General features: G+C 45.0%; 2 protein-coding genes across 4 annotated transcripts; both read left to right on the top strand.

The window, feature by feature from the left end:
* The first annotated feature begins 42,913 nt into the window (after positions 1–42,913).
* LOC125537563 (ALA-interacting subunit 1-like) lies at positions 42,914–45,365 on the top strand. The gene is made up of 8 exons (XM_048700884.1): positions 42,914–43,360; positions 43,499–43,547; positions 43,665–43,723; positions 43,841–43,915; positions 44,010–44,117; positions 44,215–44,595; positions 44,677–44,966; positions 45,053–45,365. Exons 2-8 carry the CDS (start codon positions 43,499–43,501, stop codon positions 45,111–45,113), a joined length of 1,023 nt encoding a protein of 340 aa, XP_048556841.1. The 5' UTR covers positions 42,914–43,360; the 3' UTR covers positions 45,114–45,365.
* Positions 45,366–50,265: 4,900 nt separating this feature from the next.
* On the top strand, positions 50,266–62,405 carry LOC125525819 (chaperone protein dnaJ C76, chloroplastic-like). 3 transcript variants are annotated; one of them, XM_048690832.1, is made up of 9 exons: positions 50,266–50,662; positions 50,870–50,998; positions 51,131–51,260; positions 51,364–51,484; positions 51,667–51,748; positions 51,974–52,024; positions 52,240–52,278; positions 52,435–52,531; positions 62,338–62,405. In XM_048690832.1, exons 1-9 carry the CDS (start codon positions 50,393–50,395, stop codon positions 62,388–62,390), a joined length of 972 nt encoding a protein of 323 aa, XP_048546789.1. In that variant the 5' UTR covers positions 50,266–50,392; the 3' UTR covers positions 62,391–62,405. The 3 variants fall into 3 exon arrangements, with proteins under 3 accessions (XP_048546789.1, XP_048546783.1, XP_048546780.1); XM_048690826.1 differs by lacking the exon at positions 62,338–62,405 and adding an exon at positions 52,751–53,138 and having other exon boundaries at positions 50,267–50,662; XM_048690823.1 differs by lacking the exon at positions 62,338–62,405 and adding an exon at positions 52,748–53,138 and having other exon boundaries at positions 50,269–50,662.
* The last annotated feature ends 9,684 nt before the right edge of the window (positions 62,406–72,089 follow it).

The raw sequence follows: 72,089 nt of genomic DNA, 5'->3' as shown, positions 1-72,089 counted from the left end.
CGGTTCATGAAGATCTTCAAAAGGAAAATGAGTCACTTCGCGCCAAACAGACCAGTCCCGCTCAGGAAGGATTTGAACCACCATGTCTTAAATGCATTGAGCGTGATAATGCTACTTCTATTGCTGAATGTTCTACTGCTACTACTGTTGCAATATCTTCAACTGTTGATGTGGTAACTAACCCCTCTGCTGAGGATACCACTGCTATTGCTGATGAGAATGCTAGGTTGAAGACATTGCTTGAAACAGGGATGTACAAAAGTCTTAAAGGGCATCAGACACTATGTGATGTCCTCAAAAAGCAGAGACTGAACCGAAACCCAAGGAAAGAGGGTGTTGGGTTCGTAAGGAGAATGAATGCTGATGGCTCTTACTGGAAACCTGAGCAGTACCCCAAAACCATGTGGGTTGCTGCAAAGGAACATTCAGCAGACCCATCCAATCTATCTGGCTTCACTTGTGCTAACCCCATTATCATTGATGAATCCTTTGATGCAAACTATATACTGTTTAAGAATCAGAATGGTGAAGTGTTTGCCAGGTACATTGGTACTAAATGCAGGAATGGACCGCCTATGAAGAAGATCTGGGTTCCGAAAAGGTGTCTGGAGAATCTTCCTGTGAATGTCATCATGACACCTCACGTGAAGAAGACAAACCTCAGACCAAAGGCTTCATACGGTCCAAAGGCTTCATACAGACAGAGGACTCACCTGAGTCGCACTAACGCAAATGTTTTGCAGGGAAACCATACTCAGGCATATGAATATGAGAGCGGTTCATCAAACCGCCGTGTTCATAAGACCAAGAACTATTCTGCTTATTCTTATGAGTACTATTGTCCGCCTGCAAGACTGTTTGCTAGGGCTCCAAAGCCAAAATTCTCAGATGCTGCACTTAGACTTATTGCTTCTCAGCCACCCTTGAAGATGTGGGTGGCTAAGAAAGCTTAACTCTCTTTTGCAGGGAAAGGTCTCTAGCAGAAAACCAAAATCGTCTGACGCCATTGCTGGGGACCTTAAACATCTTGTAGGGCGCAAGATCAAATGCCCGAATGGTCTTACTATGTATTTCGTTCCTGAATCGCTTGCTACTCTCCCTATTAGTCCTAATCTGGATCTAAGATTTCATAACCCATTGGTTCGTCAAATGTTTTTGCTTCACAATGCTCTTGGTGAAGCCTATCCCCCTAACTGCATTGTAGGGTACGACACCAGCGTCTTTAGAATGGATTATTGATAGTGGGTGTACAAATCACATGACTGGCAAAAGAAGTCTTCTTATGGACTCAACCTTACGTCCATCCGACAAGAGCCACATCACATTTGCTGACACTGGTAAAAGTAAGGTATTGGGTCTAGGTAGAGTTGCAATCTCAAGGGATAAACACATGGATAAAGTCATGCTTGTTGAATCCCTTGGCTTCAACTTAATGTCTGTCTCAATGCTTTGCGATTTGAACATGATCGTAATATTTGGAAAATATCGTTGCCTTGTACTAATGGAATCTGACAAGTCTCTAGTATTTGAAGGGTATCGAAAAGATGATTTGTACGTGGTAGATTTCTCAGCAGGACCACAGCTTGCCGTATGTCTTCTAGCAAAAGCTTCAGAATGCTGGCTCTGGCATCGGAGGCTTGGGCATGCTGGCATGAGGAACCTCCACACCCTGGCGAAGAAGAAGCATGTCATAGGCATCGAGGGCGTCAAGTTCAAGAAAGATCACTTATGCGGTGCCTGTGAAGCAGGGAAGATGACGAGGGCCAAACATCCCTCAAAGACAATCATGACCACTACTCGACCTTTCGAACTGCTTCACATGGATCTTTTCGGTCCCACTCATTACTCAACTCTTACTACTACTGCTTGCCTCTATGGCTTCGTTATTGTTGATGATTATTCTAGATACACTTGGGTGCACATAATCCTTTACAAGACTGAAGTGCAGGATGTCTTCAGACGCTTCGCCAATCAAGCTATGAACAATTATGGCGCCAAGATAAAGCACATCAGAAGTGACAATGGCACTGAATTCAAGAACACTGGCCTTGATACATATCTTGATACCTTGGGCATTACACATGAATTCCCAGCCCCGTACACGCCACAGCAGAATGGCGTCGTCGAACGCAAGAACAGAACACTCATTGAGATGGCCAGAACGATGCTAGATGAATACAAGACCCCAAGAAAATTCTGGCCTGAAGCCATTGATACTGCATGCCATACAATCAATTGTGTTTATCTTCACAAGCTCCTGAACAAGACATCTTATGAGCTCCTTACTGGCAAGAAGCCAAATGTTAGTTACTTCAGAGTATTTGGCTCAAGGTGCTGGATCAAGGACCCACATCACACCTCAAGTTTGCACCAAAAGCACATGAGGGTTTTATGCTTGGATATGGAAAGGATTCACACTCCTACAAAGTCTTCAATCTCTTTCAATACAAAGTGGTTGAAACAGTGGATGTGCGGTTCGATGAGACCAATGGTTCACAAAGAGAGCAACTGCCAAATGTGCTAGATGAAGTTCCATCCAGTGAATCAATCAAGCTAATGGGAACTGGAGAAATTATACCTTCTGAAGCTCATCCTGAAGAAGAAGTTATCATCTCAGCACCTGATCAACATGAAGACAATGCTCGGCCTGAAGACATTCCTTCTAACAACGACAATGGTCAGCAAGAGCAAAGTCTTCGCCCTGTACATCCTCGCGTTGCCAATGAAGTGCAGATTGAAAGAATAATTGATAGCATCAATGCACCCGGTCCACTCACTCGTTCAAGGGCAACTCAGCTAGCAAATTTCTGTGGGCACTTCGCATTCATCTCAATAACAGAACCCAAGAAAGTTGAAGAAGCCTTCATGGAACCTGAATGGATTCAAGCTATGCAAGAAGAGCTTCAACAGTTTGAACTGAATAATGTATGGGAACTAGTTAAGCGTCCTGATCCATGGAAGCACAATATAATAGGCACCAAATGGATATACCGCAACAAGCAAGATGAGCATGGTCAAGTTGTCAGAAACAAAGCTCGTCTCGTTGCTCAAGGATATACTCAAGTGGAAGGCATTGACTTCGATGAAAAATTTGCTCCTGTGGCTAGACTTGAAGCCATACGCATACTGCTGGCCTATGCAAATCATCATAACATACTTCTATATCAAATGGATGTGAAGAGTGCTTTTCTCAATGGCAAGATTGAAGAAGAAGTGTATGTTGCACAACCGCCTGGCTTTGAAGATCAAAAACATCCTGACATGGTATACAAGCTCAACAAGGCACTGTATGGCCTCAAACAAGCCCCTCGGGCCTGGTATGACGCACTCAAATACTTCCTGAAGAGCAAAGGCTTCATACCTGGTTCCCTAGACCCCACTCTCTTCACGAAGACATATGATGGTGAACTGTTTGTGTGCCAAATATATGTGGATGACATTATCTTCGGCTGCACCAATCAGAAGTACAGTGAAGAGTTTGGATATATGATGCAAGAGCAATATCAGATGTCTATGATGGGAGAGCTGAAGTTCTTCCTCGCTCTTCAAATACGACAACAACGCAACGGCATCTTCATATCTCAAGAGAAGTATCTCAAAGATTGCCTGAAGAAGTTTGGTATGCAAGACTGCAAAGGCTTCACAACACCAATGCCAGCCAAACATCATCTGGGTCCCGACGACAATGGTAAAGAGTTCGATCAAAAGGTATACCGCTCCATGATTGGTTCTTTACTTTATCTATGTGCATCTAGGCCAGATATTATGCTTAGTGTTTGCATGTGTGCTCGATTTCAAGCGGCACCAAAGGAGTCGCATCACTTAGCTGTGAAGCGAATTCTTCGATATTTGGCTCACACCCCAACTCTAGGATTATGGTATCTAAAGGGCTCAGAGTTTGATCTGGTTGGATTCTCGGATGCTGATTATGCTGGTGACAAAGTTGATCGCAAGTCTACATCAGGCACATGTCACTTTCTGGGACGATCACTTGTATGTTGGTCTTCAAAGAAGCAGAACTGTGTATCTCTCTCCACTGCTGAATCTGAATACATTGCTGCTGGATCTTGCTGCGCTCAGCTTCTGTGGATGAAGAAAACACTCAAGGACTATGGCATTCATCTGAAGCAAGTGCCACTTTACTACGACAACGAAAGCGCCATCAAGATCGCCAACAACCCAGTTCAACACTTGAAGACAAAGCACATTGAAATTCGTCATCACTTTCTCAGAGATCATGTTGTGAAGGAAGATATTGATATCATACACGTCAACACTGAAGAGCAATTGGCAGATATCTTCACCAAGCCCTTGGATGAGAAGAGATTTTGCAAGTTACGGTGTGAGCTAAATATCCTGGAATCCTCAAATGTCCTGTGATCAGGCACACATCCTAACCCTAATGCATATTGATGACTTAGATGTGCAACACACGAAGTAAAGTATATCTTCAATCAATGAAGACATACATTCTAAGTGTGAATACATTAATGTGGAATTTGACTTCGGAGCGCCACGATAATTGTGCGCCGTGTCTGGGTCTAATACTTCCTATACGGTGGGTAACGCCACCACCAAAGGTTCTATTTTGAAGTGTTTCACTCATGGCGTTACCTTGCAATGACTTCACATTTGGTTTGGCTTCGATCTCAACATATCTTCATGATTATCTTCACTATGTTGATTATATATATATATATATTAGTGTTCTGTCCTCTACAACATTCACTTATAGCTATGTCTTCATTGTTGAATCTTTTGAACTAAGTGAATGTGATCGGACCCTAACCTCTCTATGCTTTCTATCTCAAATTCTATCTCTCCAAATCATATGCATTCTATTGAAACTGTCGAATGTCTTCTCTGCGTCCTTGTCAGCAGAAGATACAGAGACAACCATTAAGTCCGTTTTCAATGCTCATTCCTCCACATGAAACCCGGAGAAGTAGGAACGACCACCCGACAATCAAGGCGTGCGTGGGACGTGGAACAAACCCCAAAATTCCGCATAATGGCCACGTGTTCCTCAGATGCGAATCGCCAGGGGCACCTGTGTAATAGCGCAGTGCCGCCCATGTACCTATAAATACACACTTCACAGCGGTCATTATCTCTCCTTCCACTCTCGCACGAACCCTAGCACCACCGCTAGCCCTCGACGACGCCGGCGACGAAGCGCTTCGCTGCCGCAACCTCTCCGACGCCGTCTTCACGCCGACCGCGGACATCGTCCTCTCCGCCGTCGCCGTAGGTGTCCTCCGTCGCCAAGTTAGGGCACGGAAGATCGAACTGCTCGGCATCATCTTCCACTCCGTCTAGCAGTTCTTAGTGTGGTAAATAAAACTTCCTTTTTACAGCACCGTTGATCCTATGGATTTGTCACTTTCTACCGCAAGAAGTTTCTATTCACACAAGTTAGATCTCTCTCATACTGCATCTCATAACATGCCTAGTATATTCACTTATGCTTTACAAAGTAGTTAGATTCCTCACTTGTATTGATCCGTGGATTCGTACAAATCTGGAACCAACTCCTTATCTATGAGTGAATGTCTTCGCACGATGAGGTCAATGTCTTCTAAACTGATTTATCTTCAAAATCTTCTGAGAATGCATATGACCTCTTCCCCTTCCCTCGCACCTTAATGCTGTCACAGGTACATGTCCGTGGGAGAATCCTTTGGTTCTCATAGTCTGCATTCATTTGCAGAATTCTTACAGCATCACATTAATTCTCCCGAAGCCAGTTCCTGTTGGTCCAGCAAGCGAAAACCTTTGAAGCCTTTGAACATGTTGAAGCCTTTCAAGTTAAAGTTTATGGCTTCAGAGAAAGCAGCAAGGAAGGGTGGCAGAAAGTGTCGTGGAGAAACATCCAGAGATCTGCCAGATGAACTCTCAGAACTGTACAAGACAGATCCTGAAGAGGATTACAATCAGCGCAAGACCCGAATCCAATGGATTCGAAGATATTGGGCAGAATAATGGTTCAAATACCGATTTTGTAACCCAGGAATATGCTGAGAAAAATGCCATCAAGAGACCGTGGGGAGACATCCTATACAAGAATCTTCTACCCAGGTCCAGAGATGAAGCCATTGCACAAGGCTTCTATCCTTGCATGGTCCGCGGGCCACAGCCTGCTGATGCACACCCATCGTCACTACTATGGTGTCGTGACGACAATCTGTTCAAGCGCAACTTCCAGTTTGCCCAGAACTCAGCGAAGCAGAACAAGAAGACTTTGGGGGTAGACTTCAACCCTGGTCCCTCAGCACCAAGGGCAGATGGCACACGACATGCAGAACCCAATGGCATCGGTCCTTTCAACAACCTTGAAGGCCTCATCACCCGCATCTTAGTTCAAGGGACTGCAGTGAATGAGCCTGCAGCTGACGCTGAATCAGATGAAGCGCCTGCAGCGCCGAAGACAAAGAAGCTGAAGAAGCCTAAAGCTTCAAAGCCTGCTCCTTCATCAAAAATCTCACGGGCGAAGCCACTGGCAACTGCACCTCCTGAAGACAGTGTGCAGTCCGAAGACTTATCTCGCATCTCCAAGCCCCAGAAGGTCAAGATGCCTCTGCCTCACACCGGACAAGAGCTAACTGCTGCTGCCATTCTGCGCAATGACGACATTGATCTATCAAGTGATGAAGATCTAGCAGATGACGCTCTTGAGCAACTCATCAAGAGCAAAGAAGAAGCAGAAATCTTCAATGATCTGCCTCTCTTTGATGTGACCATCATCCACAACTTCATTGACGAGTGGTTTGACACGCCAAACATCAGCTTTGAAGATCTGCAGCTACCAATTGGCCTCAGTGTCGCCTTCCAAGGCGCCATTGCTTCAGAACTCGCTATTGCCCAGCGCATTTTTGAACTGAAGCAAAAGATTGACTATGAAAAGGCTCAGTTCAAGAAGCATATGGCCAAGCTCAGCGTGCAGGAAGTGAAGAACTTCAAGAGTATGATGCACGAGCTCAAGGAAGCCTTTGTAAAGAAACGTGCAGAAGCTCAGGGTTCACGTGAGCGCATGAAGACTCTGGCTGACAGATGTGTGCAAGCCTACAATGAGGCTGAGAAGTGCAAGGCCCTTGGGCATGCTGGCATCGACCCCAGGATGGCCGCAAAGAAGAAGAAGAAGCAGAAGCCTGCTACGGCTAAACCTGACGCACCAAGGCAGGAAGCAGTTCCGATTGTCTTCCCAACTAGACTGACTGGCTCGAAGCCAAAAAGCCGGTCAACCGCTTCAGAGCTCAAGAAGACAAGGACTGCTGAGGCTGAAGCCAGGAAGAGGAAACATTCTGAAGCCTCTCCAACTGCCCCCTCCAAGAAGAAGAGGAAGACTAAGAAAGATCGAGTTGCTCCCACAAAGCCCTTGATAGTTGAACCCATTTCTATGGTCTATCCTGAAGCTGAACGCCAACTGACTATCCATGAGCCTGCTTCCACAGAGGCTCATGAAGCTGAAGACTTTCCAGCAGCTGATCCCATCGCTGCTGAAGACATTGGTCAACATGACCATGTAGAAGATGGTGCAGTCCTTCCTCAGAACAGCGAACTCATCAGCATTGGTCGTCCACTGACGCCAATTGCACAGGATTCTTCATGGGCGGATCGCCCACAAGAGGAAGAAGACTTTGAGGCCCAGCCAACTCCAACTCCACAGGCGTCGCCTGCGTTGCGCAGGCTTCGCAAAGGTCCAAGGCCTCAAGTCTCTGCTGAAGACAATCCGGATGCATCAGCCGCGGAAGATGAAGTCCCACAAGTTGCCACTCCACTGTCCCACCAAGAAGCAGTTCTCAAGGAGAACGTGCTTGAAAATCTTGCGACTGCCATAACCACCAATGAAGCTAACGTGGAGCCCTCCCCAACGGAAGAAGAAGACAGCGAAGCCACTGATCCCGTCACTTCTGTTCCTGAGTCTGCTGCCGGTCCCTAGTTCGACTATCATGTTGAGCACAGGCCTCAGGTACAGAAGCCAATCCCAAGATTGCCAAGGTTCCCAGGTCCTGCATCAGCACCTGGCTCCTTCAATATCAATGGCTTCAGGGCAGACAACACATTCTTTGATAGCTCCAGGAACCCCTACTCAAGGGAAAGGATATCATCTGATCGGTTCTGGAGCTATCCTCAGCGAAGCTATTACTCATGCATTCTTTACAACCAAGGTCGCATCTTCCCACACAAGCGCCTTGACATTGAAGCCATAGCTGGTCTGCCCTGTCTGGAAGAAGCTTTGGATTGCTTCAAGGAAGTTGGACTGCTGCCGTTCGTTACTGACCAAGAGCATTGGAATGAAGAGCTGATGCTCCAATTTTATGCCACACTTCACATCCGCGGGTACAACAGAGATCCGAAGACTTGGGTCCTGGAGTGGATGACCGGAAACGTTCATCACGAAGCCAATGCATTTGACATCATTGAGCTCACTGGTTTGCCCACTCCTGGCGATCTCTACGAGCATGGATGTCAGCTGCATAGTGAAGCTATTGAGAGCATCTTTAAGAGGCCGGAACCTGATATGAGTCAGATGCTCAGCATGATGAAGCCATTGCCCCAAGATGCTGCTTATCCAATAGAGTTCTTCGTTGAAGACCTTGAGTATCTGCCAAGAACCATCTATCACATCATCAGGCAAACTCTCTGGCCCATCAAAGGGCACTCTCCAAATGCCAAGCTTGAGGGTGCAATGAAGACTTTGGTCTTCTATATTCTTCATGGAAAATGCTTCAATGCACATGACTTATTTATCCGCCAACTTGCTGCATCAGGCTTTGATCTGTTTGGCTTGAAATTCTACGCCCCATGGGTAATACGGCTAATTAAACTTCACTCCGATATCTCATATCAGCCATCTGCTCGCAATCATAGGATTTTTCTGCCTGATGTGGATATCTCTACTGAAGCCATCTATCCCGAACCTGCAAAGGAACCTCTAAGTCTTCAGAATGCAGAGCATCAGAGTTTCTCACAGAACATTGAAGGAGTTGAAGCAGTCACTCGGGTGTATCCTTTGGCTGGCACTACACGTGCACCACACCCTGCGTCTACTGAAGCCACTGATAGTACAACTGCTCCAAGACCCAAGAAGCGCACTCGTGTTCTCAACGACCGAGAGCTTCTTGTGGCTCTTCATTAGAAACAGGATAGGCATCATGACTGGCTGAAGCGTCAGATGAAAAGCCTCTTGGTGGATGTTAATCGCATTCGCAATCTTGGCACCAAGAATGCTTTCGTTGCCCATGAAACCTGTCGCCGCACATGGAAAGGGCTCACGATGATGTGTTCTGAAGCTGATCTTCAAGAGGATGGCTTCACTAAGCGATTCAAGTTTGACTCCACACCTCCTCGAAGGGCTGTGCCGCGAAGAACTCCATCCCTTGAAGACTCTGAGTTCTCTTCATCTGCTGCAACAGTGACTGCCAGAGTTATCGAGGATGAATATGATGCTACTTCACCACCACCTCCTTTAGCACGCGTCAACTCTGCTCCAAGCTCTTCAGCACCGCCAAACACCACCAACGACCCTGCTACTTCACCTACTCCGCATGGGAACGAGTAGATGCTCTATGTCTTCAAACCTTTTTGGTCCTTACTGACAAAAGGGGGAGAAGCATATGAGGTTTATAGTCTTCAAGCGGGTCCATATGGGCGGGTGCTTTATATTTTGCTTCGTGCTTACAACTCTCATTTTGCTACATTTGGTTCTTTGAGTTGTAACACTTAAACTCGATGGTCGTCTGCTACTTATCTGCCACTTTGTTTTGCGATGATAAATTCCGCATGTGCGACGATAAATTCCGCACTTAGATCATTCTGCAGACGTCCATTTTCCATTATGCATTGTCATTATCTTCATATACTTTCACATGCATAGTGGATTGTCATCATAAGTTGAAGTGGATCTCCACAAGTACAACCTGCCATGTGCATTTGCATTCCAAAAGCAAATTACTTATATGCACATCTTCAGGGGGAGCCCTTGCAACTTATGAAGACAATTCCTCATCCTTTACAATTTCACAGATTATATTCCCCGTTGAAAACTTCAACTAGTTTGTCATCAATCACCAAAAAGGGGGAGATTGTAAGTGCATCTAGTGCCACCCCTAGTTGGTTTTGGAGTATTGACGACAAACCTAGTTGAGGGACTAATGTGTTTATGAGAATTGCAGGATAACACAGGTAGAAGTCCCTCATTGATTCGGTTTTCCTACCAGAGATGACCCCTAAAAATGTATGAAGACATTGAAGTCAAAGGTGGTATATGAAGATATTCACATTGAAGACTATGCCAAGAGAAGACACCACATGAAGCCTATGGAGCTCGAAGACTTAGATATTTTGTAGTTCTTTTTCTTTTGTGTTGAGTCATAGGAACCACTGTACTGTTAAGTGGGGTCCAAGAGAACCAGTCAGAATGACTGAAGTGATGCCTAACCAAAACCTATGTCTTCGAGTGAAGACTATGAGAGCGAATCTTGTCCAGAGTCGGACAAGTCAGCTTTGCTTGCAGCCCAAGTAAAGTTGCCGTGTGAGTTTGAAATCTGACCGTTGGAACACGTGTCAGTTCCTTAGTGACCCAGGGTCATTTCGGACAAATCAGGTCGGGTTGCCAAGTGGCTATAAATAGCCCACCCCCTACAACCATAAACGGTTGGCTGTTCAGATTGAGAGTACGGCTTTTGTCGTTTGAGAGCAACCCACCTCGAAGCCTTTGAGAGAGAATTCCTTGCGAGGATAAAGCCCTAACCACCCAGAGCCAAAGAGAATTGGGCATCACTTAAGTATTCTTGTCTATGTGATCTGAAGACTTATTACACTTGAGGACTGTGCATCCTCCAGCCGGTTAGGCATCGCGTTTTGAGCATCCAAGAGACATTGTGGATTGCTGGTGAACGAAGTCTGTGAAGGTTTGGGAGTCTACCTTGAAGACTTACCAGAGTGATTGGGCGAGGTCTGTCTGACCTTAGCTCAAGGGGAATATGGTGAGGACCGGGTGTCCTGAGTTGCGTGTTCAGGACTGGGTGTCCGTGACTGTGTGTCCTAAGGTTTAAATACCTAGCCGCCCCACCAGACGTACAGTTGTCACAGCAACTGGAACTGGTCCAACAAATCATTGTCTTCAATGAGTCACTGGTTTCATCTTCCCTTCCCTTTACTTACTGTTACTCCTTGTGAAGTCATTGTATGTTTGCACTATCTTTTGTCTTCACTGAGTGACTGCGTGTTTTGTCTGGCTTCACAATATCTTCCTACCTGATCCTTACTACATTGCTGCTATTAGTCATGGTGCTTTCACTCTATTGAATACTTGACTATGGCTTGCCTAGTGTAGTCTACCTTCCGCTGCAGGGTATTAGGTTTATTTCTATCGTTTGTCTTCATAACTCCCACGTTTTGAAGACTTTCATAAAAATCGCCTATTCACCCCCCTCTAGTCGATATAACGCACTTTCAGTATCCCAATACCTTGTTCAATCTCGTTTCCGACAAGTCACTTTACTCGTGCTGTAACACATCATCCCGTGACCAACTGCTTAGTCACACTGAGCTCATTATGATGATGCATTACCGAGTGGGCCCAGATATACCTCTCCGTCATACGGAGTGACAAATCCCAGTCTCAATTCATGCCAACCCAACAGACACTTTCGGAGATACCTTTAGTGTACCTTTATAGCCACCTAGTTACGTTGTGACGTTTGGTACACCCAAAGCACTCCTACGGTATCCGGGAGTTGCACAATCTCATGGTCTAAGGAAATGATACTTGACACTTAGAAAAGCTCTAGCAGACGAACTACACGATCTTGTGCTATGCTTAGGATTGGGTCTTGTCCATCACATCATTCTCCTAATGATGTGATCCCGTTATCAATGATATCCAATGTCCATGGTCAGGAAACCGTAACCATCTATTGATCAACGAGCTAGTCAACTAGAGGCTTACTAGGGACATGTTGTGGTCTATATATTCACACATGTATTACGATTTCCGGATAACACAATTATAGCATGAACAATATACAATTATCATGAACAAGGAAATATAATAATAACCATTTTATTATTGCCTCTAGGGCATATTTCCAACAATTATATGGCTGACATTAAAGATGAACTTAAACTTGTTAGCAAACATGCTTCTATGGTTACCACTCAAGTTGAACAAGTACTTAAGGCTCAAAAAGAAGTGCTTGGTGAAATGAATAGAAAGAAAAATGATTATGATGTTAGAGTGGCTACTAGAACTGGTAGAATGACTCAGGAACCTTTGTATCCTGAAGGCCACCCTAAGAGAATCGAGCAAGATTCTCAAAGAAATAATATTGATGTTCCTAGTTCTTCTAAAAAGAAGAAGAAGAAAAATGATAGAACTGTGCAAACTTATAGTGAACCTATTGCTGAACCACCTGATAATCCAAATGATATCTCTATGTCTGATGCTGAAACACAATCTGGTAATGAACATGAACCTAGTAAAAATATTAATAATGATGTTCATGATGATGCTCAACCCAGTAATGATAATGATGTAGAAATTGAACCTGCTGTTGATCTTGATTACCCACAATCAAAGAATCAATGTTATGATAAAAGTGACTTTGTTGCTAGGAAACATGGTAAAGAAAGGGAACCTTGGGTTCAGAAACCCATGCCTTTTCCTCCGAAACCATCCAAGAAAAAGGATGATGAGGATTTTGAGCGCTTTGCTGAAATGATTAGGCCTATCTTTTTGCGTATGAGATTAACTGATGTGCTTAAAACAAATCATTATGCTAAATATATGAAGGATATCATTACTAATAAAAGAAAGATACCGGAAGCTGAGATTTCCACCATGCTTGCTAATTATACTTTTAAGGGTGGAATACCAAAGAAACTTGGAGATCCTGGAGTCCCTACTATACCTTGCTCCATTAAAAGAAATTATATTAAAACTACTTTATGTGATCTTGGAGTCGGTGTTAGTGTTATGCCTCTCTCTTTATATCGTAGACTTGACTTGAATAAGCTGACACCTACTGAAATATCTTTGCAAATGGATGATAAATCAACTGCTATACCTGTCGGTATCTGTGAGGATGTGCCTGTTGTGGTTGCAAACGTTACTATTTTAACGGACTTTGTTATTCTTGATATTCCCGAGGATGATAGTATGCCTATTATTCTTGGAAGACCTTTTCTTAATACTGCAGGGGCTGTTATTGATTGCAACAAAGACAATGTCACTTTTCATGTTAATGGTAATGAGCATACGGTACACTTTCCGAGGAAACAACCTCAAGTTCATAGTATCAATTCTATTGGAAAAATTACATCGATTATATTTGGAGGTTTTGAATTTTCTCTTCCTACTGTCAAGAAGAAATATGATATTCTTATTATTGGGGATGTGCATATCCCCGTTGAGGTAACTTAGTGTTATTCGAAATTTCTCCAGTTTCATGATTATCAGAATGAGTTTGTTAACAAGACTTGATCAACCTTATTAGTGAATTCTTTTTGATGAGCATGAGATGGATGAAACTAGAAGCACAAACTTCTGTACCCTCTTTATACTTTATGTTATTTATATTAAATAAAGTAAAAATAGTATTTTCTGTCTGTTTCCTGACTTATACGTGCAATATAAAAATATCCCAAAAATAAAAGTCCTCAGAATGCCATGCCAATTTAATATGATTTTTTCGGGAATATTTGAGGATTTACTGTGCAAAAATTACCGCGGGAGGAGCTGCCACCTGGTCACGAGGGTGGTGGGCGCCCCCCCTATAGGGCGCGCCCCCTGCCTCGTGGGCCCATGGTGGCCCTCCTCCACTTATCCCAGCACCCATCTTCTTCCTCTATCTCACACAAACCCGAAAAACCAACTCAAGCACGAGTTCCAGCCACTTTTGCTGTGATTTTCGATCTCCTTGCTCAAAGCACCTCTTGCAAAACTGCTTGGGGAGATTGTTCTTTGGTATGTGACTCCTCCATTGGTCCAGTTAGTTTTTGTTCTAGTGCTTTATTCTTTGCAAATTTGTGCTGCATAGGTGACCATGTTCTTGAGCTTGCATGTCAAATTTATATGGTTCTAAGTAGTTCTAATGCTTGATATAGGCTCTAGGCACTTGTAGGAGTAGTTTCTATCAGTTTTATTGAAGTTGGTTTACTTTTGTTTACTAAAAATTTCAGAATTTCTCAGAGAAAAACAATATGTTTAGGAAGATGTTCCAAGGTAGTTCGTCTAAGAAGTAAGGACCAAGAATTGCTATGTGCGATGCTGACGAGGATCCACCAAGAGACGCTCCAGTACGGCCTTGCGAATGGCCGTCGGAAAATTTGATGGACCGTGCGGGAATTAAAGAAGAATTCAAATCATATTTGCGCAATGCCGGTCTTGAAGATTTTGAGGCTAACAAATGCCCCTAGTATCATGATCTCACAAGTTCATTTGTGAGAAGGTTTGAGTATTCATCTTCGCGTAATTCTCCTTCAGTCATGTTTGATCTCTATAACAAATCTTATACCATGGACCTAGAGGATTTCACTTCTGCTTGCGAACTTCCATCATGGGGCAGTATTAGGGATCCCCCTAAATCTGAATTTAGAAACTTTCTTACTAGTATAACCGTGGGGGAATCCAGAGACATAACGCAGGCTACCATAGGGAGCATTCACTTTCCTGCTATACATTATTTTGCTCTCTTTATCGGTAGATGCATAAATGCTAAGGATGAAGCATGTCACATGTGTGTCCCTGATCTTCGCATTCTTAGGAGTGCTGTGTTACGGGACCAATCTTATTATATGGGAGCCATTGTAGCTCGTAGGTTGCATCATAATAGACATAATGGAGATTTCTTTGGAGGAATTTATGCAACCCGCTTAGCTCATTTTCTTGAAATAGACATTCGTGAGGGTGATATGGAGTTGCCTCCTGCATATTTAGATTATAACTCTATGGCTTCGCACCAGTTTGTCGAGAGGCCTGAATCACCTCTCTTATATCGCTTAATTTTTGATAAACGAAGTGTTTTCCGTATTACTCTCCCCGCTCCTGCCTTCTTTGATTCACAGACAAAAGGAAGATATGTTATTACCAGAGAGGAGGCAAAAGAGTACGAGAGGAGAGCGGAGGCAGCCCGAGTCCACGCTGCAGCTCAGCAGGCGATAACCGCTGCACATCAGTATGATCCCAACTATTCCTCCTCATCATAGTACGACCCCAACAACTATTATTATGGATATCCGCCAGGCCAGCCGTGGCCATAGACCAACTTAGGCCAAAAGCCTAAGCTTGGGGGAGTACGTATTTCTCACTGACATTACATTTATGTTCACACACAATCATTGCTAAATGTCGGTGCTCATACTTTTTCATTGTAATATCCATGCTAGTTTATTTTATTTTTCCTGCTTTCTTCTTGTGTGTTTGTTAAACCTTAAGAAAAAATTAGTAGTAGTTTATTTTTCTCCTACAGTAGTAATAATTAAAAAGAAACCCAAAAATATTTCCCGTTCTTCTTTTGCTTGTTGGGAGCTTTCTCGTGTAAATAGTTTTATTTCTTTTCTTTTATTTGGGGGTCAGTAAGAGAAGACCATAATTAAATTATTGAAGTGGCTCTTATATGAATTATTGTTGATTTAACCAAGAGCCCATATTGCCTTGTCTTCTCCTGTTTATTGAATGCTCGCAGATTCCAGCTTAGTCCAAGGCACATTCACTCTTATTATTATTCACACCGTTCGGTCGTGCAAGTGAAAGGCAATTATGATGATATATGATGGACTGACTGAGATGAGAAAAGCTGGTATGAACTCGACCTCTTTTGTTTTTGTAAATATGATGAGCCCGTCGTTCTTGATTCAGCTTATTATGAATAAACATGTTTGCAATGACAATTAGAGATCAGAGTTGCTTGTGCCATGCTTGATTAGCTATGAGTTATAATGATTTACCTTGTGTGCCAACATTCTATTAAGATGGTTATGATGTGGTATGATGGGGTGGTATCCTTCTTTGAATGATTTAAGTGACTTGACTTGGCACATGTTCACGCATGTAGTTGAAACAAAATCAACATAGCCTTCACGATATTTATGTTCATGGTGGATTATATCCTACTCATGCTTGCACCCAATGTTTATTAATTTTAATGCATGTACATGGTTGTTGTCGCTCTCTAGTTGGTCGCTTCCCAGTTTTTTGCTAGCCTTCACTTGTACTAAGCGGGAATACTGCTTGTGCATCCAATCCCTTAAACCCCAAAGTTATGCCAGATGAGTCAACCATACCTTCCTATATGCGGTATCTACCTACCGTTCCAAGTAAATTTGTATGTGCCAAACTCTAAACCTTCAAATAAACATTCTGTTTTGTATGCTCGAATAGCTCATGTATCAACAAAGGCTGTCCTTATCTTACGTGTTAGGCGGGTTATTCTCAAGAGGAGTGGACTCCGCTCCTCACTCACGAGAAAATGGCTGGTCACCGGGATGCCCAGTCCCATGCTTTATGCAAACTAAATCAAAATTAATTGCAAAGAAAACTCCCCCTGGGACCTGATGTATGTTGGAGACACTCGTTGTTTCGAGCAAGCCATGGATTGATGCTTGTTGGTGGAGGGGGAGTATAAACTTTACCATTCTGTTTGGGAACCGCCTATAATGTGTTTAGAATGGAAGATATCGCCATCTCTTAGTTGTTACATTGACAATGAAAGTATACCGCTCAAAATACAAATTATCTCTATTTCAAAACCGAGCTCTGGCACCTCTACAAATCCCTGCTTCCCTCTGCGAAGGGCCTATCCATTTACTTTTATGTTGAGTCATCACCCTCTTATTAAAAAGCACTAGCTGGAGAGCACAGCTGTCATTTGCATTCATCACTATTAATTTATATTGGGTATGACTATGATTGGATCTCTTTTACCATGAATTACAATGTCTAGTCAGTCCTTGATCTTTAAAGGTGCTCTGCATTTATGTTTTGCGGTCTCAGAAAGGGCTAGCGAGATACCATCTTGTTATATCATATTATGATTGTTTTTAGAAAGTGTTGTCATCCGAGATTTATTATTATGACTTGCTAGTTGATTATGCTATTGATATGAGTAATGATGAGACCTAAGAATTATTGCAAGTGTGGTTAGTTATGATCTATGCTGAAAACTTGAATGCTGGCTTGACATAGTTACAACAACAAGAGCAAACAGAGTTTGTAAAAGTTTTTCTTTCTTTCTTTCAATTTGTCAACTGAATTGCTTGAGGACAAGCAAGGGTTTAAGCTTGGGGGAGTTGATACGTCTCCGTCGTATCTACTTTTCCAAACACTTTTGCCCTTGTTTTGGACTCTAACTTGTATGATTTGAATGGAACTAACCCGGACTGACGCTGTTTTCAGCAGAATTACCATGATGTTGTTTTATGTGCAGAAAACAAATATTCTCGGAATGACCTGAAACTCCACGGAAGGTCTTAGAAAAAATAATAAAAAATCCTCGCCAAATATGAAGAACAGGGGGCCCACACCCTTCTCACGAGGGTGGGGGGCGCCCCCCAGGGCGCACCCCCTACCTCGTGGGCCCCCTGTTGCGTCTCCAACTCCAACTCCACCTCCATATATCGAGTTTTGATGAGAAAAAAATCAGAGAGAAGAAATCATCGCGTTTTACGATACAGAGCCGCCGCCAAGCCCTAAAACCTCTCGGGAGGGCTGATCTGGAGTCCGTTCGGGGCTTCGGAGAGGGGGATTCGTCGCGTCGTCATCATCAACCATCCTCCATCACCAATTTCATGATGCTCACCGCCGTGCATGAGTAATTCCATCGTAGGCTTGCTGGACGGTGATGGGTTGGATGAGATTTATCATGTAGTCGAGTTAGTTTTGTTAGGGTTTGATCCCTAGTATCCATTATGTTATGAGATTGATGTTGCTATGACTTTGATATGCTTAATGCTTGTCACTAGGGCCCGGGTGCCATGATTTCAGATCTGAACCTATTATGTTTTCATGAATATATGTGAGTTCTTGATCCTATCTTGCAAGTCTATAGTCACCTACTATGTGTTATGATCCGGCAACCCCGAAGTGACAATAATCGGGACCACTCCCGGTGATGACCATAGTTTGAGGAGTTCATGTATTCACTATGTGCTAATGCTTTGTTCCAGTTCTCTATTAAAAGGAGGCCTTAATATCCCTTAGTTTCCAATAGGACCCCGCTGCCACGGGAGGGTAGGACAAAAGATGTCATGCAAGTTCTTTTCCATAAGCATGTATGACTATATACGGAATACATGCCTACATTACATTGATGAATTGGAGCTAGTTCTGTGTCACCCTATGTTATGACTATTACATGATGAACCACATCCGGCATAATTATCTATCACTGATCCGGTGCCTACGAGTTTTCCATATACTGGTTTACGCTTATTTACTTTCCCGCTGCTACTGTTACAATCACTACAAAATACCAAAAACATTACTTTTGCTGTCTTTACTTTTGTTGCCGCTACCACCACTATCATATTACTTTGCTACTAAACACTTTGCTGCAGATACTAAGTTTCCAGGTGTGGTTGAATTGACAACTCAGCTGCTAATACTTGAGAATATTCTTTGGCTCCCCTTGTGTCGAATCAATAAATTTGGGTTGAATACTCTACCCTCGAAAGTTGTTGTGATCCCCTATACTTGTGGGTTATCACCATTCCCGCTCCCTGCACCCTCCGCCATCATTGGCCCCACTCCGCAAGCTCCGAGTACTCTTCCCCGGCCATCCGTCGCCGCCATGGACGACCCCCTGCTGTCCCCCATCACCGTCGAGTTCGACTGTGATAGCCTGGCTTATTAGGGATGATAGACTACTCATATCAATAAGGAATTCCTTCTTTTCCGGGAGCCCATTCAGACAGAACTCCAAAGTTAAGCGTGCTCAGCTTGGAGTAGTTTCAGGATGGGTGACCGACCGGGAAGTTGCTCTCGGGTGCGCACGAGTGAGGACAATGTGCGCAGAAAAGACTAGTATTGATCTGTGGGGCCAGTCTAGATCCCGCCAGGAGTAACGACCACCGGTGGGTGTGTCCGGCGCGTTACAAGTTGGTATCAGAGCCGACCCTCACGGTTACACGGATGTTTGCGGACAGGTGTGCGGTCATGTTGTTCATGACGTTTGTGACCCGTCATGGCACACGGCATGGAACATGTACCGGACTGGAAGCACAGACGTATGTGCCAAGAGGGAATGTTCCTGTGGCCCGACGAGGACGTTGGTTCCTCTGAGTTGGGGTGTATGTGATAGCCTGGCTTATTAAGGATGATAGACTACTCATATCAATAAGGAATTCCTTCTTTTCCGGGAGCCCATTCAGACAGAACTCCAAAGTTAAGCGTGCTCAGCTTGGAGTAGTTTCAGGATGGGTGACCGACCGGGAAGTTGCTCTCGGTGCGCACGAGTGAGGAAAAAGTGCGCAGAAAAGACTAGTATTGATCTGTGGGGCCAGTCTAGATCCCGCCAGGAGTAACGACCACCGGCGGGTGTGTCCGGGGCGTTACATCGACCACGCCCCTTCCGCTCGGGTGGATCTCGTCGCCGGCTGCTACGTCTTGAGCTTGTGTTGGTTTTCCCCGAAGAGGAAGGGATGATGCAGCAGAGTAGCGTACGTATTTCCCTCAGTTTTTGAGAACCAAGGTATCAATCCAGTAGGAGCCCACGCTCAAGTCCCTCGTACCTGCACAAAGCGATAGCTACTCGCAACCAACGCGATTAGGGGTTGTCAATCCCTTCACGGTCACTTACAAGAGTGAGATATGATAGATATAATATTTTTTGTATTTTTGGTATAAAGATGCAAAGTAAAACATAAAAGAAAAGTAAAAAGCAAAGCAAGATTAAAGTGATAGAGATTGATATGATGAGAATAGACTCGGGGGCCATAGGTTTCACTAGTGGCTTCTCTCAAGAGCATAAGTATTCTACGGTGGGTGAACAAATTACTGTTGAGCAATTGACAGAATTGAGCATAGTTATGAGAATATCTAGGCATGATCATGTATATAGGCATCACGTCCGTGACAAGTAGATCGAAACGATTCTGCATGTACTACTATTACTCCACTCATCGACAACTATCCAGCATGCATCTAGAGTATTAAGTTAAAAACAGAGTAACGCCATAAGCAAGATGACATGATGTAGAGAGATAAATTCATGCAATATGAAATAAACCCCATCTTGTTATCCTTGATGGCAACGATACAATACGTGCCTTGCTGCCCCTTCTGTCACTGGGTAAGGACACCGCAAGATCGAACCCAAAGCTAAGCACTTCTCCCATGGCAAGAACTACCAATCTAGTTGGCCAAACCAAACGGATAATTCGAAGAGACTTGCAAAGATAACCAATCATACATAAAAGAATTTAGAGAAGATTCAAATATTATTCATAGATAGACTTGATCATAAACCCACAATTCATCGGTCTCAACAAACACACCGCAAAAAGAAGATTACATCGAATAGATCTCCACGAGAGAGGGGGAGAACTTTGTATTGAGATTCAAAGAGAGAGAAGAAGTCATCTAGCTACTAACTATGGACCCGAAGGTCTGAGGCAAACTACTCACACTTCATCGGAGAGGCTATGATGATGTAGAAGCCCTCCGTGATGACGGCCCTCTTCCGGCGGAGCTCCGGAACAGGCCCCAAGATGGGATCTCGTGGATACAAAAAGTTGCAGCGGTGGAATTAGGTTTTTGGCTACTGTTCTGATCGTTTGGGGGTATGTGTATATATATAGGAGGAAGAAGTACGCCGGAGGAGCAACGAGGGGCCCACGAGGCAGGGGGCGCGCCCTAGGGGGGCGCCCCTATTGGGGAACATAGTAATTTCAAAAATTTCCTACGCACACACAAGATCATGGTGATGCATAGCAACGATAGGGGAGAGTATGATCTACATACCTTGTAGATCGACAACAGAAGCGTTTGGTTGATGTAGTCGTACGTCTTCACGATCCGACCGATCAAGCACCGAAACTACGACACCTCCGAGTTCTAGCACACGTTCAGCTCGATGACGATCCCCGGACTCCGATCCAGCAAAGTGTCGGGGAAGAGTTCCGTCAACACGACGGCGTGGTGACGATCTTGATGTACTACAGCAGCAGGGCTTCGCCTAAACTCCGCTACAATATTATCGAGGACTATGGTGGCTGGGGGCGCCGCACACGGCTAAGGAAAAGATCACGTGGATCAACTTGTGTGTCTCTGGGGTGCCCCTGCCTCCGTATATAAAGGACTAAAGGGGGGAGGCTGGCCGGCCAAGGAGGGCGCGCAGGAGAGTCCTACTCCCTCTAGGAGTAGGATTCCCCCAGGATTCGCGGAGGGGGGAAAAAAGAGAGAGAGAGGGGCCGGCCCCCTCTCCTTGTCCTATTCGGACCAAGGGAGGGGAGGGGCGCGCGGCCCATGAGGGGCTGCCTCTTCTCTTTTCCACTAAGGCCCATCATGGCCCATATAGCTCCCGGGGGGTTCCGGTAACCTCCCGGTACTCCGGTAAAATCCCGATTTCACCCGAAACACTTCCGATATCCAAACATAGGCTTCCAATATATCAATCTTTATGTCTCGACCATTTCGAGACTCCTCGTCATGTCCGTGATCACATCCGGGACTCCGAACAACCTTTGGTACATCAAAATGCATAAACTCATAATATAACTGTCATCGTAACCTTAAGCGTGCGGACCCTACGGGTTCGAGAACAATGTAGACATGACCGAGACACGTCTCCGGTCAATAACCAATAGCGGAACCTGGATGCACATGTTGGCTCCTACATATTCTACGAAGATCTTTTATCGGTCAGACCGCATAACAACATACGTTGTTCCCTTTGTCATCGGTATGTTACTTGCCCGAGATTCGATCGTCGGTATTCCAAATACCTAGTTCAATCTTGTTACCGGCAAGTCTCTTTACTCGTTCTGTAATACATCATCCCGCAACTAACTCATTAGTTGCAATGCTTGCAAGGCTTAAGTGATGTGCATTACCGAGAGGGCCCAGAGATACCTCTCCGACAATCGGAGTGACAAATCCTAATCTCGAAATACGCCAACCCAACATGTACCTTTGGAGACACCTGTAGAGCACCTTTATAATCACCCATTTACGTTGTGGCGTTTGGTAGCACACAAAGTGTTCCTCCGGCAAACGGGAGTTGCATAATCTCATAGTCATAGGAACATGTATAAGTCATGAAGAAAGCAATAGCAACATACTAAATGATTGGGTGCTAAGCTAATGGAACGGGTCATGTCAATCACATCATTCTCCTAATGATGTGATCCCGTTAATCAAATAACAACTCTTTTGTTTATGGTTAGGAAACATAACCATCTTCGATTAACGAGCTAGTCAAGTAGAGGCATACTAGTGACACTTTGTTTGTCTATGTATTCACACAAGTATTATGTTTCCGGTTAATACAATTCTAGCATGAATAATAAACATTTATCATGATATAAGGAAATAAATAATAACTTTATTATTGCCTCTAGGGCATATTTCCTTCAGTCTCCCACTTGCATTAGAGTCAATAATCTAGTTCACATCGCCATGTGATTTAACAGCAATAGTTCACATCACCATGTGATTAACACCCATAGTTCACATCGATATGTGATCAACACCCAAAGGGTTTACTAGAATCAGTAATCTAGTTCACATCGCTATGTGATTAACACCCAAAGAGTACTAAGGTGTGATCATGTTTTGCTTGTGAGATAATTTTAGTCAACGGGTCTGTCACATTCAGATCCGTAAGTATTTTGCAAATTTCTATGTCAACAATGCTCTGCACGGAGCTACTCAAGCTTATTGCTCCCACTTTCAATATGTATCTAGATCGAGACTTAGAGTCATCCAGATCTGTGTCAAAACTTGCATCGACGTAACTTTTTACGACGAACCTTTTGTCACCTCCATAATTGAGAAATATTTCCTTATTCCACTAAGGATAATTTTGACCGCTGTCCAGTGATCTACTCTTTAGATCACTATTGTACTCCCTTGCTTAACACAGTGTAGGGTATACAATAGATCTGGTACACAGCATGGCATACTTTATAGAACCTATGGCTGAGGCATAGGGAATGACTTTCATTCTATTTCTATCTTCTGCCGTGGTCGGGCTTTGAGTCTTACTCAATTTCACACCTTGCAACACAGGCAAGAACTTCTTTTTTTTGACTGTTCCATTTTGAACTACTTCAAAATCTTGTCAAGGTATGTACTCATTGAAATTTTTTATCAAGCGTCTTGATCTATCTCTATAGATCTTGATGCTCAATATGTAAGCAGCTTTACCGAGGTCTTTCTTTGAAAAACTCCTTTCAAACACTCCTTTATGCTTTGCAGAATAATTCCACATTATTTCCGATCAACAATATGTCATACACATATAGTTATCAGAAATGATGTAGTGCTCCCACTCACTTTCTTGTAAATACAGGCTTCACCGCAAGTTTGTATAAAACTATATGCTTTGATCAACTTATCAAAGCGTATATTCCAACTCCGAGATTCTTGCACCAGTCCATAGATGGATCGCTGGAGCTTGCATATTTAGTTAACACCTTTAGGATCAACAAAACCTTCTAGTTGCATCGTATACAACTCTTCTTTAGTAAATCCATTAAGGAATGCAGTTTTGTTTATCCATTTGCCAGATTTCATAAAATGCGGCAATTGCTAACATGATTCGGACAGACTTAAGCATAGATACGAGTGAGAAAATCTCATCGTAGTCAACACCTTGAACTTGTTGAAAACCTTTTGCGACAATTCTAGCTTTGTAGATAGCAACACTACTATCCGTGTCCTTCTTCCTCTTGAAGATCCATTTATTATCAATGGCTTGCCGATCCTCGGGCAAATCCATCAAAGTCCATACTTTGTTCTCATACATGGATCATATCTCAGATTTCATGGCCTCAAACCATTTCGCGGAATCTGAGCTCATCATCGCTTCCTCATAGTTCGCAAGTTCGTCATGGTCTAGTAACATGACTTCCAGAACAGGATTACCGTACCACTCAGGTGCGGATCTCACTCTGGTTTACCTACGAGATTTGGTAGTAACTTGATCTGAAGTTACATGATCATCATCATTAGCTTCCTCACTAATTGGTGTAGTAGTCACAGGAACAGATTTCTGTGATGAACTACTTTCCAATAAGGGAGCAGGTACAGTTACCTCATCAAGTTCTACTTTCCTCCCACTCACTTCTTTCGAGAGAAACTCCTTCTCTAGAAAAACTCCGAATTTAGCAACAAAAGTCTTGCCTTCGGATTTGTGATAGAAGGTGTACCCAACAGTCTCCTTTGGGTATCCTATGAAGACATATCTCTCCGATTTGGGTTTGAGCTTATTAGGATGAAACCTTTTCATATAAGCATCACAACCCCAAACTTTAAGAAACGACAACTTTGGTTTCTTGCCAAACCACAGTTCAGATTGTGTCGTCTCAACGGACTTAGATGGTGCCCTATTTAACGTGAATGCAGTTGTCTCTAATGCATAACCCCAAAACGATAGTGGTAGATCGGTAAGAGACATCATAGATCGCACCATATCTAATAAAGTACGGTTATGACATTCGGACACACCATTATGCTGTGGTGTTCCAGGTGGCATGAGTTTGTGAAACTATTCCACATTATTTTAATTGAAGACCAAACTCGTAACTCAAATATTTTACTTCTGCGATCATATCGTATAAACTTTCATTTTTGTTACGATGATTCTCCACTTCACTCTGAAATTCTTTGAACTTTTCAAATGTTTCAGACCTTTGTTTCATCAAGTAGATATACTCATATCTGCTCAAATCATCTGTGAAGATCAGAAAATAATGATACCTATCGCGAGCCTCAATATTCATCGGACCACATACATCAGTATGTGTGATTTCCAACAAATCTGTTGCTTGCTTCATTGTTCCAGAGAACGGCGTTTTAGTCATCTTGCCCATAAGGCATGGTTCGCAAGCATCAAGTGATTCATAATCAAGTGATTCCAAAATCCCATCAGCATGGAGTTTCTTCATGCGCTTTACACCAATATGACCTAAACGGCAGTGCCACAAATAAGTTGCACTATCATTATTAACTTCGCATCTTTTGGTTTCAATATTATGAATATGTGTATCATTAAGATCGAGATCCAATGAACTATTTTCATTGGTTGTGTAACCATATAAGGTTTTATTCATGTAAACAGAACAACAATTTATTCTTTTACTTAAATGAATAACCGTATTACAATAAACATGATCAAATCATATTCATGCTCAACGCAAACACCAAATAACACTTATTTAGGTTCAACACTAATCCCGAAAGTATAGGGAGTGTGCGATGATGATCATATCAATCTTGGAACCACTTCCAACACACATCGTCACTTCACCCTTAACTAGTCTCTGTTTATTCTGCAACTCCCGTTTCGAGTTACTAATCTTAGCAACTGAACTAGTATCAAATACTGAGGGGTTGCTATAAACACTAGTAAAGTACACATCAATAACATGTATATCAAATATACTTATGTTCACTTTGCCATCCTTCTTATCTGCCAATCACTTGGGGTAGTTCCGCTTCCAGTGACCAGTCCCTTTGCAGTAGAAGCACTTAGTCTCAGGCTTAGGATCAAACTTGGGCTTCTTCACTTGAGCAGCAACTTGCTTGCCGTTCTTCTTGAAGTTCCCCTTCTTCCCTTTGCCCTTTTCTTGAAACTAGTGGTCTTGTCAACCATCAACACTTGATGTTTTTCTTGATTTCTACCTTCGTTGATTTCAGCATCACGAAGAGCTTGGGAGTTGTTTCCGTTATCCCTTGCATATTATAGTTCATCACGAAGTTCTACTAACTTGGTGATGGTGACTAGAGAATTCTGTCAATCACTATCTTATCTGGAAGATTAACTCCCACTTGATTCAAGCGATTGTAGTACCCAGACAATTTGAGCACATGCTAACTAGTTGAGCGATTCTCCTCCATCTTTTAGCTATAGAACTTGTTGGGGACTTCATATCTCTCAACTCGGGTATTTGCTTGAAATATTAACTTCAACTCCTGGAACATCTCATATGGTCCATGACGTTCAAAACGTCTTTGAAGTCCCGATTCTAAGCCATTAAGCATGGTGCACTAAACTATCAAGTAGTCATCATATTGAGCTAGCCAAACATTCATAACATCTGCATCTGCTCCTGCAATAGGTCTGTCACCTAGCGGTGCATCAAGGACATAATTCTTCTGTGCAGCAATGAGGATAAACCTCAGATCACAGATCCAATCCGCATCATTACTACTAACATCTTTCAACACAATTTTCTCTAGGAACATATCAAAATAAACACAGGGAAGCAACAACGCGAGCTATTGATCTACAACATAATTTGCAAAATACTACCAGTACTATGTTCATGATAAATTTAAGTTCAATTAATCATATTACTTAAGAACTCCCACTTAGATAGACATCCCTCTAATCCTCTAAGTGATCACGTGATCCAAATCAACTAAACCATGTCCGATCATCACGTGAGATGGAGTAGTTTCATTGGTGAACATCACTATGTTGATCATATCTACTATATGATTCACGCTCGACCTTTCGGTCTCCGTGTTCCGAGGCCATATCTGTATATGCTTGGCTCGTCAAGTATAACCTGAGTATTCCGCGTGTGCAACTATTTTGCACCTGTTATATTTGAACGTAGAACCTATCACACCCGATCATCACGTGGTGTCTCAGCACGAAGAACTTTCGCAACGGTGCATACTCAGGGAGAACACTTCTTGATAATTATTGAGAGATCATCTTATAATGCTACCGTCAATCAAAGCAAGATAAGATGCATAAAAGATAAACATCACATGCAATCAATATAAGTGATATGATATGGCCATCATCATCTTGTGCTTGTGATCTCCATCTCCGAAGCACCGTCGTGATCACCATCGTCACCGGCGTGACACCTTGATCTCCATCGTAGCATCGTTGTCGTCTCGCCAATCTTATGCTTCCATGACTATCGCCACCGCTTAGTGATAAAGTAAAGCATTACAGCGTGATTGCATTGCATACAATAAAGCGACAACCATATGGCTCCTGCCAGTTGCCGATAACTCGGTTACAAAACATGATCATCTCATACAATAAAAATCAGCATCATGTCTTGACCATATCACATCACAACATGCGCTGCAAAAACAAGTTAGACGTCCTCTACTTTGTTGTTGCAAGTTTTACGTGGCTGCTACGGGCTTAAGCAAGAACCAATCTTACCTACGCATCAAAACCACAACGATAGTTTGTCAAGTTGGTGCTGTTTTAACCTTCGCAAGGACCGGACGTAGCCACACTCAGTTCAACTAAAGTTGGAGAAACTGTCACCCACAAGCCACCTCTGTGCAAAGCACGTCGGGAGAACCGGTCTCGCGTAAGCGTACGCGTAATGTCGGTCTGGGCCGCTTCATCCAACAATACTGCCGAACCAAAGTATGACATGCTGGTAAGCAGTATGACTTATATCGCCCACAACTCACTTGTGTTCTACTCGTGCATATAACATCAACATATAAAACCTAGGCTCGGATGCCACTATTGGGGAACGTAGTAATTTCAAAAATTTCCTACGCACACACAAGATCATGGTGATGCATAGCAACGAGAGGGGAGAGTATGATCTACGTACCTTGTAGATCGACAACGGAAGCGTTTGGTTGATGTAGTCGTACGTCTTCACGATCCGACCGATCAAGCAACGAAACTACGGCACCTCCGAGTTCTAGCACACGTTCAGCTCGATGACGATCCCCGGACTCCGATCCAGAAAAGTGTCGGGGAAGAGTTCCGTCAGCACGACGGCGTGGTGATGATCTTGATGTACTACAGCAGCAGGGCTTCGCCTAAACTCCGCTACAATATTATCGAGGACTATGGTGGCTGGGGGCGCCGCACACGGCTAAGGAAAAGATCACGTGGATCAACTTGTGTGTCTCTGGGGTGCCCCTGCCTCCGTATATAAAGGACTAAAGGGGGGAGGCTGGCCGGCCAAGGAGGGCGCGCCAGGAGAGTCCTACTCCCTCTAGGAGTAGGATTCCCCCCCCCCAATCCTAGTTGGAATAGGATTCGCGGAGGGGGGAAAAGAGAGAGAGGGGCCGGCCCCCTCTCCTTGTCCTATTCGGACCAAGGGAGGGGAGGGGCGCGCAGCCCATGAGGGGCTGCCTCTTCTCTTTTCCACTAAGGCCCATCATGGCCCATATAGCTCCCGGGGGGTTCCGGTAACCTCCCGGTACTCCGGTAAAATCCCGATTTCACCCGGAACACTTCCGATATCCAAACATAGGCTTCCAATATATCAATCTTTATGTCTCGACCATTTCGAGACTCCTCGTCATGTCCGTGATCACATCCGGGACTCCAAACAACCTTTGGTACATCAAAATGCATAAACTCATAATATAACTGTCATCGTAACCTTAAGCGTGCGGACCCTACGGGTTCGAGAACAATGTAGACATGACCGAGACACGTCTCCGGTCAATAACCAATAGCGGAACTTGGATGCTCATATTGGCTCCTACATATTCTACGAAGATCTTTTATCGGTCAGACCGCATAACAACATACGTTGTTCCCTTTGTCATCGGTATGTTACTTGCCCGAGATTCGATCGTTGGTATTCCAAATACCTAGTTCAATCTCGTTACCGGCAAGTCTCTTTACTCGTTCTGTAATACATCATCCCGCAACTAACTCATTAGTTGCAATGCTTGCAAGGCTTAAGTGATGTGCATTACCGAGAGGGCCCAGAGATACCTCTCCGACAATCGGTGTGACAAATCCTAATCTCGAAATACGCCAACCCAACATGTACCTTTGGAGACACCTTTAGAGCACCTTTATAATCACCCATTTACGTTGTGACGTTTGGTAGCACACAAAGTGTTCCTCCGGCAAACGGGAGTTGCATAATCTCATAGTCATAGGAACATGTATAAGTCATGAAGAAAGCAATAGCAACATACTAAACGATCGGGTGCTAAGCTAATGGAATAGGTCATGTCAATCACATCATTCTCCTAATGATGTGATCCCGTTAATCAAATAACAACTCTTTTGTTTATGGTTAGGAAACATAACCATCTTTGATTAACGAGCTAGTCAAGTAGAGGCATACTAGTGACACTTTGTTTGTCTATGTATTCACACAAGTATTATGTTTCCGGTTAATACAATTCTAGCATGAATAATAAACATTTGTCATGATATAAGGAAATAAATAATAACTTTATTATTGCCTCCAGGGCATATTTCCTTTAGCCCCCCACCCTCGTGACCGCCTCTTTTGTTCCTTGGAGCAGGGTCCAAGTCTCCTGGATCACGTTCGGTGAGAAAATCACGTTCCCGAAGATTTTATTCCGTTTGGATTCCGTTTGATATTCTGTTTCTTCGAAACACTGAAATAGGCAAAAAACAGCAATTCTGGGCTGGGCCTCCGGTTAATAGGTTAGTCCCAAAAATAATATAAAAGTGGAAAATAAAGCCCAATATAGTCCAAAACAGTAGATAATATAGCATGGAGCAATCAAAAATTATAGATACATTGGAGACGTATCACCGGCCAAGTTGGCCCCGCCGCCGTCGCCCAAGCCCAAGCTGCGCCTGCACGCAAGCGGTAGGGCAACATTGTCGTGCAGGGCGGGAATCCGGCCGCCCCCTCCGCGATGGCCCACGCTCCGGGCGCCAATGCGGCAGCGTGATCCCGGCCGGCGGCGGAGAAGGTCGGCAAGGTCGCGGGCGTAAAGCGGAGGAAGGTTCCGGCTTCAAAGAAGCCACCTTCTTCACCTCTCGCTCCATCCCGCCGCAAGGAGGTGCTCCGGCGATGCCGTTCAACGGTGTCGCTCCCCCCGCGTGCGAGGTGTTCGACGAAATGGCCGGAAGGTATGCGCCTTCGGTCTTGGCGATTCCCTTTCATTTTTCGCCATTATTCTCGATAGCGCGTGACTTGTTATCGTTCGCAACAGCGGTGGTTCGAACAATGAACAACCGAGTTCATGAACTTGTTGGACACGAACGCGGTTGACATTGATCAAGCCCCTTTCGAACCATTCGAGTACAATGAAACGGAGGCCGGCGTGGATGATCATGGTTGTGCGGACGAATTGGAGGAGATCGAAGCGGAAGTGTTTGAGCAATCGCAAGCAAAAACTGGGAAAAGCATAAGATCGAAGAACTACACGATCTTGGAAGATCAAACTTTGATTCAAGCATGGAGTGCGGTGTCTCTTGATGCTACCACGGGTACATCTCAAACTTCCAAGAGATATTGGCAAAGGACCGAAGATCAATACTTCCGCATTATGGCAAAGTATCCCAATAGAACTCCACGCACATTTCGGTCGCTTCAAGGGCGTTGGGAGAACATCAAGCCTATGTGCAGTCGTTGGGCAGCTTGCTTGGAGCAAGTACGCAATGCACCTCCAAGTGGCACCGTGGAGTCCGACCATGTGAGTTTGTTTTGCCTTTGTTCAAATTGTGCATCATCATATTGCATCATGAGAAGTGATTGGATCACTTTGTTCACATTGTGTAGGAAAAGATTGCTCAACATAGATACAAGGACATGGAAGCTTCGGAAGGCAAAATTTTCAAATTAGAGCACTGTTGGGAGTTGCTCCAAAAGTGCGAGAAGTGGAAGTTGATCGACAAAGAATCACCACCAAAGAGAGGCTCACTTACAAACATGGATGAAGATGAGGACGATGATGGCCCAAGAAATTTGCACAAGCCCGATGGTGACAAGAAGACAAAGGAGAAGATGAAGAGAGAGCAAGAAGCATCAAGCTTGAGGGAGAAGATTGATGCCATGTTGCAATCCAACGAGTCGATGTTGTTGAAATCGTTGGAGATTAAGAAGAGTTGGCCGAGAAGAAGGTGAAGGAGAAGTAAGAAAAGTGGCAGTTGCTCAAGGAAGAGGGTCTACGCAAAGCTGCCATCGAGGAGAGAAGAGCACGAGCCGCCGAAAACAAATCAATGTCCATGTTGCTCGCCGAAGAGAACAAGATCATGTCAATGAACCGCAATGACATGGACGACCTCACCAAAACATGGCATGATATGGCAAGGAGGGAAATCTTGAAGAGAAGAATGGTGGCGTCGGCCGGTTCGTGCTATAGTTCCGGTGATGTTTTCTCCGCTCCATATGATGGCAATGTGGATGATTTCGGTGCGGAAGTTAGAACAAGCGTTGGAGGTGGATTCGATGGCGCCGATGAAATCCAAGGTGGTCTCGATGGCTAATATCTCACCAAGGTCTTGGTGGACGACCTCACCAAGCGCTGAATGTATTTTGTCCTAAAAAAATTACACACATGTGTGTTATGCCTGCATGTATATCTGTATTTTTTTCAGAATTTTTCAAAACGTAGAAAATATGAAATTTGACAAATTTTGAAATTTTGAAAACAAAACCAAGCTCCATGGAGCTCGGCCTCCAAACGCAATATCCGTTGGTACATCCCCTTTAAGAGTGTATGCTCATCACAATCAAGCCGAGATTGATTGAGCACGTGCACTGGTCGAAAACATCATGGAGAAATTCGCAACAAAAAAAAAGCATCATTGAGAAGACGACCAAAGCAGTAAAGTGTGCAACGGAAGACACTTGGTTCATGCAGCTGACGTGAGTGACAAGGGAACGGCGACATCGCCACTGAAATTTCCTTCAATCAATCAACCTCGCTAAAATTCAGGATGCATCACACACAAGCACGCCCGGCCCTTCCAAATCAAGGACCGTTCAAGTTCATTCATTCCCGCTCTATACTCAACCCGAGGAACAAAGCGACGACGACACACAAGCAGAGCTCCGATCCCTGCATAAAGATGCAAAACTTCTCCGCCGGAGAAAACCATGGAACCACCGACCCTGCCTAATGCCCGACGCCGGGGCTCGGCACGGACCGCATGAACCGCGCGGTCCTCGAGAACCCCCTCGGCGCCGCCGCCGCCGCCGATGCCACCTCACCGCCATCGTTGTTGTCGCCATGGGGGCTCGGCGACAGTCTGAGCACCAGGCCGCCCTCCAAGTGCATCACCTTGCCGCCCTGCTCCTGGTCCTGATCCGCCACCGGCAGCTTGCGCGCTTGGCACGGCGAGCAGCGGAGCAGGACCAGCAGCAGCAGCACGGCGAGGAACGGCCACACGCCCCTCTTGTTACCACTGGTACGAGTAGGAGAAGGAGAACCCATGAATGATGAAACTGTAGGACGACGCTGCTCTGCCTCTGCAACTGCTCTTCTCAGGGAAGAGCCCAAGGAAGAAATGGAGCTCGTGTACGTTGAAGAAATGGCTGGCTAATGGCTACGCTGCCAGCCTTGGCAAAAGATGACTTGCTCTGGAGCTGATGGTGCAGAGAGCCGCGCTCTCGCTCGATATATATAGTGAAGGGCACTCGCGACCGCGAATGATTCCAATTAAGCTCCCCGTGTGGAGAATTCTTCGTGACCAGCTGCCGGCGGCCGGCCTGAGAAAAAACGAGCTTTGTTTTCTCTGAAACGGCGCAAGTAGGCGTAGTAGTCCAGTTTTATTCCATGTTTTGTTAAAGCGATAGTCAATGAGTTCCTCGTAACTGTAAATTATGGCTTTGCTCCATGTCATGTGGAGAAAAGGCTGCCCTGCCGCCGTGCCGGCGATGACATGCATGGATTAGTTACTTATAACTGGTTCTGACCTTATGATCAAGAACTTGTCAACCAGCTGACTAATGAATTTTCTATGTCCAAATTAACCCCGGGATTATTAGCATGTAGGGGTAACTGATTGCTGGTTCTTTAAACCGACACTTTCGAGAGACTACATTTGGCGGCATAAGAGCAACTCTAGCATATCCCGCAAAAACGCGTCCTATAAAATAGTATACAGTTTCCTCTAAAACGGATTTATGTATCATTTGTATGTTGGCAGAGCAGAACCCGTATAAATCGATTGAATTCACAACAAGGTCCCTGCAAAATAGCACAAAGTACCCTCACACATAAAAAAGAAAAGCAATTGGATCCTCCATGCACTGACCACGCAAACCAAACCCTGCAATGCAAAGCGGGGGCGGCCGGCGACCGGGGACGCGACAGAGAGCGGCTCACTGGAGAACCTGACGGAGAGGGGCTTACTGGAGAGTGCGAACCAAACCCTGCACTACAAATGGCGTCCGTGGCGGCAGCAGCTTCTTCCAGAAAGCGCGGCCCCCGGAGCAGCGGGCTAACAAGGGCGTCGTCTTCCCCGTCGTGCTCTTCTCGAGCCATGGACCCTTGGACCGAGAAAGGGGGGCCTCGACGAGTTCCTGGCAGATGTGCGGTCGGAGCAGGCGTCCTGAGTGGAGCCACAGCTGCCGACGACATCACAGGGCCTGCAAAGCAGCGGCCCGCTGGTCGGAATCAAGGTGGCTCACCGGAAAAGTAGCGGGGATTTGGCCGCATTCCGGCAAGTTCGACGCCGATTCGATCACGGTTGCACTGAAACTTCCCTCCCGCCAACTGCCTTGTGGAACGAGGGGAACCGGATAAGGGCTCTGAGTCCTGAATATGTGAGGTATTTGGGGTTTCATTTGCAGGGTGCAGTAAAAAGATTTGGTTATGCCAGATATATAGGTTGGGGTCTTTTTTTGGCCTGAAACTATAAAACGGCAGTTATTTTGTAGGTCAGGGCGTTTTGCGCGATCCGTTAGAGTTGCTCTAAAGAGTCCACTCTGCTTAACTAATCAACACGCACGAATCATTGATTTAAGTATATGCTACACCTGAGTCATGGGCTTTAGTAGCACCGATTATGTAGTAGTATATGAACTCCCAGGTAGAGTAGCGTTCTTGACCTAGCTATGAAAATTAATGGAAATACCCAGGCCTTTTCGCATTGGAACGTGGGCATGTTAGCCAATGGTCAGCGAGCAAAATCAAGAAATCGACGGGGACGCAGACACTTCTGGACGGACGGGGAAGAGTGAAAGGAAAGCCATTTAAGAGCATCTCCAGCCGTTGGCTCTTTAAGAGACGCTAAAAATCATCCTCTAAGGGCGCACCGGCGATAAACGACGCGTTGGGGGCGTGATGCCTCTAGTCACGGCGCCCACGTTTTTTTTTGAAAATATAAATTACGGTACAGACACAGCGCACATTCAACCAAACTTCGGCGAGTTCGTTCATATTTAAAATATTTTACAAAAAGAAAAAAGTTACTAGGTTACTCCTTGCCGCCTCCCTCACCGCTCCTCGCCGCCCGCCGCCCTTGCAGATCTACATGCCGAGGAGGCGGTAAAACCGCGTGTAGTCGCCGCCGCCGCCGTCGTCGTCGCCGCCTCCGCCGCGGCCGCCGTCTCTGCTGCAACCCTCCCTCGGTTGGCGCGGCGGGTTGGACGTTCCGGAGGCGGCGGCGTCGTCGTCGCCGTCGAGGACCACGACGCCGTGCTCGTCCTCGCGCCCACGTTTGCGGGCGGCTATCTCCTCTAGGGCCCGGCGCTGCCGGACCATCTCGTCGCGGAGGTAGTCGTCCCGCGCCCACTACATGGCGTCCTCGTCGGAGATGCCGCGCCGGGCTATCTCCTCGTACTCCGTGGGGAGGCTGAGCTCCGGCTTCGGACTGAGAAGGATGAGGCGGCCAGAGGCGGGGGCGGAGTCATCGATGCGGACGCCGGAGCTGCGGGTGCGCGCGCTGACAGGCATGTCCTGGGGCTCCAGCTTGACGGGGCGGAGGCAGGGAGAGTCGGACGAGCGGCCGGACGAGGAGGAGGACGCCCCCAGGTCCATGCGCCTCGGTGTCCACGAGCTCCCACGGCGGCGAGAGAAGGACGGGGGGGAGAGGGGTACTCTAGCCTCGGCGGGTTGCCGCCCTCGATGTACTCGAGGACGGCCTCCAGCGTGCAGCCGGGCACGCCCCACCATTGGCGCCGCCCCTCGGAGTTGAGCCTGCCGGAGGGAACGACGTCGTTGGTGGCCTCGAGCTGCTCGGCGTGGCGGCGGCGGAAGTATGGCTCCCAGAGCGAGCTGTCGGGGACGTAGCGTGGCCCCTCCCTCGCCGCCCGCGACAGGGAGGAGCGGATACGCGCGATCTCCGCGCGCCATGCCGCCCCGGTGGGCGGTGGCGGCCCCGGGACCCCGCCGGCGCTGATTCTCCAGGCCCCGGGCACCCGCATGTCCGGCGGGACTGGGTACTCGGCTTCGAAGAGGAGTCGAGCTTCGTGCTCGTGAAGGTGGCGACGGCCGAAGCCGTTCGCCGCCGCGCCGTCGCCTGGGAAGCATTCGGCCATTCTTTGAGTTGGAGACGGCGAGAGGAGAGGGAGTAAGGGGGAGAAAGGCGGCGTCGGCGGTGGAGACTCTGTGCATGCCACCGGCGCGCTGGGGGTCGGCTTATGTAGGCGGAGCCGCCGCGCGTTACGCGTGGCATGCGAGGGGACGCGCGTCGTCTCGTTTTCACTGCGCCACCCGTGAGGCATCAATGGCGGAGGCTAACCGGCGCGGCAGCGTGCGGCAACTTTGGCATTGATTCGCCGCGAGAAACGAGGCGATGAGGACGACAAAGTGGTGAGAAGCGAGACTAGTCGCTGCCAAGGAAGGCCCGCGGCTCTTTCGCGCCAAAACCGATTCGCCCAGCGCCCCCGAGCGCCCCCCAGCACGCCGGGGTCGGGTTGGGTCCGCCAGCGCAAATTTCGGCCCGAGCCGGCGAAAATTGGGCCCTTGGGGCCGCGATTGGGCCGATTTTTTTACGCCGACGACCGAAAACTCGTCTGGGGGCTTCGTTGGAGGCGCGGCTGGAGATGCTCTAACTGGAGGAGGCCAAGGCTCTCGCGAGGCAGAGAAGAGTGGCTGCACGCTCGTCGCCGATCAAGCTGCCGTAATGTCTAGCGAGCCTTTTGTTCGCTGGAAGGATGAGGACGATGGCTCAGGCGGCGACGGCGACGACGATATAGGTGCCAACAGCCTCGCTGCCTCGGAGGCCATGCCTACAAGGTCATCCCTCGGTACCTCGCATAATTTAGACTAGTTTTTTTTTTAAAAAAGTTTGGCTTAAGTGATTAAAAAAATTGCACTTTTGATTGTATAAGGAGTTTAATAAATATCGTCTGGTTTGCATGCACTTTTGTTAAATATCTGTTTGAACTTGACCGGACATGTGGTGACTCCGATTTAATGAAAGCCGCCCCTGTTTTTGTCCACAGACACGTCTAGACATGCTCGTGGATATTTCATGGTGTCTGTTTTGATGAATTGGGATGGAGTTGCCCGACATATTAGCAATTGTTACGTGATACTCCCTCTGTATCACAATATAAGGCAAGACATTTTTTTTGTCTAGATTTATATCAAAAAGATCTTATATTATCTTTCCTTTTTGTTGCACGTGTCAGTTAGAAACTACTCCCCAAGTGCGACTAGGAATGGCAATGGGTATCCATTACCTACGTACCCTACGGGTAAAAATCCTATTAAGGTAAGGGTACGGGACAAAAAGTTACCCATTGAGTATGTAAATAAGAAAATCTCAAATCCATCGGGTAGAGCGGGTACGGGTATGAGATCATATAACCCATACCCGCATGCCCATGTACTGTTGTAAAATCTAACAAGTACGAAAAAAATTAGCTCTACCCTTTGTCATGAGTTTGTGAACTTAAAAATGTATGACTTTGTACTGCTGTTTATGACTGTGTGTTGATATTTTGATGTGTTGTTGTTTACAAGAAAGTGATGATGTTTATAAAATATGGTGTGATGTGTTGTTGTTTATAAGTATGTACTGATGTTATTATTTTATAAATTATGACTGTATCTTGTTGTTTATGATTATGTGTCGCTCAAAGTGATGTTATGCAAACATGGGTATTTTTATCCATGGGTACTCATTTACCCTGTCGGGTGACGGGTATGGAAAAAATCTGTACTCACTAGTGGGTATGGGTACGGGTGATGGGTAAGCTTAAATGTGACGTGTAAGAGTATAGGGTGGCTCAACCCATACCCAAACCCTGCGGGTGCCATCTCTAAGTGCGACTACTAGTACTTTTCGAAATATCCTACCAAAAGCAAGCAAAGTGGGCTCTTTCTCTTGTGTCCAGGCAACGACAAAAGTGCAACTATGCGTGTGTGCACCCGTTGTCTTCGGGGCTAGGAAGACATCTCTTTTCTTTCAATTTTTCTTAATTAACACTCCCCCGTCTGAAAATACTTGTCGAAGAAATAGATATATGTAGACATATGTAAGATCTAAATACATTATTATTTTAGTATTAAGTGCATTCATTTTTATTCATTTATTCGATAAGTATTTCAGGATAAAGGGAGTATACTTACAAAGACTACGCCAAGGTTGGACACATGTGCGGAAGACATCATTGAGAAGACGACAGAGCAGTAGAGCATGCAACAGAATGCCACGGAACAGGAACTTGGCTCATGCAGCTGACACATGAGTGACAGGGCAATGGCAACATTGACACTGAAATTTCCTTCAACCAACCGACCTCGTTAAAATCAAGGATGCATCACACTCACACACAAACACACCCAGCCCCTCCGCATCCGAAGGACCGTTCATTCACGCTCCGCTATACTACTATCTGAAGCGAAAAAGTTCAAGCCGAGTGACAAAGCGAGCACGACGCAGAAGCATAGCTCCCTTGCAAAGGTGCAACACCTTTCTGCAATGAAAACGTGCAAGAGCCAGCCAAGCCTAATGCCCGACGCCAGGGCTGGGCACGGACCGCATCGACCGCGCCGCCCTCGAGAACCCCCTCGGCGCGGCCGCCGCCACCGCCGATGCCGCCTCGCCGTCGTGGCTCGGCGACACCCTGAGCACCAGGCCGCCTTTGAAGTGCACCACCTTGCCGCCCTGGTCCTGGCCCGTCACCGGCAGCTTGCGGCCTTGGCACGGCGAGCAGCCGAGCAGGAGGACCAGCAGCAGCACGGCGAGGAACGCCCACACGAGCACGCCTTTGTTGCTGCTGCCGCCGCGGCGACTGTGGGTAGGACGTTGCTCTGCTTCTGTACAGGGGCGATCACACGAGCTGAAGGAAGAACTGGAGCTCGTGTTGAGAAATGTGGCTGGTGCTTGGCTACGCTGCTCACGCCCGATACATATATATGGCCCGCGGATGATTCCAATTAAGCTCCCCGTGTGGAGAATTCTTCGTGACCAACTGCCGGCGGCCGGCCGGAGAAAGCACCTTTGTTTACTGCTCTGGAACGGCGCAAGTAGCAGTCTAGTTTTATTCCATGTCTTGTTAAAGCGATAGTCAATGAGTTCCTTGTATACATAGTTCATAACTTTGCTCCACGTCATGTGCCTGCTGCCGAAATGCCATTCTGTGAGTTAATAACTAGTTCTGACCTTATTATGATCAAGAACTTGTCAACCAGCTGACTAATGCATTTTCTGTGTCCTCCAAATTAACCCGGGGATTAGCATGTAGGGGTAACTGACTACTGCTTAGTTTCGACAGACTACATTTGGCAGCATAAAGCGTATTCTCTGCTTAACTAAAACAAACCGCACGAATCATCGGTTAACCTAATCTCAATTTTAGATTGAATCTTTCTCCAAATTTGAGGGTTACAAGTATTTCAGACCCCACCGAAATATATGAAATATCGGAAATTAAATTGAAATTTCGTTGAAATTCTTTCCTTTTAGTTGCACATGTTAGTGAGAAACTATGCGCCCCACGTGCGACTACTAGTACCTTTCAAAGTGTCCTACCAAACGTAAGCAAAGTAGGCACTCTCTTGTGGCCAGGCAATGACGAAAGTTTTCCTTCTTTTTTTTAGGAAATTGTTTCTTTTTTTTACTTAATTATATAAACTTGTCGATTCACTCATTTTGCTTCTGTATTGAAATCTTTAAAGGTTTGATATTTAGGAACAGAGAGAGTACTAGTCATCCCGGAAAGATTGCGGCACTGTTGTGGGAGGCAAGATCGCTTCCAGTCAGGATAGATGGGGTGAGCGATAGCGAGTAGTCAGCATGCGGTCTCGGGCTCGTGCAACCGTGGGTTCGGTTGTTGTAACGTTGTAATAACTCGCCATCTTGGTATCTTCTATCTATAATCTCGATACGTCACGTGTCCTTGAAAAAAAGAAGAAGATGGCAATGCACTAGAGTAAGCAACAGAATGGCACGGAACACTTGGCTCATGCAGCTGACACTGAAATTTCCTTGAATCAGTCGACCTCGTTAAAACTCAGGGTGCATCACGCAGCTGCTTACAATACATGCACAAACACACGCGAGACCCTTCCCTCCCCGTTCGAAGGACCATTCATTCATACACGCCCTATACACACAGTGAAATGGTTCAAGCCGATGAACAAAGCGACGAAGACGACGACGACGACGCAGCGGCAGAGAGCACTGCAAAGATGCAAAACTTGAACCGGCGAAGGACCAAGCAATCCCAGTTAATGCCCGACGCCGGGGCTGGGCACGGACCGCATCGACCGCGCGGCCCTCGAGAAGCCTCTCGGCGGCGCCGCCACCGATGCCACCTTGCCGCCGCCAGGGCTCGGAGACACTTTGAGCAGCAGCCCACCTTCGAAGTGCATCACCTCGCCGCTCTGCTCCGCCTCCGGCAGCTTGCGGCCTTGGCACGGCGAGCAGCGGAGCAGGACCAGCAGCAGCACGGCGAGGCACGCCCACACGAGCCGCGACGACGGAGCGCCGCCCCTCTTGTTGCTGCTGCTGCTTGTTGGGCGAGTGCGGGTAGGAGAACCCATGCCGAGGCCGTAGGACGACGATGCTCTGCTTCTGTACTGGACACGATCACACGAACCGAGAAAAGAAATGGAGCTCGTGTGCGTTGGAGAAATGGGGCTGGTGCTTGGCTAGCTAGTAGCTACGCTGCCTGCCTGCCTTGGTCAAAGATGACTTGCTCCGGAGCTGATGGGAACAGAGGCGCGCTCTCGCCCGATATATATAGTGAAGCCCGCGAATGATTCCAGTTAAGCTCCCCGTGTGGAGAATTCTTCGTGACCAACTGCCGGCGGCCGGCCGGAGAAAACACCTTTGTTTTCTATGAAACGGCGCAAGTAGCAGTCTAGTTTTATTCCATGTTTTGTTAAAGCGATAGTCAATGAGTAAGTTCCTTCCTTGCAAATATAGTATGGCTTTGCTCCATGTCATGTGGAGAAATCGCCCTGCCTGCTGCCGAAATGCCATTTTATTAGTGCTCCATGTACGTTCGTAGAGATTAACGAGAATTGAAATGTCACTCGCAAAAAGAAAAGAAAAAAAGAGAATTGAAATGTGTTATACGCCGGCGATGACATGCATATGTGTTATATGCCACGTATGATCAAGAACTTGTCAACCAGCTGACTAATGTATTTTCAGTGTCCAGATTAACCCGGGGATTAGCATGAAGGAGTAACTGATTACTATGGGTTTTTTTTTACACCGAGAGTTTTGATCGAGAGACTACATTTGGCAGCATAAAGCGTCTTCTCTGCTTAACTAACTAACTGCGCGAATCATCGATTTAAGTATATGCTACACCGGAGTCGATTCGTAGGCTTTATTGGTAGCACCGATTAAGTATATGAACTCTCAGGTAGAGTAGCGTTCTTGACCTAGCTATAGCTAGCTTCAAAATCAATAGAGATAGCCAAGCTGTTTGGCATCGGAATGTGGGCATGTTAACCAATGGTTAGCGAGCAAAAACCCAAGGAATCTCTTTCTGGACGGACGGCCAAGAGCGAAAGCGAAGCCAAAATCTGACTCGAGAACGCATTGCAGTTGCAGGACATCTGTGCCTTTTTCGTTCCCATGTGCTCGCTCGCTCGTGTCTTCATCATGCGGCCGATCGGCTGAGGTCGACTAGGCTAGGCTAGCTTGCTAGTTTCGTCGTGGAGAAGGGATTACGGCATATTCGTGGCTTCTGAACAGGGTTGTTAAACTACCTGAAGCTTTGATTTCTAGGTTATCATCCATCTATCCCCTGACCAACATTTCTAGCTAGGTTATCATCGCGGCCGGCCATGATGGATTGTTTTTTAAACCCATGATGGATTTGCAAAAGGGCGGAACTATTCAGGGCAAAGTTCGTAGATCGTAGCCATGCATTTTTAAACTTGTCGATTGGGTGCAAAGTTTTACCAGGACGACCCAATCAGCCTCGCGCAGAATATGCCAAAGCAGAGCACGGGAAGCCGTTGCTGATGTGCCTCCGACGCGTGAGCCCGGAGAGATCGAATGCTAAAGGTGCACCACAGGGTTCAAATCGACGAATACGACTGCGTACAACATTGGACGGCTAGGCAGGTTCAACATGAAAGCATCTTCTGTGTTGTTATTATGCACCTCTGCTGTCAGTTAGCGGCGAACGGCTCTCCCGAGACGCCGGAGTCGGACGGCGGTGGGGCATCGGTACGATACAAACACGGCCATCGCCGTCGCTCGCCGCGCGCCGCGGTGGACGTGTTGGGACATTATTATTCAAAGAGCGTCGGCGTCGCGGTGCTGTATTCGTTGCTGTCATGCATCATGCAGAGATTAGAAAGGCCACACCGGCTCGTCGCATTCCCGTCGCCAGCACAAGGCGGAGCAAAATTATTATTTTTTGCGTCGTGCATCTGTGCAACACGACAGTGCTAAAGGGCATCTTTAATAGCAACCCGTAAATTTCCTTCTGCATCCGTTCGAAAACATGGATGTAAGAAGCCGTCGTCCAACAATAACCGTAGATATTTTAACAACATTTCAAACTAACGGACGAAATTTGAGTAAACACAGCCGGATTTCATATAAACATGACGGATTCTATGCAAACCGAACGAATACGTTTACATTTTGAACATATTTTAACTAAAAAGGTAAAACTATGTGCATATACGGTCGCGCGGAGCCCCACTTTCATGACATGGATACACTGCATTAGTCTACGGTCGGCCGCGACGAATCCCTTTGTCTTCCCCATGCCCGGCAACCCCCTCACCAGACTGCCGGGCCCCATATGTCAGGAGCTGGACACGTGGCTCTTTTTCTATTGGCTCTCTTTGCCAAGGGCAGCTCTCGGCAAAGATGGCGCTCGGCCTATTCCGCGAGCCCCACATGTCAGGTGCTTGACACGTGTTTGTTTCCTACTGGCCAACTTTGTTGAGGGCCGCTCTCGGCAAATTGACGGCACGTGGCAACCACCGCCCTCACCTGCCATCCGTGAAGTCACTTTATTTTGCCGAGAGGCATTGTTTGACTCTCGGCAAACTCTTTGCCGAGTGCCCGTGTTCTAACTCTCGGTAAATTCCTGTTTGCCTGAAAGGTGTATGTTGGTAAACTCTTTACCGAGTGCCCGTGTTCAACTCTCGGTAAGTTCCTGTTTGACTGGAGGTGTATGCCGGGTGGCCTTTGCTGAGTGCAACTCTCGATAAAGCCTTTGCCGAGGGTTTTAAGCCCTTTGCTGGCACTCGGCGTAGTCAGCGGTTCCAGTAGTGACATGGGTCCAAAGAGATCGAATGGCAAAGGTGTACCACAGGGCTTAAATCAACAAATGCGTAAAACATTGGACGGCTAGGTAGGTTCAACATGTATGAAAGCATCTTTTGTGCTGTTAGTTTGTTACGCATGCTGCAAATCGACGCGCGAAAATCTTGGTTTGTTGGGTTCTGAACCTTGGCGTATGCATGCACCTCGATCGCTCCACCGTCTGCTTGCGGCGAACGGCTCTCCCGAGTCGCCGGAGCAGGACGGCTGCGGGGCATCGATACAAACACGGTCATCCCCGTCCGGCGTGTCGCCGTCACGCCTGCTCGCCGCGCACCAGCGCCGGCCGCCGTGACCGCGCGCGTGTCATAACTCAGGACATTATTTTCCAGAGCGTCGCCGCTCGCGGTGCTGTCATGCATCATGCAGCAGAGAAAGCCGCGCACAGACAGCAGCAGGCTCGTTCGTCTCTTTCCCCGTCCGTCGCCAGCACGAGGCAAAAATAGCATCCGCGCAACAGCCGCGCAGTCCGGTGCGCGGACGTAGACGGCGGAGGCCCGCGCGACGTGGCGGGCGGCTAGCGCGCGGGGAGGTCTCAAGTTCCGTTCCGCCATTCGAGCCAGCTCCCACGACGCCGACTGGGACGGGCGGACGGACGGACGCGTACGAGGTAACCAACCAGCCACCCACCCCCCGCAACCAGCCAAACCACACGAAGACGACGACCGATCGGAACCCCCTCCTCCTCCGGCCGTCCCGCGGGAGGCGATCACGACCGGACTCGCCTCACCTGCGCGCGCGTCGCTCTGCCCGCCGTCGATCAGGTAATTGGTTTGGTATGTACGATCTCCTTCTCGTCCGGCCCCCGATCAGGGCCGGCATAAACGCGTGATTCCGTTGGATACTACTTACTCATCGTGGCCGCCGGCCGATGGATCTGGTTGGTTTTCTTCTGTGCGCAGATGAGTGTGTCAGGGTCGGAGAGCGCGGCCTCGGCCAACAAGCCCAAGTGTATGTCACTATGCATGATTGTGCCGCATTCTTTGATTTCCCTATTTTGTTGAGAGAGAAAAAGACGCAGGTGCGTGTGTTCCTGTGACTGATTGAATTCCCGTTCCGTTTTGGCAGATTCTAAATTCACGCAGCAGGAGCTCCCGGCATGCAAGCCGTTGCTAACTCCAGGAATCGTACGATTTAATTATTACTCCATTCGTTTCTCTTGTGATAATTGCAAATGTAACATCGATCCAGGGTTACGTCTTTGTCAACCTGAATGTAACATGAATCCGTCGGTTGATTGATAGGTCATCGGCGCCTTCTCGCTCATCGGCATCATCTTCGTCCCGATAGGGCTCGCGTCGCTGTCGGCGTCGCAGGAGGTGAAAAATTCAGACTAGTGCAGTTGCAGTGCTACATGAACAAAATGCATTTCATCTTTGCTGTTCCCTAATTTGCCACTATTGCGAAATGCAGATTGTTGAACTGGTAGATCGATATGACGAGGAGTGCGTTACCGCCAGCGACAAGATCGGGTTCATCCAGGACTCCAAGGCCAACAAGGCGTGCACCAGAAAGATCACGGTGAGATTCAGAGAGACATCTTCTTATTCAGAAATGCGTCTGAACTTTGCTGGTTACACTCACACTTCAGAAGACAACATGGCATCTTTGTGTTCAGGTGCCGAAGCCGATGAAGGGACCCATACACGTCTACTACCAGCTGGAGAACTTCTACCAGAACCACCGGCGGTACGTGCAGAGCCGGAGCGACCAGCAGCTGCGCGACAAGGACTACAAGGACCCCAAGGCGGTGGCCAAGGCCTGCGACCCGGAGGCCACCACCGGCGACGGCTCCCTCATCGTGCCCTGCGGCCTCATCGCCTGGAGCCTCTTCAACGACACCTACGCCTTCTCCGTCAACAAGAAGTCGGTGACGGTGAACAAGAAGGACATCGCCTGGGCCAGCGACAAGAACAGCAAGTTCGGCAGCAACGTCTTCCCCGTCAACTTCCAGAAGGGCGGCCTCATCGGCGGCGGCAACCTCAACGACAAGCTACCTGTATGTGACCAAGTGTCTGTGATGCAGCATTTCCTTCTGAACTTGATCCGGCTGCGTTGCCTTGTTTGTGGTTTTGAGCAGCTGAGCGAGCAGGAGGACCTGATCGTGTGGATGCGGACGGCGGCGCTGCCGACGTTCCGGAAGCTGTACGGGCGGATCGAGGCGGACATCATGGCGAGCGACGAGATCACGGTGGTGATCCAGAACAACTACAACACGTACAGCTTCGGGGGCACCAAGGCGGTGGTGCTGTCGACGGCGTCGTGGATCGGGGGGAAGAACAACTTCATCGGCGTCGCCTACGTGGCCGTCGGCGGCATCTGCCTCCTCCTCGCCATGGGCTTCGTCGTCCTCTACGTCGTCAAGCCGAGGTAAATACTAGCATCCGACATGTTTATGTGCAGATAATTCATGTGTGATAAAGCAGCAAACGAATGTGTGGATGGATTTTGTTCAGGGCCCTCGGAGACCCCGCGTACCTGTCATGGAACAAGGAGGCCGCCGAGTACTCGCACTGAACGCGACGCTGAAATTACAAGGCCCGTTTTGTAGATGGATGCAGCAGGGATCGATAAAACGGTTTAGTAGCTGCTGTGTGTGCTCTTTCTGGTTGTTATTATTAGCTGGGTTTGGTGGTTGATGCAGGCAGCGTCTCAAACGTTGCTTTCTATACCTTCCTGAGCATAATCTTCTGATGATGCATGGTCTGAGGCTCCGGTCTGTGGCTCTTCCAGATCGTGATCAGCCTACGCGAGATGATCTAGGATATATCTAGGTGCGGCTCTTTTGTTTCCTGTCCATTAGCTGTAAAACATATTGTGGTTTCTGATAAATGAAATCGGAGAGAGCTCTACTTTTTTTTTCTGACGGTGCTACGGCGAGCTTACGCCGGCCTGAACCTTTGCATTAATAAACCAGAGTACATTTACGGCAGAGTAGATTGGGGGTTGGGAAAGAAAGTTCAGATTACAATCTCATAGATAAGTGATTCCAGTCTGCTTGGAGACTAGGGTATACATAAAGGTCCCGACTGTTGGACCATCTATATTTGACAGTTGAGACTTGAGACCTGCCTTGAGAGGAGAAATTCGAATGTAATTTGGTTAGGTGTGAGAGCAGCAGGCAAGAATTTAGGTCCTGACCCGCCTAAAAAAAGGCCCTACAGTGCTTATCGATCTTGAGGACAAACGCTCATAGGCAGCAACAGAGAATTCATGGCATAGATAGGCAAGACTCTAAGCACTAAACGAACCAGAAGTCCAGAATAGCCCGACCTGCGAGAGACAAAAGTACCCCTCGCCAACCTGCCAGATGGTGGTCAATCTTGTCAATGATGAAAAAGAAGTTTGAAAGGCAAGCCAAGGTATGACTGGGGAAGGAGGCAATAGTACACCCAAAGACAGGCGGATTTAGGCCCCAGGCAGCCCGGGCGGCTGCGTGTGGCGTGACGGCGAGTCCCTTCGTTGATTATAACTACTCCCTCCGTAAACTAATATAAGAGTGTTTAGATTACTACTTTAGTGATCTAAATGCTCTTATATTAGTTTACAGAGGAAGTACAATACAACACTTAGCTACAGTGCTTCGAAGCTGGCCTGGGGCCTGCCGTTTTCCTGGGTCCGCCACTAGGCCAAAGATATCAGCTTAATCCTTGGCGGTCTCCAGTTCAATGTGGATAGGAGCAAAAGTGCTTTTGTGAAAATTACTAAGCAGACCTGTTGCCTACGAGAATTGGAGCAGGATAGACTTGAGCGTCTGAAGCTTTTCAGAATCTGACTGAAGAATGATCAGCGTATCTTCTGCGTATTGATAGGGTGTGTTAGCAGGCCATCGGAAGAAGCTAGAAGAAGCAATCGTTGCAACGCAAGACGCCAGCAACAATTATAAATAGATAGGGGGGGCAGCGAATCTTCATGGCGCAGACCTGTTTTGCAGTTAATCCATGAACCTGGTTTCCCATTTAGAATAACCGCAAGCTTGAAAGGTTCATGTTTTGGATTCAGTCATAGTAGACCACGGGAAAACCTTTAGCATGCATGATGGCTGGCAGAGCCAACCAGGACACCGAGTCAAAAACCTTTTGGAAATCAAGTCTGAGAACTATAGCGGATTTTTTTGTGCTTCAAGCACGTTTGAACTATAGCGGACATAATTTAGGAATACAAACATTTTTGTACGCATATGGCCTACATTTGAATTATGCAAAATTAGGAAAAATGATTCATCGCTTTAAAAAAGTTCAAAAATTCGGGAAAAGGTTCATCGATTTTGAAAAAAGCATTCATCGATTTGAAAAAAGTTCATGATTTTCAAAAAAAGTTCATCATTTTGAAAAAGTTCATTGATTTTGAAAAAAGTTCACCGAATTGAAAAAGATATTGAATTTATGTTGAAAAATAGTTCATCAGAAAAGTTCATGAAAATTGGAAACAGTTCATTGATTTTGAAAGAAAATCACGAATTTGGAGAACATTCTCCGACTTTCGAAAAAATAAGTTCACGCATTTTTTGAGAAAAGGTACAGAGAAAAAAGAAAGAAAAGAAAAGACGAAAGAAAAACGTACAGATGAAAAGAAGTAAGAAGATAGAAGATTATAGAAAGAAACGATGGAACCAGGCACATTAGATGAGAGTGGCTGGTTGGTCGCTGCATTCACGCTGAACAAAGGAAGTCCCGTGTTCGAATCCCACCTCTCTAGCGAATGTTTTGCTGACAGAAAAAAGTAAAGGAAATGGGCTCTAGCGAATGTTTTGCTGACAGAAAAAAGTAAAGGAAATGGGCTCTAGCGAATGTTTTGCTGACAGAAAAAAGTAAAGGAAATGGGCCGGCCCAGCGGGGAGAGGGGGGCCAGCGCCGGTGAGGAGGGAGGGGTAGCCGCGAGAGAGCTGTCGAGGAAGGAGAGAGATGAAAAAAAAGAAAGCAAAAAGAGCTCACTGGCATGCGGATTCCGTGAGAAGGGAAATATTTATAAAACCCGGATACGCCGAATCTGAGTTTGCACATTTGCTCAAGTACCTTAAAATATTGAATCTGAGTTTGCACATTTGCTCAGGTACCTCAAAATATTTTGGAATGCACACTCTAATAATCTAGTACATGACTTTCTTACTCTTTTTTGAACATCTCGTAGTCGACAGGAATGTCACCTTCCACTGAAAACGTATCACTGGAAATACTAAAATTAATTCAGGATAAATGCAAGTATCGGGACTTAAACCCTAGCGGGCTAGGATCCACTATTCACCTAACCATATCAACCATAGGCTGGTTTGCATGTCACCTTCTTGTAATCTTGTAAGTACCATCTCAACAACTAAAGTTGCATTTCCTCGCCAAAAGAAGAAGAAGAAGAAGAAGAAGAAGAAGAAGAAGAAGAAAAAGTTGCATTCTTTGGGGAATCTGGAGTTGCTCACATCCAGAGTTTTTCTAACGGAAGATGCTACTACTTACCAGAGTTATCTCCCGTTGGCACCCCTCTCTAACCTTGCTGGCAGCTGCTCCGTGGCACGGGTCATACGCATATGCAAGTATCCAACGTGCGTGCGACCCATGCGTCCACACGTACCGTGCACGCATGTGCAACGTTGCAGCTCGTGGCTGCCCCACGTCGGCCAGCCACCACTGGGAAGCAAACAACGACGTACGGCGTCGCCATCCGGGCACGGGAGATCGATCTCACATGGCTCCACGCAACTGTAGTCATCCTTGCTTGTTTGACGTGTTCGCCTGCTACTTCCATGTAGAAATGCTGAACCCTTGAGCGCCAAACATTTTGACAATTTTGCGCCAATCAGTTGCAATTTTGCAACGTCTCACCAACCAATTGCACCCTTCACCGTTTCGTTTGAACAAATGCCCATTGGGTGGATACAACTCTGGATTTGCTAGTTCTCAAGCAACTGAAAATTGAATTTGTGTATGTCGATTTCCATAGAGATGAGTGCAGTCCTAGGCTCGAGACGCGACAGGGCGCGGCGGCGTCCCCAGCTATGGCTCGCCCGAGCCGGAGCCTTGACGGGTTCGGGTGCGAGAGGGGGGTGGTGAGATTTGTTGTGGAATTTGTCAATTGAGTAAAGTAATAATATTAAGAACTAGATCATCTAACCAGTGAATGAAAAAATGAAATTCGATTTTCAGGATTTTTTTTGAATAAGAGATAAATAAACAATTGAATTTGAAAAAAAAAACTTCTTTCTATTTTGGATAATTTCTTTTTCAATAGGACCCTTTTTTTGGAGTTGCGGGAAGGTTGTCAGCGACGGAGATCATGCCATGATATAGAGGGACGGAGTGGTTAGGCCTATGGAGGTGGGTGGGTCAGGGAAGAATAATCACAAATATAATAAGTTGTTGGTGGTGTTGCTTGCTAGCAAGGCGCATCAAACTGTTCTAGTGATTGTGGTGTTGTTGCTCCGAGCAAACGAATTTACCGGTTTATGTTAGTGTCGTCGATGTGATCTTCTCGGGCGTCATTCCCTCATCGACCACGTCGTTGTGGAGACTCCACCCCCAATTGTTGGGGGTCCCCTTCTACGGGGGTGAAAATCCATGCCTGTCTTTCTGGATCGAACGATGTTGGTGTTTTTGAAGCCACATCCGGTTACCACACTTAGCAGAAGAGTTAGCCGCCGATGGTTTTGGGTGCATCTCGTAAGGCGAGCAACACTAACTTGGGTTGCAGTGGCTTGCTATGTTTTTCAGAGTTGGAGCGCCTCCTCCCCCATTGATTATGGCTTCTCTTCGACATCGAGTAGATGGTAGTTTATTGTGCTTTTTGTGGCAGTTGTGTCCACCCGGCGACACTTTATTAGCTAGGTAGTGTGGCCGTAGGGTAGTGGATTTTCCTCGGGTTTTACTCAACTAATCGAGTTTTGTGAGGTTTTTGGTTTGATTTTTCTCATAAATTAGACCAGTTTTCTCCTTCGAGTGAAAATAGTAGAAACCCCATGTCATCTGACAAGGTTCGTCAAAAGCAATTTCACATTGGGCACAGATGGTCATATCATGTTACGAAAATTGCAACCAGTCTCCCCGTGTCAAATTGGGACACCGTCATGTCACCCTTCCCTTTTCCTCCTTATTTAGAGCACAAAGTTTCACCCCAAAATATGGTTGTTCCAAAGCTTTAGAATTTTTGCAGAAATTCAAAGAAAGAACAAGCTCATGTAACACCCAATAAGATCTAGGCCTTGTTTGTTACAGCTTTGGTTGGATTTTAATCATCTGTGGATTCGCTTCAGTGCCGAAGCTGATTGAATCAGCTTCACCACCGAAGTACATTTCAAGGTGCTTTAGAAAATTGCACTAAAATGACCCAAATCTAGATTCAGCTTCACTGACAAAGCTAATTTCAAATAACTGTTTGTTTCAGATTTCAGATTCGGCTTCACCGGCAAAGCTAATTTGGTCCCAGAATCCGGAACAAACAGGGCCCTACTAACATCTAGATAGAGACCTATGGAATTGGGACGTGGAAAATCAGACACCATTTTTTTTCTAACCACGTCTCTTTGCTCTGAAAGGTCTTGATAGAAATATATCCTATGAATGAATTTAAAGTCTACAAAATATATCCTATGAATAGAAATATATCCTATATATACTACGACAATACGAGTTTCTGCAAGGACCCTCGTGTAAAAGAGCCTCTGTTAATTAAGCACTTAAGTCTGAACTCTGACTGAAGCAGAGCTACACGGAAGAAGAGATCGGCAAGAAAACCCAACTCTGTTGCCGCCTTCTCCGCTTCTCCTCCGTCCGTCGTCTCCGGCCGGCATTCTCCCCTCGCACTGCCCAATGGCTCCTCCTCTCCCCTCGCCGTCGCTGATCTCCACCACCTCGGTCCCGACGCTCCGCATCGTCTCGCCGGTGCCGTCTTCCCGCTGGTGCCGCCGCGCCCGGCCGTTGGCCTCCGCTGGGCTGGGGGGAGCCGCGCGCAGAGACCGGCGCCGGAGCCGGAGCACGCGGGGACGGAGGGGCATGAGGATCCGTGCCTACACGGCGGAAGCTGAACACGGGAGGTGGGAGGAGGATGTGGCCGACGATTTCTACTCTGTTCTTGGCGTCGTAAGTGTTCTGAAACAATCCTTACTAATTCTGCAAGTATGTCAATTAGTGCTTAGAATGAAAAATCGAGTGCCTAATCTAAGAGTAAAGAAATGTCCATTGGAACGCATATTACCTAGAAATCCCCAGATCAGGGGGAAATTATGCTTGCTATTTCTGAATAAGTCCCTGATATGTGACACCTGATTCTGATTGTTGCACCACCAGATGCCAGATGCAACCTCCGAGGAAATCAAGAAGGCGTACTACAGCTGCATGAAAACGTGCCACCCGGACCTCAGTGGAGGTGACCCTGATGTGACCAACTTCTCCATGTTCATCAACGAGGTTTACACGGTAGGAGCCTTCAGTACAAGTTTTCGGTTGCTTATGGATGCAAATACGCAACTGTTCTGGAAGATGCTTGATTTTCCACTGAAATTGTCTTTGCTCACAAAGCTAACAAGAGTTGTGGGATTCGAAGAGCAGGTGCTGAGCGATCCGGTGCAGCGTGCGGTGTATGATGAGATCCATGGGTACACGGCAACGGCGACCAACCCTTTCTTTGATGACAGTGCAGTCAAGGATCGCGTGTTCGTCGATGAGTTTACCTGTATAGGTATTGATAAATTTTATTTGAGGAATTATTGATAATTTTTTCATAACAAATTTGGTTCTTCGTAAGGGAGTCAGTGTATTTTATCTTGTGCACGTCGTTTCAGGATGCAGAATTTGCGCCAACGTGTGCCCCAGTGTCTTTGAAATTGAGGACGAATTTGGGAGGGCAAGAGTCTGCTCCCAGAGGGGTAACCCGGAGCTCATTCAGGATGCCATTGATAGTTGGTGAGTATACAAAGGCCACCATAATATTTATTTGGAGTTTATGTCCTGCCAATTATCCCCATCATTATATCCAAGTCCTTGCAAGAGTTTCAGATTTCAGATTTTATTTTACACTTTCATTATATTATATAGTGCACATGTTAAAGTTGTTGCACTGAACTTTCTCGTATTTCCGTTTCCAGCCCAGTTGACTGTATTCACTGGACTTCTGCTGCACAACTTTCACTCCTTGAGAGTGAAACACGAAGAATAGAAAGGGTCAATGTAAGACGACTTTCTTTCAGACATACAGTTCTACTTCTCTATATGATCATATAAGCTATTGGTTACGTATGAGGACCTTGTAGTTCACTTTGGTAGAAAAATGTGTATTATTCTGAAAACTCCAAATAAAAGTATACACAAGAAAATTCCTGTGTTTACTCTGCTTTATTATTTCAGATAATTTGTAGTTTCAGTATAGTAATTCTGGTTTCCAATTTTGGGCAGGTTGGGCTGATGAATGCTGGGATGGGAGTTTCAGTCAACGTCTTTCGAATGGTAATAGTCGCTTCATTCATGTGATTTTATTTGCTTATCTAATTTACTCCCTAAGCATGCTCCCAAAATTATGTATTTCTTCTCAATGTTGATAGGCTTTTGGCTACCATAGTACAAAGTGCAGTTCAGTTCTGTTCAAATTCACGGGTCTGTAGATATTGCCTGCTGCAATATGCTATTATTTACTTGTTATTAAGATACTTCTTATTTGGCAGGCAAGTGCGAGTTGGGAAAAGCGACAAGCAAAAGTCTTGGTATAATCCTTCCCATTTTGTTCATTTGTATAATGCCATATTCCCTCGAGAATTTCATGATTGTTTCCCAATGTCATATATTCGACTGGAACTGAAGATATATCATTGGTTAGCAAAGGAACTAAAACAAGTATGTAAACCTATCGCCTTTTACAGGAAAAAATCAGAACACGGATGATGAACCAAAATAATTCAGACACGACTAGCCCTTGGAGTGATATCTGGGGTTCTCCAACGCGATACCAAAACACTGGTAATGTTTCTGCAAATAACATACCCTCAATAAAATCCTTCCATTTAAAAAAGCATATCTTATAGCAATACCTCTTTAGTTGGTACCATTATGAATTTGTATCACTTTCCTACGGAGCCGATAGAACAATATTGACTCAAAACAAATGTGTTCTCTTACTGTCTGTTCATTCCGGTATGGCTGTATTACGGAATCTGATTAATTAAAATCAAACAGAAGATGAAGAAGCATCAGAGAGAGCGAACAGAGCGGCAGCAGCTGCTAGGCGATGGAGAGAATACTCAAGGAAAGGTGCCGACAGGCCTCCAAGATACAAACTTCCAGATGCAGTAGGCAAGAAAGAGTAGCAACAGAACAGAGGAGTTTACATATTGATTCCTGCTGATACCATTTGATCAGATTTAGCTACATGTATAGTCTAATGGTATGTAGAGATAGATAACCAAGAAGATATAGCATCCTGTTTCTTCTGCCAAGATTCCCATTTTTCATCTAAAAATGGTGATGTAGCTGATGTTGACGAACTGTAGAGTACACAGACCCAACTGTAAAACATTCAGAGTGTAACATCAAGTGTATAATGTACATTAGCGCCTTGGCAACCTGAGACCCATGCATCTTCGCTTACCCGTGCTTGTGCAGATGAATTCCGGGGCAAATTTCCTTTGGCAGCAGCCCGGCCGGCAACCACCGACACACCCTGGTGTCTGACGGCGCCACCATCTGCCAAAGGAGACCCTGCCCAGCAATTCAGCTGCACATCTTCTACACAATAATGACCACAGGTTCACAGGAAACTCTCACTGCTCCCCCTCGTGTGGAACTCTGTTTCATCCGGGGAGCACACATGGTTAGTGATCACCCTGCAGCAGGGGCATTTATACCCGTTCTGGTCCTGCATGGTGCACCTTTCTGAGCTCTGGCTGCAAAGGCACAATGAGGATCGAACTGAGGATATACCATAGGACAATGCCAGGCCTAGACTGGATGATGCTTCATACAAGGCTGAATAGGAGAGGCCATTGCAATGTATGAGTCGTCGTCAAGCACATTTTACCAGTTACACGTGCTAAGAAATCATGTGACAGCATCTAAGCAATCAGTCTTCTTCGTTTAGTACAACCATGCTAGCCTCTAATTCAGTGCAGACAGAGAGGAAACGATGGGACAGTACAACTCAGGGTAGACAGAATTGCGATTTTACTGTATGATTCTAGAACCACTTTAAGATCCAAATTAACTCCTATGATTCTACGATTTTGGTTAGTAGAATCTACATTTCCATGATTCTAGTAGTGAAGATTCTACGATTTAAGATCCTGGCAGGGGTGCTCCGATCCGATTCAGAATCATGATTCTGATTACCTTGTACAACTCTATTAGCTAGCCTCTAATTCAACGTCCTAATCTAACATCATGTACAAAAAGCCTGACTGCCTAATGTAAAGAACACAATCAGCCAGAGCTTTGTGACCCTTGCTCTATTTCTTTTTGCGGGATGTGTGAGCTTTAATTCTGTGTATTATCTAATGATGTGTAGTGTCCTGTAAATTCCATCGGCTAAATCTAATGATTGTGACTACTAGTTCATATTAGAGGGTCATGACTACTAGTGCAGTAATAGCAAGTTCAAGCAATATAGCAGGATTGTACATGTATAATTTAAGGGTCGATATTTGATTTTAGGTAGCCTGTGAATATGCAAATCTTGTTGAGTCTGTTGGTTTCAACAGATGGTTTTCACTTCTAGTGAGATGAGATGTCGATGACATTCACCGAATTTCTGTAGACACTAAAATCTATACCTTTCAGTTAAAATATTTCAATAGTACATATGAATTTAGGTATCTTTAAGAAATTCCAAATACTTGGTTGAATTCAAGTGAATGTTTCGGCCCTTTGGCCAGAATGCAAACCGAAATCACTAGTCATTGTGATAATTTCGGTTGTTGCTGAAATATTTCTGAAATTGTAAGTGAAAATCACATGGACCCATATTGTTTAAGGAGAAAACTACTTCTACAAATCTCCCCACAAAAAAGAATAAATCTAAAGATATTAAGTACCCGAAACATTTCAGCCACTCATAGCATCTCCAATAGCTTGTCTATATGGATGTTTATACTCGTTTTCCACGACGTGAGCCCAAAACAGGCGTCCAACAGCTTGTCTATATGGTCGTCCAAATATACACATCCTCTAAATCGACCTCGACAATGTCCACGCCTGGACAATGTGAAGGCGTCGTCCAAACTCAGCTGAAGTCATGATTTCTTCCTTTCCCCAGCGACGGCCCACCTGTCATGGTCCTTGTATATAGACGTTCTGATGCAAAACTGGACGTGTATATGAGGGAATCTTTTTAGACCATTGTCTATATGAATATATAGACATCCAAATATACACATGCTATTGGAGATGCTCTATATGGGTGGGTTTCAAGTGGGTGTTGCCAAAATTGCTGGTATCTCTAGGCTGAGTACACATTGTGGCTAGCTTACAATAATTTATTGTTTCAATTCTACATATTCAGGCCTATTACAAAAAAATGATTTTCATAGACAATAGGCATGTGACCATGACTAAGTGTCGACCGCTAATTAAGCAATTGTATGTACAAAGGAGTACCGCCAATGAGCGAGACCGTAGAAAGGGCTTGAGGGGAAACCTAATGTTGGCAACTCATACACACTCTAGAGTTCATTAATTTTTGTTGCAGTGAACTGGAATTCATTATTTATTTACTCCTAAATTTGATACTCTTGCACTAGAAACTTGTATCAAACAATGTATTTGATTTGTGCAATCTAGTATGCTCTACCAAATACTATGGACAAGGCCACATAAGTAAATCCAGATGTATACATAATTTATGAACTAATGCTATAAATATATTGTAAACATTTTCTTAAACTAATCTAATAAAATAAAAGACAAAATTCAACTATGATTTAGCACAACAACAACAAAACATTTGTGATGACAAAATCAACTATTATTTGGCACAACTCCAAAGTGATTAGGATAATTTTCATTCAAAAATGTTCCTGAATCTGTTTTTATAGGATACGGTAAGAGATTTTGACATCCGACAACAATCTGATCTGAATACGAGACCGATTGATAGGATACGGTATAGGATATGGTATTACTAATGGGTATGATGCAGTAGGATAATCCATTTTTAGACGGGTAATCAACCTTTTAAATTCCTAAACCGATTTATGGGTGAAGTTTTTAGTATTAGCTAGCAATACATGAATGCTATCTTTACTTATGATACAAACATATGATTGTTAGTGATTTATTTGGCTTATTTTAATATCATCTAGTGTTTATGTATAATTTTATTTAAAGCATTTATATATTCCATGTATATGAATATGGTAAATGATCATTTCCGATCTGACGCTGTTCCATTACACCATGCCTGAATCAACATAATCCAGTACTGGAATCCGCATTCATTTAGCTTCCAAATTCAAAACTAAATATGGAATATGATACAGTAAAATGATTACCTGTCCGAATCCAATCCAGTCTCATCGCTAAAAATAAGTAATACACATATTGGACAATTTCAATGGAACCCTGTCTCTGCGAATCAACCTGTGGTTGAGATGGTTAGGTGGACAGTGGTATCACCAACCCACCAGGGTTCAAATCCTGGTGCTCGCATTATTCCTGGATTTATTTCAGGATTTCCGACGATGCGCTTTCAGTGGGAGGAGACGTTTCCGTCGACGACAAGGTGCCTACGGTGACTTCGTAAATCTCAAGATGATATGCCGGCTCAGTCTCTCGAAGGTGCTCATAGGGATAGAGTGTGCGTGTATGCATTCATAGTGGTGAGTGTATGCGCGTGTATATGAGCGCTTGTGTCTGTACTGATGCTAAAAAAATGGAACCCTGTCTCTTTCTCTCACCATCTCTATAAAATACGAAGTAAACAAAAACAGTTATGAGAAAAGAGCAGGTGACCCAAAGTTGGACATGCCTTTTTTTAGTGGGATCTTGATGTGTCACTGTTTTGTCGCAAACGCCTCTCTGGACTAGCGAGTTCAGAGAGAAATTTGATAGGGAATATAATGATATTATCTTATGAGTGTCATGTAGGATAAATATTGAGGTGAAGGAGAGAGAAATCATAAGAAAAGCCTTGTCTTCTCCTATTTAAAAAATGATCTCTTAGCGTAATATGTTTCACCATGTTTTTAAAAATAATTAGTTATTTAAGATAAAGCTAAAAAATAACTATTGTAGACATGCTTTTGTTGTCATCTTTAAATTACATGCAAGACTTAAGATAAGAATGTCTTATCAACCACTGTACATATCTTTAATGGCATAAAGTTGAAACCGAATCGCGGAAAGGCGGAAGACGATGCAATCTGCGAGCAAGAAAGAAAATTATTGTTCCATTGGATATCTGAGAGCATGTTCCGCGGGCTAGCTTTTGGTTCCCTGCACGGATGGACCCTCCTCTGTCACGCACGGGGACTTGTCCGTGTTCTTTGATTCAGACACACCATTTTTTTCTTCTCCGACATTTATACGTGTTAGTCCGCCAGCGTCATGCATGGAGTCACAGTCGATGAATTTATTTTTTAACATAGTACGAACGCAGTGTCACAACCCTGGTTACACCAAAATGGAAAATTGAGCGGTTCCGACATGTGCCGATAGATCTGAAGCCAGTCATTGCAATCTGAAGATTAGTGCAGTATAAAAAGCAAAGTATTCTGTTTCAGCAATACATAGATACAACCTGCAAATAGTGTACATGGGGTTCCACCAATGTCAGCTTTTGGTCAGATAACACATGGTATTGCATGCATGAGCTTCCCATTCTCTCTCTTCTCTCCCCCAAAATAATCCATCCATTTATTTCAGCTTTGCTAACTGAAAATCATTCATATCTCTTAAACCAAACTTCCGATTTATATATATTTGAACTCATGTCGCAAAGACCTTTAAAACAAGACCGATTTTGGATACATTTAAAATGAGTTTAAAATCCGTGAAACACATTTCACATATTTCACCCGCTTGAAATCTTATGAATAAAATGTTTTCAATCAGTTCCACAAGTTCAAATTTCAGTTTTATGTAGTTTTTCACTTTCAGAACTTAAATTTCACTTTTCACTTGCTTGTTTCAGATAAATCATATCTACTTCAATCACACATTTTTGGAAGATCATATTTAACAATTTTAAAATAAACCATCTCACATTTGCAAATGATCACTTTCAGAAGTAGACATTTCAGTTCATATTGTTTTTCACTTTCAAAAGCTATATCTTACTTTTCACTAGCTTGACAAATATCACATATATTACAATTGCACATTTTTTAAAATAACATGTTTCACACTCTTGAAATAAAATGTTACACGTTTCAAAATAATCGGTTTAACAAGTTGATTTTTCACTTCATATTGTTTTACTTTCAGAACTTACATTTCACTTTGCGCTGGCTTGTTTCACAAAAAAGCACATATACTGTAATTGCACATGTTTGAAATAACATGTTTCACTCTTGTGAAATAAACTTTTACACATTTGAAAATAATCAGTTTCACAAGTTAACATTTCAGTTCCATATTATTTTTCACTTTCAGAACCTACATTTCACTTTCCATTGACTTGTTTCATAAAAACGCATGTATTTCAATTGCACATCTTTTAAATAAGATGGTGTTTCACTTTTTTGAAATAAACTGTTACACATTTAAAAAAATTCAGTTTCACAAGTTGACATTTCAGTCCATGTTGGTTTTCACTTTCAGAACCTACATTTCACTTTGCACTAGCTTGTTTCAAAAAAATTCATCTATTTCAATTTCACATAATTGAAGAAGCATATTTTGCTCTTTTGAAGTAAACCGTTATACATTTCATAATTTTCAAATTCACAAGTTGAGATTTTAGTTTCACATTTTTTTTCACTTTCGGCAGATGCATTTTACTTTTCACTGGCTTGTTTCACATAAATCACATCTATTTCAATTGCACATTTTTGAAATCACATATTTTACTCTTTTGAAATAAAATGTTACACACTTCCAAATAATTAGTTTCACAAGTTGATATTTGAGTTAAATAGGTTTATGTGAAAAAATTTATTTTCACATATTTCTAATGAAATAGGTTTGTTTTAGATTTTTCTAGTGAAATGGGTTTATTTCACATATGAAATGTGTAACATCGAAAATTGAATGTGTTCGAAATGTATCCAAAATTGTTCTAATTTTGAAGTTCTTGACGCCACGAGTCCAAATATATAAAAAGTTTCAAAAACGAGTGCATTGTTTAAAAGATATGGTTGATTTAAATTGTTTGAGAAAATAAAGTCTATGGATTTGTTTTGTAGGTAGAGTGAGAGCAGAGACCATTATGCTGTCACTGATTTAACTAAAAAGGAAGATACAAGAAATATACTAATAATATACATCTAGGTGGGCCATACAGTCTCACAAATCTCAGAAAAAATGGATGACCTCAGATGTACCAACCGCGCAAAATGACTTTGCGCTGGCTACACATGGAGGCCCATTATTAACTACTGGCGTGGCATGTTCTAAGAGGAAGAGAAGGTCCAGCTCCAGGTTCGGCTCAGCCACCTGGGAGCTATGCTCTTGTGTGTGGGGTTACGGTAATGTAAAGACTGAGGTCTTTTTTGGTTTGGAGGAATTTCATAGAAATTATAGATGATATGATTCTCATAGGATTTTTTCCTTAAGAACCCTTTGGTTCATAGAAATGGATTCTTATTTTTATATAGGATTGGTTCATATCCTTCACATTTCATAGGAAAATAAAAATGAGTCTAGACTCAATGAAAAAATTCTTTTGGTGTGAACCAAATGACATCTCGTTTTCTATTCCTACTCATAGGATTTGAGATACATGTCATCTCATTTCCTACAAATTTCCTATTCCTACGATAATCCTATCCTATGAACCAAAAAAGGCTTGAAAGGCTCTTTTCCCTTCCCACTCTTCCTTCCTCCTGGCCTTCCGCTCTATTCTTCCCGTCCTCGTCCCAAACTTCTCTAGATTTGTATCGTGAGAGAGATAATTGAATCAACTTACATAAGGTACATAACATGTAGATGCTCACAACATGACATACACTCAACCCTATGAACGCACATACGCACATCCTACTCCTTTGAGAACCTCTAAAATACTGAGACGGAATAATATCTTGAGATTAATGAAGTCGCCAAAGATGCCTTCATAGTCGACGGGAACTTCTGCCCCCACTGAACTCACATTGTCGAAAGATTTAAAATAAATCCAGAATAGTGCGACCACGAGTGTCAAGTCTAAGACTTGTACCCTGATGGGTTGATTCGACCACAAAGAACATAACCATCCGAGTTACATTCAGTTTGCACTCTATAACACTAGTACAGAAAAGCCCAGTGGCGACGTGGCAAAAAATGCCTTGGTGGCTTGGACACCTCACACCACGAATATGGCGCCATTGATAAAAAATGGTGGTGTTGGCGGCCCACGCCACTCGTAATGCAAATACTGCAATACAAATACTGATGGCGTACCATGTGTCCGACGCCAACAGTAATATTTCATCATCAATGACATGTCATGTTGGCGCCATGCCGGCCTCCATGGTGATGACTTGTTCCACCCTTGGTGGGCCAGCAACTACCTGCCATTGCACCTGAGAATGTCCACCTCGTGGTTGCATTTGCCGCCAACATGAATAGAGTGAAGCGAGAGGAAGCCTAGTGTGGGTGGCGCCTGGCCTGCGGCATAAACCAGCGAACTTACAAAACAACACAACCGTCTTAAGGAAAAGACCGTGGCCTCCCCCCTGCATGTGCGGGGCAACACATGAGGGTGGCGCGGTGCACGTCCCACTTGTCGCAGCTGAACTAGCCCAGTGTTGCCGAAGACACCAATAGGCGGGTCCGACTGGCCCATCATGCACGGGACCTCACACGCGAGTGAGTTGAAAAACCCATAGGATGGTCGACCCGCGTGTGCTCGCGATACATTTGTCATGGACCTTCGAGGCGGGTCGCCCGGGTGTGCCCTGTCCAGGCAAATTGAATGCCGCAGAGAAATCCTGAGAGGCCCCATGGCATGCCACCTGGGAATTGACGGTACCGAGGGCACTCTCGCCCATGAAGTCCCGGATACTCCAACATTCTTTATTGGAGTAATAATTTAGTCTATAGGTGTAGCATAACTATTTCGTAGATAACGGCGGGACTCGTTGGTGGGTGTGTTTTATCCTTGTGGGTATGAGCATGGTACATGTGCCAATCGGTGGGAGTACTTGAAAAAGTAAATACAATGGCTTTTTTGCCCTCAATTTTTTTGATAGAGCAAAGCTGCAACTACTACTAGTCCTAGCATCATATATACCTCCTGTTTATATACTAGAGCCGTGAGTGGTGACATGACCCACATAAACAAATATGCAGACCGTCTCTCCATCTGTTTGCCCGAGCTTCATGTCTTGAAGTGAAAAAAAACTCTGTCGCAATTGCTATATTGACACAACCATGCTTATGTATGAGCGGCATTGGGAAAAAAGACTCCACGTCCATGAGATCTTTAGGCTGTGTTCGGTTGGCATGGTTTTGAAGGGGTTTGGCAGGGATTAAATCCCATACAAGTCAAATCCCTGCCAAAACCACTCCAATCCCTTTGAGACAGGGTGTAACCGAACAAAGCCTTAGGGATATCCCATCTTTAGCCTCAAGTCTGTCCCATGTTACCAGGATGTGCTTCACTCCTTGACGCATGCTTGCACCGATCACTTTGACTTGTGATGGAACATGATTCCAATGCTTCTCGTTGCATCCTGGTCGCTCGCCGGTGTCGGATTGCTTGGGTCACAGACGTGGCGATGCAGTTGGGTCCGTAGCGGATGACCAAGCCATGCACGTATGCATACGTGCCTGGAGCCCAAGCCATGGACGTAAGGATGTGCACAGCCTCACAGTATCTGGCCTTAGTTCTTGCTGCTCAGGTGGGTGCATGGAGTTTATGACGCAGAGGGACGGAGGCAACGTCCTGGACTTGCCGGAGCAGTCGGGTCGGGCACGGGAGCGAGGCTGGTGCTGCCATCTCTGATGCACGTGAGGTGCTTGATGTAATGCCCAACCAGAGAAGAGTAGGAATAAGAAGACTAAGTCAACATGCCCACATGGCAGTTTTCTTTGGCCTGATGGGTGGGTCCCACCAGTCAGAATCGCCACCAAAGAAATTATGAGGATAATTTGTTTGATGCCAACATTTGGCACTGTCAATACTTGGCAAGCCAACAATTGACAATATCAAAAGAGTGAAATGCGCCACTAGTCCACGAACTCAAACTGATTGCACACTTTAGGCCATCAACTCAAAAAGTGATCAGATTTAGTCCACAAACTCATTTATTTGATCAAATAAGGCCAAAACCGATTAGACAGGAGAAAAACCGACCACATGGATGCCATGTCAGCGTTCCTTAGACCGTTGTGTAACTAACTATTTTTTACAGGGCCCTTTTTGCAAACTGATCGGTTTTTCTAGCAACCTATCTTAACCAATGTCGTATAATGAAAATATAATAAATAAAAACCACCGAGCATATGATATGAACCTACAACCTGTAGGCGTTGGTAACTAGTTGCTGACCATTACAACCTGACTTCTGTAATATTTTGCATCCGACTATATATATTCCTAGATGGGTTAGCATGAAGTTGATTCAGGATGCCAACCATGTCTATCCATTCCTATATGGTTGTATTACTGGGTCTGATTAATCAAAACCAAACAGAAGATGAAGAAGCGTCAGAGAGAGCGAACAGAGCGATGGCAGCTGCGAGGTGATGGAGAGAATACTCAAGGAAAGGTGCCGATAGGCCTCTGAGTACAAACTTCCAGATGCAGTAGGCAACAAAGAGTAGTAGCAGAACAGAGGAATATTTATCCTGATTCCTACTTATATCATTTTAGCTACCTGCATAGTATAGTCTAATGGTGTGTAGAGATAGATAATCAAGATATAGCTCCCTTTTTCATCTGTAAATGGTGATGTAGCTGATGTTGACGAACTGCAGAGTACACAGACCCAACTGTAGAACATTCAGAGTGTAACATCAAGTGTATAATGTACATTAGCGCCTTGGCAACCTGAGACCCATGCATCTTCGCTTACCCGTGCTTGTGCAGATGAATTCCGGGGCAAATTTCCTTTGGCAGCAGCCCGGCCGGCAACCACCGACACACCCTGGTGTCTGACGGCGCCACATCTGCCAAAGGAGACCCTGCCCAGCAATTCAGCTGCACATCTTCTACACAATAATGACCACAGGTTCACAGGAAACTCTCACTGCTCCCCCTCGTGTGGAACTCTGTTTCATCCGGGGAGCACACATGGTTAGTGATCACCCTGCAGCAGGGGCATTTATACCCGTTCTGGTCCTGCATGGTGCACCTTTCTGAGCTCTGGCTGCAAAGGCACAATGAGGATCGAACTGAGGATATACTCTAGGACAATGCCAGGCCAAGACTGAATGATGCTTCATACAAGGCTAAATAGGAGAGGCCATTGGAATGCATGGGTGGTCAAGCTCATTTCCTGTAAAGAAGAATCAGATACCTGCTAAGAAATCAGGTTACGGGCATCTCCACGATCGATCTGCTTCGCTAGGTACAATCGTAAAAGCTAGTCTCTAATTCAGCGTCCTAATCTAAAATCATATACAAAAAAGTCTGATGACCTAATGTACAAAAACACAACCAGCCAGAGCTTTGCGACCCTTGCTCTATTTCTTTTTGCGGGATATGCGAACTGTAATTCTGTGTATCGATCTAATGATGGGTAGTGTCCTGTAAATTCCATCGGCTAACTTTAATGATGTGTAGTCTCCCATAAATTATAATTGCGCATGATTATCAAAAAAATCACAAATAAGTAAATGCGCAGACCTTTGTTCAAAGATAATTAGAACCGTTTTCCTCACAATTGTGCGGACACCATGCTAGTTATCATTAAAGGGCCGGCCATGACTATTAGCACAGTAATAGCAAGTCCAAGCAATATAGCAGGATTTTACATCTACAGTATAATGTAAGGGGTGATGTTTGATTTTTGGTAGCCTTTCACTTCCAGTGAGATGTCAATGAAGTCCACTGAATTTCAGTAGACACTAAAATATTTACCTTTCGGTTAAAGTATTTCAACAATGTCAGTAGTGCACATGAATTTCAAGTGAATGTTTTGGCCCTTTGGACAGAATGCAAACGGAAATCACTAAATTCACCACAGGGATTTCGGTTGTCGCTGAAATATCTCTGAAATTGAATGTGAAAACTATATAGACCGATATGGTTTTAGTGGAGACAACTACTTGTACAAATCTCCTTGCAAAAAACAAGTATAAATCTAAAGATATTAAGTACCCGAGACAAGTCAACAGCTGAAGCTCAGGTAATGGGAGAATGTGGACCTAAGACCCATATTGAGTTCCGATTTTCTTTCAAATACAAGCTTACTCTAGTGAAATCTGAGCGGGTCCCACTGGGCTATCTGTAGACACCCCCCCCTCCCCCCTCGGTTGTGTTTCGGTAGGATTGGGTTGGTTTCAAGTGGGTAATCGGCAGTGCATAATAAATAGCAACTTGATTAAAGTACAGAAACTAGAGTAAATGTCAAATTTACAATTGCTTTATAAACCGTCAAGGGCCAAATCGCAGTGGTTGTGCGATTTGGTTGAAACTTTTGTGTAGTGCATCTCAAATAGAGAAACGCCCCCTATGTGAAATTTTGGTTGCACTACACAAAACACTCTTAAGAAAAAAAAGTGTTTTACACAGTACACTAAAAAGCCACAACAATAACATGTTTATTTACTATACTTGATAGTCAAACACTGAGTAATGAAAGTGATAGTACAAAGTGTAGTATTACAGTGATAATATCTCAAGAAATATCATAAGGTAGTCTGTTTTAAGCTATGTACGAAGGTTTTATTTATTTTGGTCTGCTGGTGCTCCAACGATGATGGTGTGGTGCCATGACCGTCACAACCTATGAAGACAAGGGGTGGAGTTCCGCGGTGGTCTGACGAGTGGTGAGGGGAGCGTGTGGAGGAGCGGCGCGCCACATTGAGTTTGCTGCGCGACGCGAGGTATACAGAAGGCGCGAGGAGGAAAACAGGGTGCGAGGGGTAAGGATGTGCTAATCGCACAGTTGAGGGGCGACCGACGACTAGCGCGCCTCTTTATTATTCCCCTAAGATCACATCACCGGCATAAAGTTGGAACGGAATCATGGAAAAGCGAAAGGCCACCCGATTTGCTAGCAAGAAATGAAATTGGATCTCTGAGAGCATGTTCTTTGGATGGACCCTGCTCGATCTCGCGCGCGGAGACTCGTGCGCGCTCTTCCGTTCGGTCGCTGCAACTTTGGTCTGACGTTCAGACGTGGCCGCACGACAGGTTAGTGATATACTGCTAAATACTCCATAGACTTCATCAAAGTTCAACTTTCAAATTTGGACTTTAGCCTGTAATAATGCAATATGTAATCCAGATGTGGACTTAAGTAGACTGGATATAGCAGCAGACTGATCCTTGAACCACGCTAGCTAGTAGCTACTCCCTTTATCCGAAAATACTTGTCTTAGAAATGAATAAAATAAATGTATCTATAACTAAAATAAATCTAGATATAATTATTTCTACGACAAGTATTTTCAGACGAAGGGAGTACTTTCTGGGATAGATTCTGTAGATTTATTCCTCTTAACCAAGACCATTGGAATAAATAAGGACATAATATAGCACGAGCAAGAAAGGCGGGTGATACGTAGGATATCCGAGAGCATGTCCCCTGGTGGTTATTGGAATGGTTCGTCAGCTTTGCGGAGACTCGTCTGCGGTCTCTCCGATCTGACGGTCGTGATTTGCTTCCCGAGACATTCATCAAAGTTAACTTTCAGAGTGTGCAGATTTTTGAACTTTTACTTTCGTGCGAATGCAGATTTTTGAACTTGTATAGACCCGATATTAGTGGAGGCACGCCGAAGTTTTCAGAAATTATGAGTTTATGATTTTGCTTCGTAATTAACGCATGAGTTTTAAAAGTTTAAACCAAATTTAATACTCCTTTCGTCCGGAAATACTTGTTTTTAGAAATGGATAAAATAAATGTATCTACAACTAAAATAAGTCTAGATACAACTATTTCTAAGGCAAGTATTTCCGGACGGAGTGTAAGTCTTTTAAGAGATCCCACTATAGACTATATACAAAGCAAAATGAGTGAACTTAACACTGGCGGAGGTAGACAAGATACTAGGGGGGGCAAACATAAAAAATCTTCCTACTTACGGCAGCTGCAGCAGCGCACGTAGCTCCGCCGCTGCATCTGAATGTACTCTCTGTAGTGGAATCTCTAAAAGAACTTATATTTAGGAACGGAGTGAGTACTACCATCTAGCTCCCGGAACAATTTAAATGGTGTTATTTATTTAGTTAACACTTGTTTTTTCTATGTAGACTACAACTAGTCATACTTTTCAATAAAAATTTATAGGCACAAGTGCTTTTGAGCCCGAGCTCTAGAGCCCTTTTTTCTAGATTCATATTTAAAAATGCAAAAACTAAAGGAAAAAACTCCATGATCATAGTATATAGATGTGTTCAATTTTTATTAGACCGAAATTTTTGGAGTTCTATATTATCATCGTATTTTTATCAGATCTGGGTATCGGGCAGCGGATCAGCTTCTGGAAAGAACTTTCACTTCTTCATGCCAGCTTGGACGTGCTCTTCCCTGAGCTGTTCAGATTGTGCACAAGAAAGAACCTCACAGTGGCCTAGGGCTCTCAGCGAGGCGCGATGGACGCGCCACCTGAAACAACAATTCCTAAGCAAGCAGTATTTCCTCTTTTCATCTATATAGGGCCTAATATATTTTTCAAGACTAACTTTAATCAAATTTTAGAGCAATAATATATGACATAGAAGTTACACAAAGCATATCGTCAAATTCATATGTGAAAGAGGCTTTCAATAATATAATTTTTACATTATACATCTCATATACTATTAATCTTATCGATAATCAAAGACGGTTTTGAAAAACGCATTAGACCCTATCTCTACTCGTAATGGAGCAGTTGGTGAATAATCTTCACGGTTTATTTTCGCTGTTTTTTTTTCGTCTCTCCTCCCACCACCCCCTCCCACCCTGGTCCATCGGTTTATTTTTCTCTCCACTCTTTATTACAACCAGAACTTTCCTAACGTATAACAAATCACGGATTTAACTTCCTTAAATTATGCAAATCAATCGATTCCTTTTATTGGTTCAATTTGTCTTATGAAACAAACAACAGATTCTCAGGAAACAAATAATATATTTTAATCTAACTTTTCTAACTTATTTAAATCAATCGATTTCTCTCATTAGTGAAATTTGTTTTAGGAAACAAATAACAGACACGTCACAAACTTTCCTCCCAATAAATCTTCCTACTTACGGCAGCTGCAGCAGTGCACGTAGCTCCGCCGCTGCATCTGAATGTACTCTCTGTAGTGGAATCTCTAAAAGGACTTATATTTAGGAATGGAGTGAGTACTACCATCTAGCTCCCGGAACAATTTAAATGGTGTTATTTATTTAGTTAACACTTGTTTTTTCTATGTAGACTACAACTAGTCATACTTTTCAATAAAAATTTATAGGCACAAGTGCTTTTGAGCCCGAGCTCTAGAGCCCTTTTTTCTAGATTCATATTTAAAAATGCAAAAACCAAAGGAAAAAACTCCATGATCATAGTATCTAAATCAATCGATTTCTCTCATTAGTGAAATTTGTTTTAGAAAACAAATAACAGACACGTCACAAACTTTCCTCCCAATAAATAGTTTCTTAACATTTGCAAACTTTCCTAATCAGACACGTCACAAACGGGCAGATACTAATATCATGTTACCAAACAATAAAACCTCATTTGCATAAAAATCAGTTCAAAATCCTAACTTTTCTAAATTTTTACCTTTCCATGATAACAACCAACATTTCCTATGTTTTCCACCTATAGAAGGAAATCACCCCTCCATCATATTAGCATTTTTTTGGAATGAGATCTTCAGGTTATGATTTTTTTTGTGATTCTTTCCAATTGTGACCTCTCCTTCCGCTCCGGCTCCTTCTCGCATAAACACCTCCACCACAGCCAGCTGACGCCACCCCAGACCTCCTGCCTCTCCACACCTTCTCCTCCACCTCCTCCTTGTACTCCATTGACAATCCCTCCGCCATGTTTGTCCACGGCGATGTCGAGGACATGGCGCAGCAGCGTACCAGCGGGAGAGCAGTGCATAGCAGCAGGAAGCAGCACGTAGCAGGCGAGGCAAGCGGCCGGCGTGGCTGAGGGGGCGGCTGGCAGAAGATGGTCGTGACAGGAGGGGGCGTTATCCCTACAGATGGATCGAGAAGGATGCACCATGTTATTAGCAAATTATTTTTAAAACTACAATGTGTGTTTCCAAATGCCTTTTTATATTAGATTATTCTCACCGGAATGATTCATAATAATAGTTGCACATCATGTCATCGACAACTTGAACCAGGACAAGTATTTTGGAACGGAGGAAGTAACCTTTTATCTATTCCCGCTATTTATGTGTCATTAGTGCATGATTGCTTAATACTTCCATAGCAACATTGATTATATGTTTGCATCCATATATACTTTAAGGGTGTTGAGGTCATTATAGGAGTATTTAGATTGATCAAGTTTCTATTTGCTCTTTCTTCCTGTAAGGATTTCTCAAAATTGTTTATGAGTATTTAAATGATGAAGTTTCTATTTGGTATCACTTCCCGTGAGGATATCCCAAAATTACCATATCTAATATTATTTTAGCATGGCCTTTCGTAGTTCATGTGCACGTATTTTAGTGTATGACCCAATCTCATATTTTCTTCAAATTTATAGTGAAATGATGTTTCAATCAAGGTTGTCCATATTGAGCTACCTTGCGAAAAATATGCATAATGATTGTCTGTGTTTCTGATGAGCTGGAGCAGATGCACAATTGTACATGTACCGAATAAATCATGATGCAGGACCGCTTGTGGTTGTTTTTAGGGCACATAGTGTTGGCGTGGGGACCTTTTCGTATGTTCTATACTAAGAATTTTTCATCTTATGCTTTGTACTAAGTTGGTTTTATAACTTGTGTGCTTATTTCACTAATGCATGCAGGAGTATCAAACAGTGATGGTGTGTTCTGTATACGATTTTGTTTGCTCCAATTCTATATATTCTCACGAGTAGATGAGGTGTAAGCATGTGCAATGTAGTTCCTTTTTCTACATATGGTGATTGATTTCTTCTTTGGTAACCCAACTAACGGATGGTAATCAATCTTCAAATACCAAAACCAAACGTACAAGGCAACAATCAATTCACGTATCACAATCAGATTCTTCTTTAGTACCCAGCTTAACTCACGGATGGTAATCAATCTCCAAACAAAGGAAACAATCACTGTCGTTTATCTCTCGTCAATGTTACATAAAAATAACGTTGAGAATTTAGATGTATTGTTTGTCATGGAGCTGTGGCTGGCCATTTACATGAAATTAATTCCCTCAGTTGTGGTGGCAAATATAATACACATAATCCATATTGTTATGCACTAGCGCGTGTGCGTGTGAAATAGATGGATTATGATTCCGTACCCAATAAGATGGATATGTATGTGTTAGAGAGAGAGAGAGAGGGAGGGGGAGAGAGAGTGAGGAAGAGGGAGGGAGAGTGTGTGTGTGAGAATTTGATGGTAAAAAATGTCGCCAATGTCACTTGATATGCATGAGAATATTAAATGTAATATTAACATAACTGATATTGAACTCTTAAAGTTAATGTGGCTCCGTTGCAACCCACGGGCGTTCTTAGTATAGATGAAAGAGAGAGTATGTGAGTTTGCCGCGCTCTCGGAAGCGATGCAGCCGATGCGTGGTTTCCAATGAAAAGACAATGTCGAGTGACGGCGGACGGTGGACAGGAAATTCTCCTCGGCATCGGTGCACGCCGCCCAGTTCGTGGGATCGCTGCGAACGAACTTAGGGCATCTCCAGCCGTTGCCCCCCCAGGACGCATAAAAATCGCCCCCTGGGGGCGAGCCGGCGATACAATCGGCGCTGGGGGCGGTTTTGCGCCCAGTCGTCGCCCCCAGGCGCCGAAATTGGCCCACTTTGCAGCCCAATTTCGGCGAATAAAGGGCCCATATGGGCGAGAATAGGCCCATATTCGGCGTGGTTTCGCCGTGTCTCGGCGTTCAATTATCAACACAATTATTTCTTATCACATATTTCATCACAGAAAAATCAAATACTTCAATAAAATAGTACAACAACAAATAGTTCAATACAAATTATATAGTTCAACAAATACAAACTCGTATTTCATCACACGGCGTCCCCCTTGAGCCTCCATAGGTGCTCAATCAGATCTTTCTGCAGTTGATGATGCACCTGTGGGTCTCGGATCTCCTGACGCATACTGAGATAGGCAGTCCAAGTTGCCGGTAGATGGTGATCAACTTCGGCTAGAGGACCCTGCCTGTAGTATGGTTCAGTGTCAAACACTGGGTCTTCTTGTTCGCTCTCGATGATCATGTTGTGCAAGATGACACAGCAAGTCATAATCTCCCACATTTGATCTTTGGACCAGGTCTGAGCGGGGTACTGAACAACAGCGAATCGAGATTGGAGCACACCAAATGCCCGCTCGACATCCTTCCTGCAAGCCTCCTGAACTTTCGCAAACCAGGCGTTCTTGCCTCCTGCCGCAGGGTTTGAGATCGTCTTCACAAATGTCGACCATCTCGGATAGATGCCATCTGCTAGGTAGTACCCCTTGTTGTATTGGTGCCCATTGATCTCGAAGTTCACCGAAGGAGAATGGCCCTCAACGAGCTTGGCAAAAACAGGAGAGCACTGCAGCACGTTGATGTCATTGTGAGTTTCTGGCATACCAAAGAAGGAGTGCCAAATCCAGAGGTCCTGTGTGGCTACCGCCTCAAGCACCACACTGCAACCGCCTTTGGCGCCTTTGTACATCCCCTGCCAACCAAATGGGCAATTCTTCCATTTCCAATGCATGTAGTCGATGCTTCCAAGCATCCCAGGAAATCCTCTTGCTGCATTCTGGGCTAGGATCCGAGCAGTGTCTTCCGCATTGGGTGTTCTCAAGTATTGTGGCCCAAACACTGCCACCACTGCCCGACATAACTTGTAGAAACACTCTATGCTGGTGGACTCGGCCATGCGCCCATAGTCGTCGAGTGAATCACTGGGAGCTCCATATGCAAGCATCCTCATCGCTATCGTGCACTTCTGGATGGAGGTGAATCCAAGAGCGCCAATGCAATCCATCTTGCACTTGAAGTAGTTGTCGAACTCTCGGATGGAATTCACAATCCTGAGAAAGAGCTTTCGGCTCATCCGATAACGGCGCCGAAATGTTTTCTCGCCATGAAGTGGAGCATCGGCGAAGTAGTCGGAGTAGAGCATGCAGTAGCCTTCGAGACGATGCCGGTTCTTTGCTTTCACCCGCCCCGGCGCCGAGCCACCTCGCCGCGGCTTTTCATTGCTCGCCAGCAGCTGGGCGAGGGCGGCGAGCACCATGAGATGCTCTTCTTCCTGGACGTCGACCGCGGCTTCCTCCTCCAGCAGCACGGCGAGCTCTTCCTCGTCATCCGAGTCCATCGCCGAGTCAGGCAAAACGCCGAAAACCTTGCACTCGGTGGGCGTGTACCCGCCGCTAAACCGCGCCTCCGCGGCCGGAAACGGCGGCCGGAAACGCCCAACTGCTGTGGGAGGGGCTGCCGCGGCGAAGCGCTGCTATTTTCCGGCGGGGAATGGCTATCTAGCGGAGTAGGGTGGCGGCCGTCGCCGGGATATAGCTAGTGGTGGCTGAGGGCACGGGGGGTGCGAGGCGAGTCGGGGGAAGAAAATCTTGACTTTTCCCCTGTCGGTGTGGGCAGGCATGCTTTTCCCTAGCGCCGGAGCCCCCAACTGCTCCCCAGCGCGTCGGGTTCGGCCTGTGACCGCCGGACGGAAAAAAGGTCCGAACCAACGATTTTCGGCGTCCTAGGGGCGCGACTGGGTCGTTTTTTCGTCGCCGGCGCCGAAAAAGTAGTCTGGGGGGGGCCTGTTGGGGGCGTGGCTGGAGATGCCCTTAGGACGCTCTGCGGTGCCGGATCTTCTCATGTCTAATCGTGCTCGGAGGATGCCTCATGGCAGACAACCTGGCCAAGCGTGACTGGCCCCACATCCCCACATGTCAGTTGTGCCTTTCTTCACCAGAGACCGCTTGTCACTTTTTTTGCGGCATGCCCTTACCCGTGTGAGTTGTGGAGCCACGCCCTGACCGGCTGCAAGCTTCCCAACTGACCAGCTGATTTGGTGGATGGCGTGGAAGGAGAAACGCCATGGGTAGGTCTTAATCTACTGAAATTTAACCTAGTCTCAATCAACTGATGTAACATGTAAGAAAGAAA

Source organism: Triticum urartu, chromosome 1 (assembly GCF_003073215.2).
Source record: "Triticum urartu cultivar G1812 chromosome 1, Tu2.1, whole genome shotgun sequence".
NCBI classification, from domain to species: domain Eukaryota; kingdom Viridiplantae; phylum Streptophyta; class Magnoliopsida; order Poales; family Poaceae; genus Triticum; species Triticum urartu.
This window is presented reverse-complemented; position numbering and strand designations above follow the sequence as displayed.

Excerpts from the sequence above, each read along its gene's own strand:
- LOC125537563 (XM_048700884.1), top strand. The coding sequence starts at position 43,499 with ATGAGTGTGTCAGGGTCGGAGAGCGCGGCCTCGGCCAACAAGCCCAAG. Across the intron at positions 44,118-44,214 it reads CGTGCACCAGAAAGATCACG|GTGCCGAAGCCGATGAAGGG; the intron begins GTGAGATTCAGA and ends CTTTGTGTTCAG. Across the intron at positions 44,967-45,052 it reads CTCTACGTCGTCAAGCCGAG|GGCCCTCGGAGACCCCGCGT; the intron begins GTAAATACTAGC and ends GATTTTGTTCAG.
- LOC125525819 (XM_048690823.1), top strand. The coding sequence starts at position 50,393 with ATGGCTCCTCCTCTCCCCTCGCCGTCGCTGATCTCCACCACCTCGGTC. Across the intron at positions 50,663-50,869 it reads TCTACTCTGTTCTTGGCGTC|ATGCCAGATGCAACCTCCGA; the intron begins GTAAGTGTTCTG and ends TTGCACCACCAG. Across the intron at positions 51,261-51,363 it reads CGATGAGTTTACCTGTATAG|GATGCAGAATTTGCGCCAAC; the intron begins GTATTGATAAAT and ends ACGTCGTTTCAG.